We start from the raw sequence: 60,948 nt of genomic DNA on the forward strand, positions 1-60,948 counted from the left end.
CCATCGCCTACTGGTAAGGGAATCGGACTTGTGACCAAAGTGTGGCCGGTTCGATCCCTAACTGGTAGGAAAAATGGGGGTGGGACAAGTGATTGAACAGCGCTCTCCCACATCCACGGATGCTTGAGCAAGGCACCTAACCCCAACTGCTGGATTAAAGACTGCCCACTGCTGTGTGTGTGTTTATGTACACTACCCCGGATGGGTAAAATGCAGAGTAGAAATTTCCTACAGGATTAATAAAAAAATAAAAAAACTTAACTTAGAACATTCATCACAAAACATGTGGGTCAATGCAGTGATTGAATTTATAATGCTGTGAAGATGTATATCAGCACGTGAGAGATGTGAAAGTTTGGGCTTCTTTAGAAAACTGATGCTGTTTGCTTTGTCCTGTTTACTCGATATCGGCATCCAAACTTCTCGCTTGGCAGCGGTACCGCAGCATTCATCACATCAATCTCATTTAGAGTCCCGCTGCTGATGTTTTGTTCCGTGACGCGCTCACCAAACGCAGATGTTTGCTTCAAGAAACAGCCAAGAAACAGCAGGCTGAGCAAACACACACACACAGGGTCTGAAGCAACATTCATTTGTCTAACTTCCCCTTCTAAATGCACTTTGATAAGGCACTCCTTGACCTGAATACCACTGGACAATGAAGAGGTTTATTTTTTCATGTGTTTGTATGGAATTTCCAAATGATGAATCCGGCTGTCATCAAAGTCCCCTCTGCTACTCATGCTGGGCTGCGTCCCACAAGAGACTGATCTGCTGCAGCCAAAAAACAAGTCCTGTTGCTTCCAGTTGGACGGCACTTTGTTTTCTCAACATTCCCAGTCAAAGAGCATCTTGATATCTTGTTTGCAGGGTGGACTGGGAGTACGGTCAGGCCGAGGGCTCAGCTCGTGGATGGGCCGAGCCCATTTGTCCTGCAGCGCTTCCAGCGCCATGTCCAGTTATTCTGTCTTACCTGTCCACGCTCCGCTGGCCGTTTCTCCTTAATGATGGCAGATGCTGCAGCATGCTGTACAGGCACCCTGTCGTGAGTCAAAAGTTCAAGTATGTACAGACCCATACATCACTTCCTGAGTCTGCCTTGCCTGACCCCAACCTCAGTCCAAGATAAAATACCAGCCATGGCCTAAATGCATGCGACACATATTTTTCTTTCTCATTCCCAAGACTATTTCCTGGCCTGACCTTAGAATCTGGACAGGGTAATTGGTGAGACTTAGCATATGGCAAGGTGTAAATGAGAATGAGCTTCTATGGTTCCATTATGGTTCAGTGTTTCCTCTAGGATTTTTTTAAGCAGTGGGGGCAGGCCCGTCCGAACACTCCCCCCCCGTCCCAGCACCATGGAACTGACAACTGACACACACAAACAATTATATTTATTAACCTCTATTCACACACTCTATTCAATGAGGCATTATTTTCAGTTGTGATTGAACTGTATTTTTGGAGAATCTACAACAGGTCTGCAAAATGAATTTTACAAGAAATTCTTCGTGGGGAAACCAAAATTCAAAGAAGCCTTGCTGTGCACATTTAATTTTTCTTTTGGAAAAATAACTCCAAGGCTCGGTTATAGGGGAATTCAGAAAGAGGTGGTCCATTGATGCTGAGTAGCATACATGCTGTTAGATCAGGGGTGGGCAAACTTTTTGGCTCAAGGGCCACATTGGGTTTTGAAAATTGCTGCACAACAACCCCCCCCCCCCCCCACGACACATACATAAAAAACTATTGTTTTTATAGCCTATAATTTAGTATGAAAAGTATTTCTTTTAAAATATGAATTGCTTAAAATACTGCTAATTTTATGCAGTTTAACAAATGTATAAATTGTGCACTGTCGCTTTAAGACAGTCGCTTTAATTCACGTTTATTTCTCAATGATCTTCTGCCTGCACCGCTATGGCTAGTGCTGTACCTAAGGCTGGGCCCTCTCACAGTTTTTAAATGGTCAGTAGTGGGAACTACTGTTGCCTTCATGATTTCCTTTTAAAAGTTTCTTATAAGAAGGAGATATCAATTATCAACAATGGCAAGCCAGCTGGAACCTGCGGCTCTCTCTCCCTCTCGTGAGTGCAGACGCGTTCCTAATTAAATGGATTGCATAATGTTCATGTTAGATCTGCTGCAAAGGAGATAACTAAGAGTTAACTTAGTTTAACATGATGTTATCTCTATTTAACATGATGGTTTGACATTGACATTGCAAACGTTCTCTAAGGAGAATGAAAAGCAGTTTGCAGTAAGGCTAACCAACGTCGTCTCTATCGCAGGAAAAAAATAGCAAACAGCCTGATAACCAAATTAAATGCTCGGCAGGCCGGATGAAAATGCAGTTTGCCGACCCCTGGCCTAGGCTAAGCAAGCATTCTGTAGCCTAATTCATTAGAAAATTAAAAAAAATGGTTGCACTTCTTTTTGCTAATTTATTTTCACATTTAGCAACAAGGGTAACAAACGTTTAGGTTGTGCGGCCTTTGTGCGTCTGTGTAGCCCAAATCATTAAAAAATCAACTTTTCCGTGTCATACAACACAACTATTTACTTTAACATCATTACATCTATTACTACATCTATAGACTATTTCCAATTTGTATTATATTAGTGACTCACTTATCGTTTTAATGTTTCCAGATGTTCGATATCAGGACGTGAGCTGTCAGAACTGACAAGTTGAACGTTGTCTTATTAAAACGGACCCACCGCGGTGACGTTTTTGGTGGAGGTGTTGTTTAATAGTGACTCAGAAGAAAGCAAACGTTTGGACAATAAGCACATCAACACAATATGTGGAGTTAAACTGGACTGCCCCAAACCTCTGAATAGTTCTGCTTGTTGTTAAATTGCAATGTTAGCGGCCGCCAACGGGGGTGCATAATGTCGGCAGGATCATTTAAAAGGCAACTGCGACTATTGTGCGTCTGCCCCATTTCTGATACCGTGGGGGAAGAAAATTAAACCGTAGCGGGCCGCCACTACCAAATCAACATAGAGGAAACACTGTGGTTACTTGTACTGAACCTTCATTCAGATAAACAAATAAATGATTTCAATACAAAGCCTGAAGCTGGATTAATGCTATATAATAATAATAATAATAATAATAATAATAATAAGCTGTAAAAGCTGTTAAAGATGTTTACAGAATTTGCCTGTTTGATGTACAGAGGCAGGGTGTTCCATAGCTTCGGTGCAACGGATAAAAGCAGCTTCTCTGCTTTGTGGAGCATTAGATTAACATTGGAAGATCAGGTTCCTTTGTGGTTGATAAGATATTAAGATATATGAAGGTGCTATGCCATTCAAAGCTTTGTAAGTAATTAACATAACCTTAAAATCAATTATATAGGAAGCAGGGAGCCAGTGCAGTTCAGCTAAAATAGGGGTGATGTGCGCTCTTTTCTTGGTCTTAGTTAAAGCAACACCAAAGAACTTTTCCTTTGTCGCATGCACGCTATTTGTTTATCCAGCTCCAGCTTTGCAAATAACGATGTCCACAGACAAGGTAGAATATGTTGCATGATTTTATGAAAGTATGATGTATTGCGACATCATGCAAGTCAAATTTGTAGTTTCTTATGTCTCATTCCATCGAACTACAGATCCGCTACCCGATCTGGCAAACTTACATAGTGCGGTTATAGCCGATAGAGGGCCGCAAAGCGGAAGTGCCGTTCACCCTGTTACGAGTTGATGAACCACTGAAACAATTTTGGAAACATTATTCTAAGGTACAAAAAACTCTTTAGTGTTGCTTTAAAAGTCTAGCAGCAGAATTCTATATGAGTTCCAATTTCTTTATATGCTTTTTTGGAAGACCAGTAAAAAGTGCATTGCAGTGGTCTAACCTACTAGTGATAAAGGCTGAGTTGAGTTAAAAAAAGCTTGAAAGGGCTTGAATCTGTTAGATGACACCAAAATCGAAGTGGGACACCGTTCTTGGTAATCAAATGTAACAAGCCTTTGTTACATTTGATTACCAAGAACGGTGTCCCACTTCGATTTTGGTCCAACCAAAAGTAGCAATAATAACTAAGTCACAAGCACAGCTCACAGCTAGGTGGGTGATGTCTGTTTCCCTTCACCCCACCTAGGTCACTGTGGGCCACTGTTCACCAGGGTCTTTGTTAAGGCTACTGGAACTTCCCAGCATTCAACATACATGTTTGATTTCAGAGGTTTTATACTGTTTATTAAAGTGGAATAGTAAAAGTAAAAGCTATAAGTTAAAAGTATTATTTGTAGTTGAATGTAATATAAAATGTATAATAATAATAATGTATAATAATAATAATGCTGTATTAATTGTTACAGCACACACACACATACACACACACACACACACACACACACACACACACACAAACACACACACACACAAACACAAACACACACACACACACACCATACCCATATCACCAACACATAGCCCATACACATAGTACTATACCCACACTACATCTATAAAGAGACCAATCAGGAATTGCTGAAATGCAAGCTCGACTGTCAGAAGTGCCAGTGACTGCAATACAAGCAGAGAGGAGTGGGGAACAGACCCATCCGTCAAGGTGGAGTCCAGGAAATTAGAGCTAATGGATTGGGCGGTGAGAAGTCATTGGGGTGTAGACCTTAAGATGTAATGCAGACCAGAGCAGACAGAGCAGCAGCCTGACAGGTTAGGTTAGAGCTGGGGAGAAAAGGCTGTGGTGATCAGGACACAGCCCCTGGTGCTGAGTGAAATTTAATGGGCTTGACAAAGTGCTTTGACCTTACAAACGGTTTTAACCCCTGATATCTCCATTTACACACACATATGTCTGTGCATGCACACGGACAACTACACAAAGCAGCCCCCTTCCCATACCCACACACACTCACACACACACAAAATACATACACACACAATCCCCCCCCCCCCCCCCCCACACACACAGAAAAACACGACCCTGGCAAACACAAGTACACAGACAAAGCTACACTCATACACACACACCTCCCCCTCAAGTCTGGCGGCTGAAGTCTGTCGCCAAGTGATGGATGTGTGTTCCGTCCTGACCGTCTGCCTAGTTACACTGTGCATTTCTACTGGGACTCTGGCTACCTTTTCACCAGGATTCATTAAAAACTACACTGCATATTGCCTTCAGTTCCAATCAGTTAAGGTAAGGTACAGGTGCTTTTCCAGCACAATGGCTACTCAAAGTGCTTCATATAAACACAGACAAAGACAACATGAATGATAAGTCCAGTTTACAAATACACTACATTTCCCCAACAGGAAAGGATGTTGGACCAAAGCGCAAAGGCCAAGATCAAGTCTGTCTCTTCTGAATGGGAACATGATGCTCCTGAGAAAGTCAAACAGATCTTGGGCTAAAACTGGAGCTATGATAAAAAAAATTGTTCTTGCATTGGGTCCTTATTCCTTTGCTCCCTCTAGACGTGTTGCCTGCAGACAAGACTGTGGTTGACTCCCTGACAGCAATATAACATCCTCAAGCACATGGGAAATACAGGAGTTTGGTGTGAAGTCCACAGATCCCCTCTCCATGCTGTCCATGACATAATTAATATAGTTTCCATAGATACAGCATGTACTGGTTGTGATTGACTGAATGGCAAGTTATCAAATATGCAAAAATTGCACATTTTGCACTGAACAAAGAAAACATCTGCAAGGGTAAAAAAACAAGAAGGTTAGCTAAATAACTAATTTCCCTCCCAACTTCAATGACAGCAAAGTGCAGTTTGTTCTCACAACTAAATCATTTCAAATCCGGAGCAGCAACATCCTAATCCTGTAAATAAGACATTGAGTAAATAAACCTTGACTTACATATTCACTACGTGGGGATCCAAAGTAACATGGCTGTGTTAACTCAGGGCTGTGAACAGGAGCGTTTGTTTGGCAGATGCATACCAGTCCCGAATCATCAGTCAGCACTGCGAGAACAGACTTTCAAAGCACTCTCTTCACAGACTAAAGGCTGCTACATGGATACGCTCAACTCTGATCATAGACTGTAAAAAATAGACTCTGATGCTCCTAATACAGATTCTCACGTCCAACCAAACAATGACTTTGATACATGTAAGGAGTTAATTTTGGGAATTTGTCATGAGAAAGGGCAATAAAAAGATCCACTCAAATGTCTCCAATAAGGAGTGCATGTGTGTGTGTGTGTGTGTATGAGAGAGAGAGAGAGAAGGGGGAGATTATGCATGTGTGTATGTGTGTTTCTGCACGTACACAGAGTACTGAGGCTCCTGGGAGATAAACAGACACAGACATTCGGCCCAGCAGCAGCACCAGTAGTGATGGCGCCGTTGTGCACCCAGCGCCCGTGACCCCCACACCAACAGCACCTCAACACCCACACACTGCCCTCTGCTCTGTCCCGTACTGAGGTTCCGGCTCTCTGAGGTCATCCCCTCGATCCCCCACCCCACCCCCTACAGGCACCCAGGTCTCAGTGTCAAGGGCTACTTTACCCTGGAGCATTGCTGCTCGTGTTAAAAAGGTCACATAGTTATGTTCTTTTCTTATTATTATTCTCTTTCACTCTTTTCTCTCGATTTGTTCAGCCAGAGTAACCTGGGGGCCACTGGTCGTCGTAATAAAAGCAGGAATCCTTTTGAGCTCCAAGCGCAGATATGCATTTCACAGGGTAGGGGTTGGGTGTGCGTGTTCTGCAAGATGTCAAATAATGCCCCTGTTGACAAGTTGATGTCCTCATGTCAGATTGTCCGCATGTTTTGAAGATGTTGGAAGGGAAAAATGGAGGAAGAAAACCAAACATTCTACCTCATGATCAAACCTATCACTATAGCCTCCTTGTGCGCCATTGTGGCCATTAGGTCATGCCCCCTTTTAGGGCATGCTCCTCGAGTTCAAGGGTGTGGCAACACTGCTTGCAATGAGATAGGGCAAAAAAAAAGAACTTAACATGAGTTACAGACTTACACATGATCTTCCATGTATCCTGTAAAGTTTTTTATGGACTGACAGACATGACGTTTGGTTGACCGTGCTTTCTCAGCGCCATGTCCCGTGTGCCCTACAGTCATGCCCCATAAAGCATGAGGTTAAGTCTGACACACCAGTGTTGCCATTGGCCAGAGTCCACATTCTGGGCAGCCACCAATCAAGCCATCAAAGCTGCAAGGTTGCATGGGTTTCCTTAACTCCCGAAGCCCAAACATCGCCGACTTAAGTGATCCTGCATGACACTACTCTATCTGTCGCGATTTCCAAAATATATCAGAGCCCCATAAAACCAACATGAGAGACATTTTAGATTTAATTGTGGTCTGATGTTGTGTATAAAAAGAAATGATGTCAATTTCCCGGGGTTGTGGCTTGCTATATCGGCATCACACTTACAGACTAATAACATATATCAGCTTTGGGTTGAGGCCGGGGAGCTTGTCAGAAATAGTACAAACTCTTGTTTTGGGTTTCTTTGGTCATATTGAGATGTGCTGAATGCCATTACGAAGGGGCTTTCATCTTGATTGAGGTGCCAGTCGGCTGGGCGGTCACCAAGCTCATGGCAGAACTGAGGCCCAAACTGCCCTCAGAGAGAGAAACAGACAGATGGACAGAAAGAGAGAGAGAGAGATGGAAAGAGAGTGAGATAGACAGATTGACACAGTGAGGAAGAGTAACAGAGAGACAGAGAGAGATAGTGAGAGTGAGATGGAGAGAAAGATGGAGTGAGAAAGTTAGAGAGTAACAGAGAGAGATGGAGATAGTGAGAGTGAGAGAGAGATGGAGTGAGAGAGTAGGGAGAGTAACAGAGAGAGATGGAGATAGTGAGAATGAGGGAGAGGGAGAGAGTTACACTGAGACAGACAGAGAGGGAGAGAGAGGAAGAAAGACAGAGAGCTCCGTGCTGGACATTTATCAGAGCCATGTGTGCTGCCTGCTTGCCAGCCTGCCTGCCTGCCCTCCATTGGATTCCAGTGCGAGTGGCTGCCTCTGTGTATGAGTGGAAAAAAGGCAACCTAGTGTGAACTCTGGCTATCACATGAAGAATCTGTTATGAAATCACGGGGGCAGGTTGGCAGAGGGTAAAACATACACAGTCATACACACACACACACAAACTCAGAATCTGAATGTGTTATGTGGCTATACGAAAGACCACACACTAACTGAACACACACAAATATTCCCCAAATCCACATACATACCAGATGCATATACTCGCAGCACCAACATTCCTCCACCGTCATACATGCATGCATCCACACACCTGCACAGTACACAGTCCATAGCTGCCAACATTGAGCTTTGAAAATACAGGAGATGTCCTGTGTGTCTCACCCAAAATACAACAACCATCTTAAAATAGCCTAATATCATTCTCAGGTCGCCTTCAAGCAAGGAAAACAACGTTTTAATAACATCTGTTTTGCTGGAAGGGAAGGGGGTAGCAACAGGACAACAGTACAGACACGGACAGGTCCAGTGGCAGGGCTAATGTTATGAGATTGTTAAAATACAGGATATTTTACAGGAAAATCTAAAAAACGGGAAGACAGTGGGAAAAAAGTTAAAATATGTGAGAAACCCGGAAAAAACGGGACAAGCATGACACAGCCACACACTATGCTCCCTTGCTCTTTCCTTTATACCTCATTCAAACACACACACACACTATCACAATGGGCTCCTTATTGCATTACATGCACAGGAGCGGAGTCTCCCCTCTGGTACCAAACTCACTGCTGCATTACCCAAATCTGCTTTCTCATCTGAGAACTCCATTGACAGACTGATGTTTCACTGACAAACAGGAGGCCCTTGCCAAATTCTCTGGATTCTGGGATGTGATGACTAGTCACACACACACACACACACACACACACAACCACTGTATGAGATTAAAAGATACAGGTCCATTCCTTCTTCCTGGGCCTTAGCTAGCCCCTGTGATATCCATAAAGGTAGAAAAGCATTTTCCAGAGAGAGAGAAAGAGAGCCCTCCAACAGGCAAACCTGTGACAGACCGCAAGAGTAATAGCCTCCTGCCATCAATCTTTGCTTTAGATCAACAGTTTGTTCACAAAACCTTTTAACGTTTTTCCCCACTGAAAATCTGTCGACAGGACTCAGACTAAACAATTCTTGTGGCATGTCTCTTTTTCTCGAGGCAAGGAAACATTTTCTTATAAACCTATCCATTCTTTTCATTCCTTTGAAAAAGAAAAAAACAGCATAAAAGTGCATAATGCTACATTCTTAGACAATATAAATGGGAATCAGGAATCTCGATGTAAAGAAAGGCCAAAAACCTTTAGCATTAAAGTGCACAATGCAAATGGGAAATATACTTCATATTGGAAACATCTATGAACAGTCTGCGTTAATGTGTTACTGTACAGAGAGCCATAGCGAAAGTGAAAAAAGAGAGGGCTGAACAGAACTGAGTCAGTTAGAGAGACTCGCAGTGGGCTCCGCTGTGGCCTGTGACTCGCTCTGAGACAGTCGTGAGGCATCGACCCACACCTCCAGCAAGGTCAACCCAATTACACCCTCAGCATCCAGACCACATGCGGGAAAGTACCGTTACACAATCTCAAACTCATCGCTCACAACACCCCGGACGTGTCTGTGTGTCTTTGTGTGTGTGTGTGTGGGGGGGGGGGGTTGTGCTTTGTCACCAGGACAATATTTTTTGCTTTACGATGTCTACAATCAAACACCCAGGCAGGTCTCAGAAAGAGACAAGGTGGTCCTGGGTGTTTTGGATTGGATGTCTTGCTGATGGCTAAGATTAATCTATCAGTATTGGTAGCTGTTTTTTTTGTCTTCAGTAGTCTTTCTTATTGATTCTTATTGATGGCTTGGTTGTTGTTGTTCTGTCATCCGTTGGTTAACAGTGCTGAGCCAGCGCTAGCACATGGCTCTCCTCTCCTCATAACTCATGGCTGGCTTTTTTGAGGCAGGATATATTGGATTGACCCGGCACACTGCAAAAAGCCCTCTGCCACCCAGGGGGGGGGGGCAGCGGAGGGTTCTGCCTGGGATGCAGCCCGTCTGAGGTTTCTGAGCCTAGCATTATGGCCTCATTCACTACTAGCCACAGGGGTACACTCCAGGACTCCCTGTAGTTAAAGCGCTCTGGCGGTCAGACAGTAAAACTAAATTTAACCCCCCGTGTCACTGTGAAGATTTTCGGGGAGTTTTTGAAAAAAGCTCAGGCCTCGGCACACACACATACACACAGATACACATACAGACATACACACACGACATGAGCCGTTTCCATTCATGGAGCAGCGACCCAAAAACCTCGGCGACGGCAGATCCGGCGTCCGCCTTGACAGCCAATGAAAACAAATCCTCCGGGCTCTTCTCGATGCGAATACCTTCACGCGATGACATTGTTCCGTGCAGACGTGTGTTCTGAGGTTGGAAGCGTGCTTTGCATATTCGATTACAAATGATGGGTGCTGCACGGAGAGCCACAGTGGTTTACACTTAGTGATTGATTCGAAAAAGTTTTTCCTGACTTTTATTTAGATGGATATATGTTAATATAAGTTGTGTGTGTGTGTGTCAGAGGCGGACAGAGTACACAGCTTCATTACTTGAGTAAAAGTACAGATACCCTTTGCTAAATTTGACTCAAGTACAAGTAAAAGTACAACAGTCAGATGTCTACTTAAGTAAAAGTACTAAAGTAGCCTACTTGTTTTTAAAAGTACCGGTACTTGAGTATCAAGAGTAGCCTACATTTTCTAAATATTGCATTACTACTGCCACAGTGCTTACATTTACAGAAACGTCCTACATGGAGTTATGGAAAATTTTAATGTTAATACCTTGGAGAATGTAAAAGGAATTGAAAGTAAAATCAAGTCATTTTTATCTTTTCACCATGTTGCCAGGGATGGGCTAAAAGCCTGCTGGAAAAACCTGAAAGCAAAGGCGAAAAAAGACGCTGCCAAGGAAAGAAGGGACACTTTTCTCACCGGAGGAGGCCCCCCATCTGGAGAAATGGATGTGTTGTCAGCAAAGATAGTCCAGATGATTCCACAGCAAATAACCCCCTTGCCAAATCCCTTTGACGACGATGCCATTGCTGATCAGCCAGTGCTAGCAACATCCAGCTTCGAAGGTGAGTCGCCGAGCTTGTTCACACAACTATGTAACGTTATTATTATCATATAATAATTGTAGGCTAATGCGACCGTTTTAGCAAATGTAGCTGTAGGCATACATAGCTTGCGAAATAACGTTATGTTTAATGTGTGTGCCTAACGTTAACGATGTAGCCTAATTTAGCCTAACGTTTTGGCTACGCAAATGTAACGTTAGACCTAACTGTAACTTTGACTAGGCTAGTTCAGTGTAACAATGTTTCATCTGTGTCGCCACCTGACGTTACAGCTAACAGTAGCCTAGGCTAACGCTAACGTTTTCTTCATTTATTTATTGTGCCGTACCAAACTGTTAAGTTTCAAACGTGTTTGTATTTCAGAACTCAATGATGGAGATACGATGCCTGCCCTCTCTGCTCCTGCCATCATGACACAAAGTATCTGCGAGGGACCAACCCTGTCCCCGAAATCAGTCTGTTCAGATCCAATCAGCCCCTCAAACAGCAAGAGGCATAAGAGAGACTTAACTGAATATCATTTTGAAGTATTGAAATTGGACAAAGAGAAAAATATGATTCAAATTAAAAATGCAATATTGCAGAGAGAAGTGCTTGTTTTACAGAAGGAAGTACTGCAGCTTCAAAAAGATACACTCAAGACAGGTTTACAACCAGTGGAGATGCTTTTCAATGAAGTGTAGGCCTACTGTAGGCCTATGTACATCATTTGAGAATGTGTTGTTTTATTTATTTATCTGACCTGTTTAAAATAATTTAATATTTTTATTGATTGAACAGTTCTAATTACTCTGTGAATTTCAATATACTACACTTCTGTTCTTATATTAATTGCAGTGAAATGAAGGCAACCATATCAGAGCATATTTTTAAGGTGAAAACAAAAACATGTAACTCTCTCTTTAGACTTCGTAGACAGATTCCTGTCTTTAATCAATGGTCAGTAATAAATGAAAACAATAGATGTCTGCATATCAGCCAGCAGGTGGTTAGGTGGCTGGGCTGCAAATGTTTGTAAGAGGCAGGTAGGCTGCATAGGTGGCTACATGAGTGCTGAATCCCATGACCTAAACAAAAAGAACACACAAGAACATAAAGTTAACACTGTACTACTATTGCATTAAACTGCTTGAATATGCACATGATTATTTTAAGATTGTTATATGAACATATTATTATACCTGATCATACACACCTTAACTATGCAGTGAAATGGTTATCTATCAAGGTTCTTCGAACAGCATTTCCATTAGCCGTGGCATGCTCCTCTTGGCCATGTACACGGTCCTCATGGGGATCCTCTTCAGCCTCTGGCAGCTCATCTCCAACTCTCTTTCCGAAATTGTACAGCACTGCTACTGCCACAATGACTTTTAATGTTGTCTCTAGCTTTGTTCGAAGTCCATCATGTAAGCAAGGAAACCTTCGTTTCCAAACTCCAAACACTCTCTCCACAAGACCTCTTGCTTCAATGTGGCTGGCATTGTATCGTCTCTCCGCTGGTGTTTGAGGGTTTAAAAGAGGAGTCATCAAGTAGGTGCGACAGGGATATCCGTTGTCACCTACCTACACCTGCCACCTACTTGAAATGCATTTCTCTCCATTAGAGCACAGAGGTGGCTATTATCAAAGATCCTGCTGTCGTGAGTTGATCCTGGCCACCGGGCTACAATGTTGGTGATAAGGGCCTTCTCATCACACACAACCTGAACATTAATAGAGAAGTAGCCCTTTCTGTTGCGAAAAAGCTCACCATTTTCTCCACCAGGGTTTTTAATGGGGATATGAGTGCAGTCAATTGCTCCCAGCACTCCAGGAAAACCAGCTCTTCTATAAAAAACAGCTGATGTTTCTCCTGTTGGGCCAAATCTGACATACTGGTCTTTTAAAGCTGCAATGGCTTCTGATACCCTTTCAACAATCCTACTCACGGTTGATTTATGCACTCCAAAAAGGTCCCCATCCACCATCTCGAAGCAACCGGTAGCATAAAACCGCAGGGCTATCAGTAGTTGGAGCAAAGGTGGTATAGCTGCATTCCGGTCACTGCCATGTTTGATTGCGTACATGATTTTTTCATTTAACCTTAGGACAGATTCCTTGTTGAAACGGTACCTCTTTGAAAATTCCTCATCATCATAAAACTCCATTGGGTTGAGACGGTCTCTAATTTTCCTTCGTGGGACTCTATTTTCTTCAAACCATCTGATATATGCAGCCATTTCAGAAATGTAAACCACCTCAGCAGTAGGTTTAAAATTAATCCCTAACTGAAATTTAAATCTGAGTTTAAAGCAGTTGAGCAACAGGGTTAAAATTAATCCAGGTTTATATGAATTTCTAAGCCAAGATTAAAAGGATGGTTTAAATGTAATCTTGATTACTTTTAAACTAGATTTAAAGTTTGGTGCAACTGGATTAATGGATAAACCTTGATTTAATCCAGGTTAAGACTTAATCCTTGTTGGTGCAACCCACCCAAGTGACAAGAGACCTTTACTCTCCGTTTCTCCTCTCTCTCAAACTCTTTTTCTGTACAGAGCCCTGGCAGATGCCTGCTGTTTTAATCAGTGGAGAAAGCTGAAGCCATCGATAACAACATCCTTAATCTCCTTGGATGCCCTCCTTTAAGGTGAGACGAGACAAGCCTCACTTTGGGGTTGCAGGGGAACTCTTGGGCCAGAAAGGCCAGTTGTGCAACACCACTCCCCCTTAATCAGTCACCCTCCACCCTGTCAGTGTCCAATATTTGTGCTGCAACGCCATCAGCATTCATAATGCTTCACAGATAAGTAGGCCATGCAACACCAGTCATTTGCCAAAAAAATAAAAATATATGAGTACAGATATTATAAGCCACAGTTGATACATGAACACTGTGGTCTATTCGGCTGAAAGGCAGAACAATATTCTACAATGCCATAGTGACTCATATTCACCAGATTGACAACAAGTGCTTTTTGGAAGAGTGAGATGCTTTCTGTGCGTTTGTGCGTCTGTGAGTTTGGCATCACCATCGTCCTGTGCTTGCCACTATTATAGACATGCAAATCAAACAACAACAGGATGCAGTGGGGATGAGGAATGCTGCCAGTGCTGATTGGCTACCACAGGGCTTCCCATGTCCAGATGGCCAGCAGAGCACCAAGGCCGACAGACACACATCATCTGGAGTCTCTGGGATGCTCAGATCCAGGTCAGTGTCATATGGTAGTGATGTTAGGCTTCTACAGCCAGTTCTCTTCACATACTTCAGTGATTTATGCACGTTCCTCCTTACCACTTTAGTTGTATAAATTTGCATTTTCTGCAAACAACAACCAATAGTCATCTTGCTTTTTTGATTTTTAAATTCTGCTTTTCGAATTCTTATTCACAAAGTTAAGCTCTATTGAGGTCACACAAGGTCACATCAGAGGACTCCATCAATTCCCCGTCAACTCAACTGTTTGATGATGTAATACTTAATACTAATGTACTTGCTGTTGGTCAATTCAGATGTTTGTTTAAAGGAATTATCCGGAGTAAAATGCACTTTAGATTGATTTACGGATGATTGGGGGTACATACGTTGAGTTGACATCAAAATCATGTCATTCGGATGTGTTTTGAGAAAGTTCGATTGTACCGTTTTCAGTCAAAACTCGTAGCCTGGAAGTGAGCAGGGCATATCAATTTCGCTGCTACAAAACGCTATTTTTATACCTCTTCTACAGTTCCAAACAACATAACACTTACATGGTAGTGAGTAGAGGGTCCCTAAAGCCAAACCGAAGTATCCCGAGGTTTTTATGTGGTCGGATAGAGTCCAGAATGAATTTCATCAAGCCAGTACCTTTCCGGAAATGTTGCCATCTTTGCTGCCACCTTCAGGGGAAAGTCCGTAGGAGTCGATTTCTGAGTGTGCTGTAACACGCTCTGGAAATTCACAATTTCGTCGCCGTTTAAAAAAAAAAAAAAAAAAAACATAGTCCAGTATTTCTTTCGAGATTGAAATGAAGTTGTATGGACTGGACTATGTTTTTTTTTTTTTTAAAAGGCGACGAAATTGTGAATTTCCAGAGCGTGTTACAACACACTCAGCAATCGACTCCTACGGACTGTAGAAGAGGTATAAAAATAGCGTTTTGTAGCGGCGAAATTGATATGCCCTGCTCACTTCCAGGCTACGAGTTTTGACTGAAAACGGTACAATCGAACTTTCTCAAAACACATCCGAATTACATGATTTTGATGTCAACTCAACATATGTACCCCCAATCATCCGTAAATCGATCTAAAGTGCATTTTACTCCGGATAATTCCTTTAAGTACAAGTGTCTGGGGAATATCAATAAAAAAAAGCAAAAATTAGCATTGATGAACTGAACTGAAATGAATGGGATAATGGTATGTTTTTCTCAAAGGCAGCAAACATTATAGAAAAAGCACACGTGATCATAATCAGTGAGTGTGCACCCTGAGAAATGAACCTTGTGCGTGGCTGCAGGAACAGAGAGATTCTCTCAAAATAATGTTACTGTAAAAGTGTTCCCATTACGGCACTCTGAAATAGGTTCACTGAGGTCCACGGGAAGCTTCTTTACATGAGAAGTTGTTGGTGACAGTGCTGAAAATAGTGTTGGATTAAATTAAATTACCCTACTTTTACTGGACAATGTTTCATCGTTATCAGCTTCATATATGACATCTTTTTCAGTTGGGTTGTCTAGACTTAAATTGAGGCTTTATTTGTGAGTGTGTTGGCTTTATTTGTGTGTGTGTTGGCAACCTCTTTGTTTGTATCAGTGCTGTGGTCTTCATGGTGATCTCAACAACAATATCCCTGCTGAATGAGCATGACTATGCTTTAGGGTTGTTAAGAAGACAAGCCAACCTGCAGAGAGAACTGGGATGAACTGTGCATTGTGTCTGAGCTAAGGGAGAGTGAGACTGGAAAACAAAGCCTTTACAACATTTGCAAAATAGAAATGCTGATAAAGAATGCCCATCTTCCCTCCCCAGTGAAAATGTTTTTGTTACAACTGCAAGGAGACTACACCAGAAATGGCTTCATGGTATAATCAGAGGCTTGACTCTTTTTTGTTTTTTTGAAAGTTGTGGGAGCCACATCTAAAATAAAAATAATGTTCCTTAATGGTCTGCTAAAGAAAGCAGAGAAAATATAGCTTTTTAAATGGGCCTATGCATGATGAAATGGCCCATGGTGTCTGAATGCTTTTGTGTTGGACACTTGGCAACAGGGCTTTCTGTGAGGGTGTAGGCCTACTGATGTCTGCCTTAGTTTCCTTAAGCTGCTTGAAGTCACTGGGTTTGATAGGGCTTAACAGCTGAAGTTCCCAACCTCTACCTCCAGTGTACACAATACATGAGTCCAAAGCAATGCCACTTGGCATGTATCAAATCAATTCAGCTTTGGCATTAAGCTGACTTTGTGCTCACCAGACATCACACATGCACAACATGCAATGTCTAAACAAAATTATATATGAACCCTTAACAAATGCATGTCTGCAATACATGCAGGTCATACACAAACATGGACTTTTCTTTGTATTTTAGTCAGTTTGTGTGTATCTATGCTTGTTAGTCAGTTTGTGTGTATCTATGCTTGTTTGTATATGTGTGTGTGTGTGTGTGTGTGTGTGTGTGTGTGTGTAGCTCCACGTGCTGTATATGGCTCCCTTTGGATTACTCGCTCACGTTCTGGCTCTAGCTGTGGCCCTAGCTAGGTTCCATGCTGACAGCCCAAAACTACACCATAATATATCACAGGATGAGAACAAATGGCATAGAGTTGAACTGCTTTAGGAGGTCATCCAAAAGCGGCCTTTCCAAATACAAGTACTTTTGAAAAGTTCAAAATAGACCCTTTTCAGATAAATTTTCACACATCATTGACCACAGTAGCTTTCCCTCAAGACCCTCTCAGCTACCCAACATAGTCCCCCACTACACACAAACACACACAAACACACACACACACACAGACACACACACAAACAAACTTGTTCTATGCTTGCATGTTTGATAATTCACATGCTGCGTTTTTATGTGTCTAATGTGACTTGGACAGACCAAGCACTTGACCAAGCTGCCTTCCCAACCAAGCATTGTTATTCATTTTCAGTGTGGAATGATGTCTTAAATGACGTTCAATTAAAAAGTGTTTCATTCGTCCCGGTTCTCCCCACTATATGTTTCATAATTTCAGGAGTGTGGATAATCTCTAAGCTACATCATAGCCTCTCATCAGTCTCATACATCCATCCATAAAGGGGGAAGAAATCAAGGATTAAATTATTAAAATCAAAGTTTAAAAGTAGCTAGTTCGTCTATCAGCTTCGATCACTTCCACTATCATGTAGTCAAGTTGTTAACGCTAGTATAACATTACTTTACGGCCTATGAAGGTAAACAAATCTTGATTAAAATGGGTCAAAGTATTTATCGGTCTCGTAAGGTAAACTAATCCACTCCTCCATTCTCTCGCGTCCCATTCTCCCCCCACCTCGTGCCTTCTTTAGAGAAGTGGGGCTTGACCTAGTGGCTCCTCAGAGAACTCTGCATAACCTGGGGCCTCATGTACAAAGCTTGCGTACGCACAAAAATGCTGCCTACGCCACTTCTCACGATCACGTCCGGATGTACGAAGACTGACTTGAACGTGAGAATGTGCGGTCCTCCACGCAAACTTCATGTCTGGCGTACGCACATTTCCAATGTGTATCGTCAGTTGGCGACACTTAGAGGCAATGCAGCGCAACAACATTAGGTGATCGCGAGTCTAGGCCAAAGATTGCTCAGCCTTAAAGGAACACGCCACCCAAAATCAGTAGTAATATATGTTCTTACCTTAACTTTCACGAGTTGAGTCGTACCTCTCCCGCGTCGGTATGTGCACTCAAACGCACTGGCGCACGGCGCGAATGTATTAGCATGTTGCTATGCTAGCGGGCTCTGCCGTGGCCGTAGAGAGAGTAAGATGACATTAATCAAACACATCTACATTACTTACACATCTACATTACTTCCCTACTTAAATACAGTTGCACAAGTAGTTGATTAAAAATGTTAGGGCACACAACATGAAACGTGACGATTTTCCAAGCGAATAAACAGGAGAACTACAATGTCTGGCGCAATAGCACTTGGGAGTACTTCGACCTAGGTAGTAATATTAATTAACACCTAATTGTAGATCCTATCCACCACAGAGTTTAGAATCCATGCTTGATCGACCCCTCAGCCTCCCCCTCCCCTCTGAGCGAGAGAGAGGCACACACACTAGAGATGCGCTGATGGGCTATTATTGCAACCATAACTGCATAGCAAAACTTAATCCATCCATCAGCAAAGTTTTTGACCAATTTTCAAAACTGCACCCGCCCGTCATCTGCTGTGTTTATAATGTATATGGGATGTTTTTAATGTAGCCTATATGGGATGCGGCGCTGCTGACGTGAGGCTAGAAAGCTCTTGCCTGTTCTTTCTAGAAAGACTGATCCAATGTAACAATGTAAATGCAACAAATATATTAAAAGGCTAAAGTCCTACATTGGCTATGTTGTAGCCTATATCCCCAGAATATCAGCAGCAAACTCAGTCTCTGTCTTGCAAAACAGTCTCCAAATAAAACGCACATCGGCCTGTTGCCTAGCCTATTCTGTGTGCCAATATAGCCTATGGTCCAAAATGCTTAATTGCATTGCATTCTCCACATTTTTAGCTAAATTTTCATGTACCATATCAGCGTTTTTGTTCAGTGAATCTTTTGTAAATTGCTTTACAATAGCGTCGGGCTCTTGTCAGCAGCCTTCGGCTTGACTCTTGCCACTATTCACTCCTTCGTCTTCAACATTCCCTGTAGAATTCTCAATATTTTTGGCCTCAATGTGTGGCTTCAGGGGAGTCTCATTGATGAGTTCAAGACCTGAGGAGAAATAAATGGACATACATTATGCAGGTAAGGACACCACTTCATTATGTTTCATTCTATGCAGGAAACCAAACATTAACCTCAACCCCTCAGTAATGTGTATACATGACATATAAATGACATTTATACGACAGTAAAGTATAACATCTGAAAATTAATTTCAACATTCATCTTTCTGTTGCTATCCCTCTGCTGACAGCAAAAATTCGTACTACAAAACTGCTGCATTAACTAAGCGAGTTGTGAAGCTAAGTCTGACGTGATTTTGCTTACAGATTGGCGTGAAATCATGCTCTCACAACAACCACGCTGTTATCTTAAAAAGGACATCACGCAAAGGTTGCCTTCAAGTAAGCAAAACGATGCTTTGAAAAGCGTTGTGTTTCTGGAAAGGCAAGGGGGTAGCAACAGAACAACAGTACACAGACTGACAGGTCCGATGGAAGGGCTAACGTTAATGTTATGAGAGTTAAAATATGGGATCTTTTACGGGAAAATACTAAAACGGCAGTGGGAAAAGGCTCAAATACGTGAGAAACCCGGAGGGTTTAGGGAGGGTTGACAGTTAACGTTACTAACTACACCTTTGAAACACATAGCAGCTAGTTAAAAGTACATTACATGCGTGAGTGGTTGTTAGCACTAACGGTTAGCAGCTACTAAACTAGCAGGTGCCAGAGCCCGTCGGAGCACAGCTTACCTTTGTACGAATTACTGTGTTCCCACTGTTTGCTGGCTTTATGATGTGCAGCTCCTGAACCCACCCATTCGTGAACTGCACATGAGACTCCAAGGACTTGTAGCTTCGGAACTGTTCTGAAGTATAGGCGCTCACACCACAAACAAGGTAGCCGAAGACGTCTGATATGCAAAACAGTGGCAACAAGTCGTCGTCGGTGCTCCACTCATTGTTTGGAACTTCATATGGATCCAAATTATTAATAATGCTGATTTTGGCAACAAACCGGTCCCTGGCTTCTCTATTTAATGTGTCCCGGTAAATTCCAGATCCTTTTTGGGATTTTAACATATTTTTTCTATCTATTTTTCTATCTATTCTTTCTCAACTCTACTTCTAGCTACGTCTCTTCGTTCAACAACGTTATGTCAGAGTTATGTTAACGTTCGCGTAGCCATCAACATGGCCGCCACGTCCCACAATGCAACGCGGATCCCACGCCCTATAGAGCATCACAGTCCCGCCCACAGGAGTTTCCGGAAGTAAGAATTCAATGCAATTTCTCCATTGACAATTCGGGTATAAGCCATAAAAACTTAACTGCACATGGTAGACTCAAAACCAGCTACGGCTGCAAGCGATTGTGTATGCTCATATAGACGCCAAAAGGGGGCACTAACCTCGTTTTGAGATAAATGTCTTTTATTCGTGATGTCTTGGATAAGTACTTCATTACCCACAATCCTGAACAATCCCACAGTGATGCCTCTAATTGGTGGAAAGGCCGTTCAGTCATAGTTTGAAACTTGAATCAGCGAAAATTATTGACAAGATGGCGGAGTCTTTTACTGCCTATGGCGAAAATCTTAATGTGAATAAAAACTTTCTAGACGAACATTGGTACTTGTATCAACAAGGATTGTGGTTTATATATCACACGAACTTAGTCAGGGCCAATACACCATCAAATAGAACACTGTAAATGCTAGTTTGAACACTTAACTTTTCAGGTAGCCGATAGGCTAGCTAATCATTAGCCTTTCAGACATTAGAATGTCATTATAATGCTGCTAACATTAGCCTACATGCTGCAACACAGGTATGAAATATATTATGTTTTAGTGACCTTGTTGTTTCTATGAACATGAATTGTTGTTTATATGAAACATCAACTTAGACGAGGCATAAAAAGCCCTGTATATCCCCATTAAGAACTTAAACCTTTGAACTAGCTAGCTAGCTGATAGCAAAGCTGGATGCTACCACCGGGTAGACACTGCAGTAAAATGGTTAGCAAACCGTCCATGCCCCCGGCCCGTGAATATTTCAGTTTCAAGGACGAAATCAAGAGTGTCCAAAGGGGTGAAAACCACTTTAAATCGGGTCACATTATTGACTGTTGTGTGTCGAGGGTCAGCTTGTGGGTTTTGTATGGGCCAGCATGAGGAACAAGACCTATCAAACCTACGAAGTTGTGTGGTGAGTTTTGCAGGGAGGTTGGTAATGCTAGTTGACATTAGCTAGGCTACTGTAGCCTTCATACTGTACGAGCTATATCAATCATTAACCTAGAAATACTTCTTCGTACATTTAATGGACATTTTGTGTAATAATTCAAGTTAATAAACTGAATATGGTGGTCCAAGAGCAGACCATGCACCGGTCCATACATTAGGATGGCAGTCAGATACGAAGCACTGCACAATGTTGCTAACGTTAACGTTAACCGCTTTCACACACACAATATAAAATACACGATGGTAAATATAACATTCAATACCAAAACACTATTATTTACACGATTACTCCTGAAATAACTGCTATTAACTATATAAAAATCATTGATTGGAGGAGATGGTTCGCTGCTGTCGCCGGTTGGAAATGAATATTTCGCGCTGGTTCGTGCTGCTTATATATTTTTCAGTGAGGCCCGGTGGTTTATGGGATGAGTAGTTCCTTCGCTCGGAAATGAAAATATGTACACAGTCTTGTACCTTTGACTTTTTTTGGACTTTCTATTCGTTTTTTCACTCGAAATTATATGTTGTATGCTTATGAGTTACGCCGTAGCTGATTAGCCTAAGACATGCTCTAAAACTCTTTAGATACGGATTTTTCCAAAACGTCAATGGGAGAAATGAATAGGAAATTTACTTCCGGAAACTAAGCTCTCTCGGAGGAGGGGCGGGACTGTGATGCTCTATTCGCCTTATAGAGTGTGCAAGTGACGCCACTTCCACTTGCCTCAATAGACCTCTCCAGAATATATCCCGCCTCCTAACTTCCGTATCCATCCAACTTCCGGGCGTGGATTGTCTATGAGAAATAACATGACGTTTTGAAAGATCGTACCTGTCACACTCTGTAGGTGACAAAGTAGAAAAAGCTGCTGGGCAGATTGGCCTACACACTTCTGCCATCTAGTTTCCACTGGATTTTTTGATTTTCGGTGCCGTTTAAGTAGTATAGTCTATAGTATACTACTTAAACGGCACCGACAATCAAAAAATCCAGTGGAAACTATATGGCAGAAGTGTGTAGGCCAATCTGCCCACCAGCTTTTTCAACTTCGCTACCTACAGATGTTTTACCGTTATGATATTTCGAAACGCCATGTTATTTCTCATAGACAATCCACGCCCGGAAGTTGGATGGATACGAGAGTTACGGAGGCGGGACTTATTCTGGAGAGGTCAATGGGACCTATCTTTCAAAAAATCTTGAACGCCAGTCTATGGCGAAAAATAAATTATTTTCTGGTCATTACGTTGGTGACGTACAAGTCTATCGAACAACAGTACTTTCTTGACGTGAAAAATTATCTTTTAAATTCACACACATCATATGTGAAATTCGTGGCACAATTCAAATGGGACCAAAAAATAATTGTTATCTCTCCATTAACTCCCGTTCATATTTTTTTGAAAGATAGGTCCCTTGTAGCGGAAGTAAAACGGAACACTCTATACACTAATGACCACTTACCAATGTAAGCTTGAAGTAAAAATCACAGTTGTGTAATTATATATATATATATATATATACACACAGAACTTGAAAATGCCAATCATATTATCCTAAGACAGATCTATTTATCAGTGGTAACTCTGAACTGGCAGCAACAGCTAAAAGCCTCAGTTAATGGTATTAGGTCAAATTTGATGGTGATATATACACTGAAGAATAAAAGAGTCAGCCCTTCAGATGATCAGTTTTAGACAGAACTTATTTAGAATCTTATTTTTCACACAGCACAGTTCAGGTCTAAAAAGAGAGGTCTAACAGCACAGCTATGTTTCACAGATGTTACAGCACAGGTATGATTCAAAGGTATGAATGGTTGACAAATATGATTTCACAGGTATACATGTACCATATAGTTAGTGAGTATAGTCCTCACACAACAATATAGTTCTCAGAATGTCTCAGTGTAGATCTCAGATAAGTCTCAGTATGGTTAAATGGTATGTGCACAGATATGGTTAAATGTTTGTAAGAATGTATGTTAGTAGGTATGTTGCTAGCAACATTGTCAGAGATGTATGGTTGACAGGTGTGCACACAGACAGGCACACACGTAGTGTCATACACGGTCATCACCACTGGGCTGGTCTGGAACCTAAAAGACAAAAGCAAACAAGTTTAACAATTATACCAAAACAATACAAGGAATGTCTGCAATTATTGTACAACTGTTCAATACAACTCATTTATTTAAGTGAAGTTGTTACATTACATTAGGCTGACACATTTTTAACCTAACGACTAACATCGTAAACAGTTTAAGCTTTAAACAATTCTCTCAACAATTCTAGGACAATAAAAAAAGGTATAATACAATTGTTGCACCATCAAGCTACTAGTAGCTTGTAGTTAAATACTAGCCTATAGTATTAAATTGCAAACAAAGCAGAATTCTGTTTATCGTTTTCAGTTTAAGGATAGGCTAGTTGATAGCTAATCATATTTTTTACATATAACGTTAACAGCTTAGAAAACTTTGCAGGCAATGGGTTTGTTGTTGCTGTTGATAATCATATGAGTAAGGACGGATCATTCATTAAATATCTTGATAATCAACTGCTATAACTTGAACAGCTTGCTAGGTCTGTCAGCCACATTTTTTTTACTACAGATTACAATGTACTACAACTGGAAAGCTTGATTCACGTGCCAGGCGACACTTTAATTTATAGACCAGATCAATGCAGAAATAAGTAGGCCAAGTAAACATTGTAGCCTATGTTGACAACACAAACATTATAGCTCAACTTATGTAGTGTGTTTTAACAAGACTTTAGTCGTATGGTCATTTTCCTAACAGTAGCCTATTCATGGCTTTCATAAGGTCCGTTTCCACAGGAGTATCAATAAAGCACCAATCTAGGTGCTTGATTGTATAGGCCTACACCTGTGGGCTACATAAGAATCAGGATGCTATAGCGTTATGACCATCAACAAGTAACGTTATTCATGCCATGAATGAAACCCATGATGGGTTTCATCAGGTCCCTTCACACAGTAGCCTAGGCTATAATCAAGCACCACGCAGTCTGCATTCATAATCTATTCTAGGTGCTTGATTCTATACACCTGTGGAAAGTGACCTGATAGAACCAGAGCCTATATGTAGGCCTACTTATCTGGTTTACGTTAACGTTCTAGTTAAAACGCTGCTGGTTAGTAGGCCTAATGAACAAATGTAACGATTGTCGTTAGCTATCGAAACCTAGGCCTACAGCTAATCGGTCACTGTAAAGTTGACGACATATTAACGTTGATTAACAGTGGGTTTCCGTACATAATAGCCTACATATCAACGTAGCAAGGTGCTAACGTCAACTATTTCACTAACGTTATAACGTTAGTTTAGTTATTTGTGACCAATCATTTCATACATATAACACTAACGTTACATAATGTTTGACCACATAATTACACATATTACTCAAATAGCAAAAACCGGAACACTTACCTTGTCTGTAATTAGAGAAATGTGCCTCTGATGGAGAGTTTTACTGTCTATGATTCTCACACTGCCGTGTTCCCCAATGCACTTCATCACACAGGAAAACATCAAACAGAGGACAAACGTTTCACCGTTTCTCCAAAGATCAGGGACTACGTCGACAATGGATAATAAACATCCTGGGGATCCTGGTCGTAATTTTAAGGTAAGTTTTATTATGTCTAGTGCTGTAAGGCTGAGCAGTCTCCATAACTAGCTTGTATCGCTAGCAGCCATAGATATATCTATGGCTAGCAGCTAGCTAGAACTAGCACGTTTTAATAGATAGATTAAGGCAGAGAGACAGGTTGTTGAAATATACAGCCTAGTCCAAAATTAGTAGTATGTATGTCTACCACCACAGATTCACTAGTATGAGCATATTCTGAGTGACCTTGTTAGCTTCTAGTCACAAGCTAACCTAGGGAACACGTCACATCCATTTTTCCTAGCTAGGAGGATGTACAGGAGTCACATTGAGTCTGATCAATAAAATTGTACATGTAAAAATGCTTATATGATTACATTTTATTTGCTGATGCAGATAAACACATACACGAGTGTGCTCGGAGCATTTCCTCCCAGACTGTAGGTATGATGACATAGCAACCGTTTGCGGCGAACATTCCATCTAAATAATATGTTCCAAACTGCGTGGTACTGTTAATATGCGTGTCCTGCAATATCCACTCCTCTCCACCTGGTGGAAGTATGTGTTTCCTGAATACGACCGTAATTACATCGAGCACAGACCCCCCGAGGCGTTAGGCATACGTGATTTCAGCCCTGAGGTGTTTTCAGGTCATCGCAACGTTCTGAAGATTCGTGTGGCTTTCAATCGGTCGGCGGGCTTCGTCTAAGCTTCGGACACTAATGAAAGGTAGGTGGACATAAATACACACCTTTTATCTTGTTACTGACGAAATTTCACCGAAATCCATGGAGGAGAAGGTACTTTACTAAATCGCGGAAATTCGGTAGTCACATTTGTGGCGGGTAGATTAGCGAACGTCCTGGCAGATGCATTGCAGGTGTCATTCTAATTAACATCGTCTTGATTTAACTCATTCTCGCTGTGTTTTTCTTAAAATTATCACTGCTGATATCTAGTTTAATATCTCATGGTTTTCCTGACTTATACTTGTTAAAATGTTAACATAGTTTACATAATTTCGAATTAGATTACTGAGGTAGGCTACTGATTAAGTTACTGATTACTGAGATTAGCATGACTTGATATAGGCCTAATTCTCGCTGTGTTTTTCTTAAAATTATCACTGCTGCTATCTAGTTTAATATATCATGTTTTTCCTGATTTATACTTGTTAAAATGTAACTCCATCCCTGTCTAAATCCATAGGCTAAGACTTGATATGAGAGCTAGGTCCGGGCAATTCCAATGTGGATTTGACAGAAAGTGAAGAAGCATAGTGTTATTTAGATCTTTCATGCACCTTTCATGTAGTCTCTAGCTGAACACAGCAAATCCCAAATATATAATATAGTTATGTGTGCATAATTTAGATAAGATAAGATGGTAGCCTACTTTATTCAAATTCAAGATTAAATTTAGTGGCATTTCATTGGATCTATGAATGTGATCAAAAAGTTATGCTTGCTTGTTGTCTGCAACATTGATATGCAATATGTACAATTGAGGGGCTTTCTAGCCTAATAATTGATATTATGTCTTCACAGCTAATTATGAAAAGGAGAAAGGGCCCCAACACACAGCCAGGTCTAGCCAGACAGCACCTCCTGGACAAGTACTGTAATGTACCACCTCCTCAATTGATCCAAAATGGACATATTCTCTATGTTTATGTCACAGCTGGGGAATCCAGCAGAGCTAAAACTGCAAGAGAAATGATTAAATACATACCAGAAATGACCGAAGATCAGGCAAAAGCTAAAGTGAAGATCCTTGTTGAAAAGACTTTAAAAAAATACAGAAAGCTAAGTAATGAACAAGAATTTAGTCAGTTTGAAGGAATATGTAGCCGAAGATTTTGTGGAATCTCCACTACCACCACAGCTCCCCGAGCAAAGTTTCCTGCTGAACAAGTTCTGAAACATAGTCCGCTGAAGACAAGACAGGTTGCTAGAACCAATTGTCCTTCTTGTATCAGATATAAGGAGTCTCTGAAAAACATGAGGCAGAAACATCTGCAGATGCAGAGAAACAAGTACCTTGCAATTAAGACACTCAGAGCACGGCAGAAAAAGGGAGCAATAAGGATACTTAATCAGAAACTGAAAAGAAAAGAAAAGCAAATATCCGACTTGAAAAACCTGTTGAAATCGCATGAGGATGAAACCATCGCTAAATTAAAGAAGCAATACAAAATTAAAGAAAGAAGTTATATGCGCCTGAAGAAATCTCTTACACACATGAGGAGAGAGGTGAAATCAAATTCTGTTGATGAGGTGGAACAAAGATGCTGCGAGTTAGAAGAAAGAATTAATTCATTGAACAGTGAGATTCTTGATCTTCAGGTTGAAAACCTTGCTTTGAGAGAAAAAATCCAGGATTTGGAAAGTGAAAAAAAGTTAACAAAAACAGATGCAAAATCATATTCAAATGAAATGCGACTGATGGTGTTTGACGCGATATCCAATCAGGTGCCTACTGCCAACATCCACAATTTAATTCAAAAGTTTGGGCTGCGTTTCAACATTAGTTTAAGTGATGTGCCAAAAAGGGCTACTGTGGAAGCCATGACCAGAGAACTGGGGGCCATAAGTGACCTCCAGACTGCCGAAGCACTTTTAGCCAACACACACTGTACCCTTGGTTTTGATGCAACCACACAGGAGGGAGTCCACTTGAACAGCATACATTTCACCACCAAAGAGAACTGTTATGTTGTTGCTGTAGATGAACTTCCAGGAGGCTCTGCTGAGGATTACCAGATCCATATTTGTGACTCCGTTAGTAACCTTGCAAATGTTTACTGTCATTTTTTTGAGGCAGACTATGAAATCATTCTTCAAAAAATGATAGGGAATATATCCAACACGCTCACTGACCGCTGTGCTGCCAATCATGCGGCCATTCGTTTAGTCTGTGCGTCCTGGAACAAGGCCTTAAATGAGCTTAATTGCAACCTCCATCCTCTGGAAACAATCGCTTCAAAAACAAAGTGTACTCTTAAGGAGATTGAGAAATCCATGGGGATTGCTGGGAAAATTAAGGGGAAAGAGTGCATTGGGGCCAACATTGTAGTTCAGATTAATAAAATGAGGTACATGGATGGCAAGGGTGACCCTCGTGGCTTTAAGATCTTTTTGAATGACAAAAATCTCCCTCTCGGCCTCATACCACGGTACAGAGGTAATCGCCTGCACGTTCTATTCCACATATGTGGGATATTCTCAAGTCACCATTCTGATCTGAAGTCTTATCTCTGTGGAGGAACATCTTGTGGAGGCCTTCGTGCTTGCATACTCGCAGACTTCGACTCTACTGCTGGACAGGTCGAAATGCAAGTTCTGGGGTTGCTGGGGAAATTGCTGACTGGACCCTGGATGACCAAGTTCTACACCGGTGCAGATGACGAAACGGATCACATTCAAGGTATTGAAATTATTAAAGAGACTGTACAGAATCTGAAAGACCAACTATGCTCGCCCGATGAATTCCTCACTCGCACAACAGACTACTTCGGAAATCAGTTGAATGTTTCAGACAAAATCCTTCAGAAATTACAACAACCACCGAAAGACATGGTCATGTTCACTGACATGATGGAAGGCTGTCTGAGAGCGGTCATTTCAGTCCTTGAAAGACAGTATCGGGAATACTTTGTTGATACATGGACAGTAACGGAGAAAATAAAACAAGAGACAAGCTCTGCAAGGTCACACAACATGGATGCTGAGGAAGTGATGGGAATGTTCAGCGCATTAAAGAAGAAGGCACCAAATGCCACCATCTGTTACATGTCATGCAAAATGAGAGCGCAGAAAAACAAGACCGTTGAATACTTAGACAGTTTAGACAAGAAAGAGCAAGAAGTGGTCATCAAGAGGGCTGTGAGGCTGGGTGTAGTACAAAGAAGAAAGAGGAGGAAGAAGCAAGGAGAGCTGCAGGAGGAATTACACAAACGTCAAGCCACAAAAGAAAGAAAAAGAAGCCAACAAGAACGGAAAGTGTTAGAGAAAAAGATTGAAGAATTAGGTGCAGACAAAATTGAGGAAGCGTTTCCAGAGCTCACAGAGGAGAAAGTGAGCGTGATCAAGGAGTTATTGGGTGGCAGAGGGGTGGGGGCATTTCTATGTCATGCGTGGGATTTGGATGGCAACAGAGTCATTTTCAATGGAAAAATTGAGACTTTTCATGCTAAAAAAAAAAAATACACTGTTGGCTATTGGTCCGTGAACGAGGAGGGCTATGAAGTTGATGCACATGACACTGATGTGTCCGTCTATGCAATGGCAGCAGATATCATCTTAGATGACTTGGTTGTGCAATAGCCTGTCTGAACTAACACTTAAGTCTGCATTAAGTCTGCTACTGGTGAACAAGGAGAGAGAAAGAGAAGGGGAGAGAGAGAGAGGGGGAGGGAGGGAGAGAGAGGGGGGGGGAGAGAGAGAGATATGAACACTTAAGTCTGCACAATCACACAGAGAACTTGTATATTTGTTGTACTGATCATTCATTGTTAGTATAAAAAAAAAGGAATATGTGAACTGAAGAAAAGTGAAATTAAATTGTTCAACTCTTGGGGAGGAGGAAAAAGGGTAAATTGAACACATGAATTAACAATTGATGTGTATTGTTTTGTCTTTGTTGTGTCAAATAAATGTTTTTGAATATGAATGAACGCTTATAGGCTATTAATTATAGTTGTTTTCAGTGAGGTACAGTGAGCCTGATGCCCATTCGAATTAGAATGGTAAATTGTAATGATTTAATTTGAAAGAACTAACAAAAATCTACCTTCTGTTCAAATTTCATGCAAATATCTGATAAAATGAGGAAGTTATCAGCAAAAACATCTAAATAGTATGAATTTCCGGTCACATGATTTCTATTGTAATTAATGTATTATATTTTAATATAATCACCGATATTATATATATCATAACTTTCTCAATCCTCAACTGATTTACACAATCCAGGTACCATTGTAAAGGGAATTTTCAGCTGTGATTTTCATGTAATCCATTTTGAGTTTAGGGAAGTTTGAAAAATTTGTCATCATACCTACAGACTGCCTTGTGAAAAGCAAGACTGGTATTACCAAGTTGAAACCGGGAGCTGTGCCAACTGTGTTTGCATGGAGTTCTGTCAGACCAGAGAGGAGTGTTGTTTAGATGAATTAAGATACTAGTTTGTAATGCATTTAACTGTGTAGTGACAGTATTTCTCTGTTGACGATTTCCAGTCATGTTTCCACGGATCTCGATGATCGACATGGTGTAATTGGTTACATGAATTGAGCATGAATATCCTTGTAAAAGACCTAATGTGTCCATCAATATGTTTCTCTTATACTTCCAGTAAAGACACCCCCTCCGCACCCAGACCATGAACTGGTCTAGGTTTGTAAAGGTAATTTTGTACATAGAAGTTGGTATGGGGAATAATGTAAAAAGGCCTGCCTGTATACTGTAAGCATGGAAAAGGAACCAGAACATCACAAAACAGGCCGTTCAAAAAACATTGATAGGCACAATGGTCTAGGTTTGTAAGTAACCCTGTACATAGAAGTAGTTGCAATGGCTGCTCAAGTGACAGCTCCACCTGAAAAGATAATCAAACTTTAGACACTTGACACTTCAGAGTTGCTATTAACAAATATATGGCATATACATGTGTGTGTGTATATACACACACGCACATACACTGAGTGTGCAGTGAATTAGGTACATCTGGCATTGAAATGATCTGCCATGAAAATATTACAGCTACATGCTGGTAGTGGTAGGTTGTTTACAGATGTGATACTTGCGAACACAACTTGAAAGATACTTAATATCTTGGACACTCATTGTACAAAAAAGTCTGGGTTGTGGAAAAGCTCATATTAAGATTGAACAGTATGGATTTCATCCTATGTCAATTTTAAACAGACAAGTGATTTGTAAACTAATTACATTTTGAAGAACCTTCCTCAACCCTGGATACACTGCTCCAAGAACTGAGTATAACTCTTATCTTAACATGATTGTTAATACTTACCTTACCTTATCACTTACCTAATAGTTATACTGTCATTCATTGTCAACAAGCAATAGCAACATGCACCTAGCCCTGTCTGGCTTTGCTAATTTGAAACAAGATATTTGAGTAGATATCAATGAGGCTTATGTGATATTACATCAACTACAGATAACATGTTAATAAGATAAAATAGACATGTTATTTTCAGTCAGACAGGGAAAGGTACATTGTTGATATAAACTCATAATGAACATTTAGCAAGCTGGTTTAACTGCTATGCGAAATGAGCAGTTTGTCCACTTAGCACTATGATAACCTGATAGCTATGTTGTAAGGTGCTTCATTTTTCTGCACCGAGGGAAAATACATAGCCCTCACAAATATGTGTGATGGGCTCCTATTAACTGTCGATTAAAGACATGTTAAGTGTTAAATAAAATCTAACATAGTACAGACAGTCAACATATCACAGCTAAGCTTACTACCCCTAGCTGCTCCAAGCTAGCAGAAATTGAGGCAAATTAGCGTCCATTCTTACCTTCAATGTCGTGGATAAAACCTTCGATACAGTTACTGTATCCCTTAATTAACACAACCCGGGGGGTGTTGCAGTCGGTACTGGCCCACTGCTCCACATTTTGTATCGTTAATTCGGGCAGACAGGAAAGATTGGTGGTCCATTCTGGAGTTTCCATTGCTGGTGCTGCTGAATCGTATGCGTCCGAGTCAAACTTCCAGGTTTGTGTACCCCTCAACGGCGTTCGAATGTTCAAAATGGCCGCCAGGTGAATAAGGCGAATTGAGGAGCATCTCGCTGAAGGCGGGGCTTGACATCAAGCCCAGCCCACATCCAAGTCAGCCATGTTTTTTTGTATTACGTCACGCAGTTTAAAATTGCTGGCGGCGAGAGGGAGCCAGGGGGGCAGTCGGCACTCAGCAGAGAGAGAGCCAGGACTCGCAACAAGACTGAGTGAGCTGCTACATTCTACAAACCAGCAACTTACTGCAAAACACGTTTTATTGTGTAATTCAACACGTAAACTGTGGATTCAAACCAGTGCAACAACTCGCAACAGCACCAACAGTTTCCATAAGAACGCCGTTGTCACACTACTTGTTCGTCAGATAGGAACTAGCTATCGGAACTCCCCCTATTTCCACCGGTCCCGTATTTCCACCGTCTTGCGTGTATGTGTCACTTAATATCCATTTCTATACAAACCAAGACAGCGGACTCCTAAAGAAACGCAACCACCCACACCATAGGTGTATCTAAATTAGCTATGTACCAAAAATTACATTTTACCGTGACTCGAAGAGCTGTAAACAGTGTTGTAAGGCTGCGTGTACACAACCGCTTGGAGCTCCAGTGGAATTTTTATTTCACGACGAGAATTCTAACCGTCCATGTGCCGTTGAAACGGTGTAAATAGGTGACCCATCAGGCCAGCACTATAACTCCGAGCGTGGTAAACAAAATCGGATATTTCAGGCAGTAAATGCTCCCGTTAAGAACCAAACCAGATTTTGTTCAAATCTACACACCTATGGCTACTGAAAAATGTAAGGTTCATTTAGTAAATGTTATTTTGAAGTGTTAAAAAACATCGTTGTTTTAGAATTTCTGAACAAAAGTGGTGATAATTGGGGGTGTTACGATAGCTGGCTAGCTAGCCAGCAAAGTTAACCACCCAGATGGCAAGAGGCTGGCGGCGGCCCACCGGTTTCGCTGCCGCCGGCGGACCGCTGAGTTTTTGCACATCGGTTCTACCGCGGTCCGCTGGGCAAACGAGCCGCAGCTTTGACAACCTTTTCTTTATTCATTTATACGGCAGACTGCTGGTGGCCTAACGTTACCATCGCGGGTTGCCGACAAGTAGCTATCTACCGGTGGTCCGATATCTGCTTGCTATCTGGGCAGTAGGCTAGCCATATTTGAGATGAGGATATGTCTACCTTGATCTAACCGGTTAATGTTACACAATACATGCTTCTGGTTCACCTGTTGTTAATAAAGCAAAATCGCCCCTTTGTAGGCTACATTTGGTTGTAATGGAGAACTCTTGCTGTTAAGCTGGTAGTCCATGATAATGAAACAACACACCATTCTACTTTTGAGGGCTAAATTAAATGAAATATGTCTCGCTTTCCATTTGAACACGACATTGTCATCAATGACCAATTACGGAAATCAAATGAAGTACACGAACCCAATTACAGTAACTAGCCTAGGCCTACATGAAAAATTCACTGTTGTTGCATGAAATGTAATTTGTGTTTAGCCTACATCATCAGTTTATATCATCTAATATGAAACAATATACTATATAATTCGCTACCGGGCTGTCGGTAGTAAACAGCCAAAGCGTATGGGGAGTGACGTAGGCAAAGAAAACATGGTTGAGTTGGATGTGGGCGGGGCTTGATGTCAACAATGTGAAATGTGATTCTGTGAATCACCAGCACACGCATTCTTCGAATCTTTTCAAAGTTACGTGTTTTTGAGACGTTCTTCGCATGAAAGTCGCACAAATCCACACGTGAAAAAAATCATATTTGTAACTTTTTTTCACAATTGTAGATGTGTATTTGTAAATTGTAAAACTGAAAATTGCCTTTGTGAAATCTAATTTTGCATTTGTGGATCACCAGCACACGCAGTTTTCGTTTTAGCATTTGTGGATCAGCACACGTGTTTTTGAGACAATCTTTGCGGCAGAGAAGCCACCCAGATCCACAAGTAGCCTGCTGACACTTTCTAATCCAGTAGATGGCAGTATTGTTCTATGGGACTCATAACACACAGTGAAGCTAGTGAACCTAGTTCTTAAATCTAACAAGTTATGCCTTTTACAACAAGCTTTTTGATGGAAAAGTGGTGTTTAATTTCCATAATCTTTGTTTAGTGAACGCATAAAACCGTCAGTTTGTAAGCGAAATCAAGAATTACGATCTTTGAGTTTTTTGATCTTTGAGAAGTGGCCTTCTAGTTAGCATATTAAAATGAGTGTGATTGAGGGAGGAGAGAGGGTGGAGTGTAATGCTCGTGCATGTACGCTTAATTTCACGTTAATTGGGATGTACAAAGAAAAGCTGCGTGGAATGCTGCTGCTACTTTTCAGGTTTGCACGTACGCAATGTTTTAGTATGAAATCCACACAAGTCTTTGTACATGAGGCCCCTGATGCTTTCACTTTTTGCATGGAATTTTGGAATGATATTATATACATTGTACAATGGAGATTTAGTCCACAATGTACACAAGCTGTATGTATGTATGTATGTAGGTACACTTATATAATAACACATGCACATAAACTGTGTGCCTATGTGTATGTGTGTGTGTGTGTGTTTGTTGTGTTGTAGTGTTTCCCATGCTGGGTGACTGCAGACTCACACTCTCAGTCTGGCTGCGCTCCATGGCGTCCAGCTGTTGCTGGATGTCCCTCAGACGCGCCTCCTGCTCTCTGGTCTCCCTCATGGCCAGCAGGGCCCTCTCCCCGAGAGGAGTTTCCTCAGCCGCCAACGACAGCTCCACCTCCATGACCTGACATGGACAAGAGCAGTGTGTGTGTGTCAGGAATTCACACAGCTCACACACATACACACACACATACTCACGTGCACACACATAGACACAGCTAACATAAAGAATACATTAAGATATACTGTATACACTTGCACCAATACACACACAGAAAAGCCAACACCACTTTTAAACACACACACACATCCAGACGCAGCCAGACAAAGCAAGCATAAAGCTCACTCAGATACATCCTATATACATCCTCTCCAATATTCACAATTACATTTACATTTATTCATTAAGCATATACGCTTCTATCCAAAGCGACAATTATATTACAAGGGCCATTGTCCCCAGAGCAACTTGGAGTTAAGTGCCTTGCTCAAGGGCTCCATCATATGTAAAGAAGCCCTGCATGGTGTAATTATGCCAATTGAATGATGCGAATCCAAACCACCCCCCCCCCCCACACACACACACACACACACACACACCAATGAAAACAGTCATTAAAGCATCTGCTGACAGCTCCAGCGTCTCTCATCTCATGTGTCCCACACATGCCTTGCCGCTGCTCCGTCACATACTCCCGTTTGGCCTGGTGTGTGTGTGTGGGTGTGCTTGGGTTTGCTTTGTGCTGCTGATCACTAATATGTTGTGAAACGTTAAGGGATGCCACGAGGGGCCTAAAAGCACAGACTCAAGCTGGGCCTCAGATAAATCAGAACTTTATGGTATCCGCATGTAATGGAGGATGACCTCTGGAAGATGTACCGAGTGGTATGTGTGTGTGTGTGTGTGCACGTGTAGGGGCTGACGTAGTGTCACATAGACTGAGAGAACTGGCCAGTGGCCAGTATCCAAGCCAAATGTTCTGGTGTATGTGGGTCAGGGGGAGAGAGGTGAATCATGTCTGAAGGCACAACTTTCTTACTCTTTTCCAGTATCTTCTGTTTCTCTCTCACTCACTTTGTTTCCCTCCTTGCTTTCTCCTCTACTGTGTATGTTCTTCTCACTCTCTCGGTCACTCATATTTTCATCCTCTCTACTCTCTCTCTCTTCATCCCTACTCACCCTCACTTTTTCACTCCCATCTCTCCCTCCATCTCTCAAGTAGCCCAAAGCCAAAGACAGGAGCCTCTCCTAATTCCATGTAGATCAAAGCCCCAGTCAGACTCTTTGTCTGCTCACCTTCATTTTCTCCCCTCATAACCTGTTTCCACACAAGCCTGGAGGCTACTGATGCTGCAGGCTATGGCAGACAGAGGGAGAGAACGAGAGAGCTTTGTTTTGCCTTCTTTTCATGTGCTTGTTGGCTGACCCCTGTCCATCCAGGTTGTGTGTTTGTCTGTGCTGGAGCCGTGGTGGCCGAAACTGCTCTCTGTTCTTGGCCTAACGCTTTGTGTCGTTTTTTCTTTTTTTTTTTTAAAAGGATTTGCTCATTTTCTGGCAATTCTCCAATAAGGATAAACAGTGTTTTTTTTTTCTCTTTTTTTGATGTGAGGAGATTGTAGGCTTGCAGGTTGTGGTCTGGATGGCAAATTTATGTTCATGTTCAACCAGTGTCTTGAGTGAGTGGATGATAAAAAAGTTTAACAAAATGACTGGTTGCTGTCTTAAAACTTAAATTTAAACTGCATGCTAACAAACACACACACACACACACACACACACACACACAGTCTAAAACAGGTAAAACAATCACTCTTACAACCCAACATACCGTAAAACTTCAAATAATCGCCGAGTCCCTAAGAGACGCCTGTCTCTTTTAAACGCTTGGCGTGGCTACAGGTTTGGGTTAAAGGCCGGTCTCCAGTAGAGGCCTGGTCTGTTTTTTAGTTTCGGGTTGTATTTAATCTTCTAAAACCCGTCAGATCGTCTGTTTAAAGATTCGCAATGACACGAAACTGTTACAGAAAGGAGGTTACAGCAGTGTGAATTAGATGTTGCACGTCGTTACAAGCCGTCGCAAAGCATTCACATGTCTGGTCACAGTTCCAAGGTTTTAGAATGTTGCATCAAGTTGCTGCTCATCTCGTTGCGAATCTTGGGTGTGATTTGGGCTTAAGTATGGCGCAGACTGCGCACGTTATGATTAGATGGCATTAAAAGACTGCGGTGGGGAAAAGCTAGAGTTCCAAATTGTATAACTTTTTTTCCAATAGGCTATGAACTATGCATATATGTCCAACTTCGTCATCGTTCAATTCATCCCTTGTTTTTAAAATTTGCGGATAGGCCGATGCTACTAAGCTTGTTTTTATGCTGGCAACAAAACCAGAACGGTTCGCGAACGTTATTCTTTATTCTAAATGCCATGGCGATAAAGAGAAAGAAGTCAGAAAAGGAATATACCTTAGACTAGGCTATCAGAGCCCGTCTACGGACATTCTCTGGCTATATAACCTATTGAAATAGGTTAATGATGTAAAGTAGAGGTCTCCCGCAATATTCTGTCCGCCTTAATGTGTCATTTTTAGTCCCGCTCGCATCTGTAACATGTCCCGCTCCCGCCCGCATGCAGGAGGGATAGCCTATTCAGTTTTTCTATCTGTCTCACGAAAGGAGCACACACCTGAGAAAGACTCCAGATATCAATTTCTTGATTCTGAATGTAGGCTAACAACTTAAGTAGGCCTAGTCTGGTGCCCTCTTTCTCCGTCATGCTTTCGATTTTTGAGTTGACAATGAGCAGCAGGAATTGAACCCACGTAATCGACAATATAGGCAAGCTATCCGTCAGTTATGCTTAAACCCCGTTTTTTAATGCTGCCTAACAGAACTGAACTATAGTTATGAACAGTACACAGAACAGTGCACAGTTTTTATTGATGAGTCGGAGTGGCAAGTGCTGCGCAAAGTTGCAGTGGAATGTGGCTGCCCAGGGCATTATAAAACTTCTCACTCTTAGACCTACTCATACACAGCGGTGAAATGGCGTATTTAGCTGTCTAAATTCGAATCATATGCTGGGGGAGAAATCGTCGGATATCCATGATTATTTTGTTATTCAGCACCCCTGGTCAAAAATATGTTCCCGCGCGCCTGGAAGTAGGCTATGATTTGAATGTAGACTGTTGTCAAATTTGGCAAATACAAAACGGTGCAGTTTGGTGATTTGGGAAAATAAAAGCCAGGGCTATTATTTGGAGTTTTACGGTAAATGTGAATACACAGAAATCTATGTTCCCTCACCACTGTGCCACCTTGCCCATAAAAGCATTCACATGGCCAGAGGCAGTGTTGACAAGCTAAATTTAAAACGTCATTTCAAGTCATGTCAGTCAAGGCCAGATTTCAGTTGCTAAGTCCAACTTTCCAAAGTCTCACGTAAGATCGTGTGGCAGCGGTTTACTTAAGGGAGAAAGCACAGTGTTAAAAAGAGAAAAATAAATGCAGCAGTCTCACTTTACTACCATCTTCACACCACTAATTACATGTCTTTGAAAAATGAAAATATTTTTCATATTGAGACTACAGTCCGTTTTAGCTCCTGGTTACAACTTAATTCTGTGGCAGAGTGGAAGACGGTAGACAAACAATCGCTTTCTCATATCATGTCTTCATAACTAAAATGACCTTCACAATGCATCTGTTAAGCATTACCAGGTTGTTCTATGCAGCAGTTCTATTAGTGTGGTGCATGCATTGTCCTAGTTCTTTGAGTGTAAGGATGGCACTTCCATGCTGTTATCTCATACTCTGTGCTGAAATTCTTTGTAGTAGAAGGAGGAAAAGAGATGTCAGGCCTTGACCTAAATAGATCGCAAACCAAGTGATCTCTATTACTCGCTCTACCCCACGGATCCATGGCCTGGTATCTGATTTTTATTAAGGTAGAATTTGAAAGTGTGATAACTGAAACATAAGAGCACTTCAAAATGTGCAGCAAAGGGGGTCTGCCACTCCTGATTGTCTGAACATGAGCCAGCAAACCACTGAATTGCGCCTTCACTCAGCACGCAGTCAAACTCTTTAAAACCGTTTCAATACGCAAAAAAGTAGGTCAGCTGATCCAGGAGAGCCAAGACCAACACCAATAACTTTGTTTGAGATGTCAAACGTCAAAACATATTAGTCTCTCTTACACGGGGTACAAAAACACCGGCAAAGATGATCTTGGTACAAACCAGGGCAGCTTCAAAGTGATGTCACAGACACAAATTCTTGGCCTTCTGTTTCCGACACATTTGATGTGCTTTAACGGAGGACTCCCTACCAAGGACAGGCCAATATCCAATCATACAAATCCTTACAACTAGAGCATTTACGTGAAATGCAATTCTGAGCCATTTAACAAGCAGATGTAATGTACCTTTGGGAAACCAGGCAACAAGTTTTTCACCATACAGATGGAATTAACATATAATATGAGGTATCGACTGACCATTCCCCTCTTAACATGCAGCTTGTCCAAAAACACCTTTTTCAATCACTTCTCATTATCTAATGAGACTTGTACACAGTCTGGTCGGACACTTACCTCACAAGAAATTAGGTTCAGAGTAGGCTCATTCTCTGCTTTGTGCTTTCAGAGTTTTCAGGGTTGGGAATTGCAGTAAGGTTTTTTTTATTTAATCAAAGAAAAAGAGCGGAAGAAGAAAAATGGACTGATCCAATGTGGGTCCCAGCTGTCTCTGTCTTTGCCAGAAACAACAGCCGGGTCTTTATTGCCTCAGTTACAGCAGCAAATACATTCACCGGACCGAACCAAAAAAAAAAGAAAAAACATAATTAGGTCAAATTTGTGCTAGCTCTACTTCATCCCGTCTTCTGAATACTCTGTCTCATGAAGATTGCTAGTCTCAAGACAGTCATGATGTAGCAAGCTTTTGGTATGCACTCAGATTTACAAGGCTTCTTCAGCTAGAGGGCTAGCCAGGGGGAACTCAGAATCAGGTTAAAATAGCAGTTTACAAGACAAAAAAGAATGGCATCGCACCATACAGCCCCGGTGAAAGTATTACTGAGGACAAATGTTTAGTTTACTGCTGGTCCTCTGTGGGATTTCGCATTGGTCACTTCATCAGCTTGCCAGTCGATGACAAGCTAACAGCTAAAACCACACAGCACCAATTTAGGTCAGCCAAATACTTTCATTAGAATTGAACAGGACACACACACACACACACACACACACACACATGCATGGCAAACTTGGACACAGTATCCCTCTGCATGCTAACACTCTGTAGCCTGGCTTTGCTGTCTACGTACTTTCGTTCAATTTATTTTCGCTTCAGTACTGAGAGTTCATGTGCATGAGAAAAACATTTTTCCCAGTAATAATGTTATCGTTCATGTCACTTCATGTGGAAATAATAGTGCCTTCATGCCGGCCGTAAACTCGAAGGACCCGACCTCCAAAAAAAGTATGCGTCAGCATAACAATGACATTGAAATCTGTATTTTTTTAAGATGGTGCTGAGGGGGAGCAATGGAGCATGTATACTGAAAATAAAAGAGGGCCTAAAATTTAACCTTGGGGGACACCACACTTAGTAAGAGCAGAGGATGAAAGTTCTGTCACTCAAATAGGATGAGAACCACTTTAACATTGGGCCCTGCAAAGCAACTTCATCATCATCAAGGATGACGTGATCGAAGGGGGAGGCAAAGATAATACACACTGCTGAGTATTATTTGCTTATTTGTTCTAAAAAGCCTTTCAAAAATGTCAATGACATCATTCATTAGCAGAATGCTAGCGTGTTATGGGCAACTACAACCCAACCTGCAAGAAATCGAAAAGGACATAAGTACTCGTTCATTCAACTTTCGACCTATAATCCATATTGAACTTGCAGAAACAACAATAAAATCTGCCATTTTTCAACAACAATCAGGTGAAAGAGACAAATTTAGCTGTCTAGCTCCACAGACAGCTAATAGACATTGGGGCAGCCGTGGCCCGACTGGTTAGGACCTGGAACCGGAGGGTTGCCGGTTCAAACCCCAACCAGTAGGCACGGCTGAAGTGCCCTTGAGCAAGGCACCTAACCCCTCACTGCTCCCCGAGCGCCGCTGTTGTTGCAGGCAGCTCACTGCGCCGGGATTAGTGTGTGCTTCACCTCACTGTGTGTTCACTGTGTGCTGAGTGTGTTTCACTAATTCACGGATTGGGATAAATGCAGAGACCAAATTTCCCTCACGGGATCAAAAGAGTATATATACTTATACTTATACTATACTTACTAGACTTCCATTCATTTTGCTCTCGTCACCCGCGATCATCCCTAGTGGAACTGATGCAACCAAAGTGGAATGCAACCAAATTCGCTACAATGGGGCTTAATAGGGAGTGAACAGGTTCTCCGTAGACAGGCTCTGATGCTAGCTTGCTTGGTGGTGCAGAGAAACTTCTCTGTATGACGAAAGGCCTGTTGTTAGTGAACTCACTAACTCGGTTCAAAGGAACTCCAATGATTTTAAACTTCAAACAAGTGTCCATCCACCAGGAAGAAGAAGTTTGCCAATGAAGCCAGGCCAGATTCTTTGCCGAAGAGAAGTTTAGTCAAGAGTATGGTTTACGAGGCTAAACACTCTGTATATGTATCTGTATTATGAAGTCAAGAAGAGGCTAGTACTCAACCAATGTCCAACATGAGTGTATGTTGCCCACCACCGGGTTCTCACTCACACACGGGTATGTTTGCATGTTTGTTTGTCAATCAGTCCATTTTCCTCCAGGATTCCTGGAGAGCACTTGCATTGGATTTGAAATGTTCTGACAGACTTCAATGAGGATAAGCATTGGTATCCAAATACATACGGTGTCCCACACAGAAGTAGATTATCTAGGCTATCTTTAGCAAAGGGGAAATCCGTGGCTAGAGAGCAGAAGAAACACTACATTTATGCATCTATTCTACATTTCCAGTCTGTGGCAGTGCCGTGCATAACCGTAGGAGCCATTACTTGTTTCTGCTTTAAAGTGGTCAACGTCAGGCTAAACATAGAGGGTGTTGGTTTTGTCGGAAAGTCACTGAGCACAACAGGGAAAATATAGATGCAGTATAGATGTTGGACTACATACAGCTATACTGATGCATGTGCAAGAGTGGCCCTTTTTACCGCTGGGTCCTGGCTAAAGAAGGCAGAGAAAGGACATTTTAGGTTTGGTTTATTGTAACAAATCCTACTCCAATCCAATCCATTTCAAAATCTAGCTCTGGGCAATTCCACGCAAAACTGTCACGTCCATAATGGCAACTAAATGCCATGGTATTTGTATAATGCGAATGATTATGTGAAACGTTTTTCATGTAAGTTATACAACCAAGAAGAGTGAATGCTCAGATTTCAAGTAATCATCATTCACATCATACCATACCATGGTATTGTGTTGGCGTTATGTAAGTGACAGTTTTGGTGGAATTGCCCTTGAAGTATTTGAAGTTACTGGTTTACCAAACACAAACATTTAGACATGCCTAAAAACAAGACATACTGTACAAGCAAAATGAAAAGTGAGAGAGAAAGAAAGAGAGAGAGAGAGAGCTGAGTGAGTCAGCCTAGGGGTGAGCCAGTCCATCCGTCATTAAGCTTCCTGCAACCTTCTTCCAGCTCTCTATCTTTCTCTCTATCTTTCTCTCTCACCTTCTCTTCTCTTTATTTTCTCTCCTGCTCTCTCTCGGTTAGTGCCACGTGGACCGTGGACCTTGGCCAGGCCCTCTCCACAAGCAGCCCCACAGCTCGCGGTGCTATTAAAGCTCTGTGGTGGACCGCACTGCAGCACCGGAGTTCAGGATCTCTCGCTCTCTCTGCAGTCCTCTGGCTCATAGCCCAGCAGGCTAACGCCCTCCCAGGCCGGAGCTTGAGCTCAGTCCCCAGGCCCACAGCCCTGGCTCACGGGCCAACCTGCGGCCTGCTCTGAGCCTTTCACAGCTTCTAAAAGAAGAGTGTGAGAACCAGCCCTTGGCTTTCTCAAATCAACACCTGCATGAGCCTATTCCCCCTAACACCTGAAGGGTCACCGGGCCGCGTAAGCTATAAGATAATCCCCCATCAAGGTCAGCAAACCTTAATTCACTGCAGTCGTTTCTGAGGTGAAACTCAGAGTAGACATCACAAACTATCCAGATGTTTCTGAGAAAACTGTGGGGTGGGATGATCAGAGCACAACAGAAACCTATTGGTTCTGTTTCTTTTGGTTTTCTCTATATTTTTTTCCTTTTTGTTCTCACAGAACACAAAAGTTAATATTTTACAAGGCCAGGTTGGATCACTCACAGATGATGTCCTGATTGCAGCACATTCTTGAGGTATTAGAAGATAAACTCATGGGTCATCTGGACCTTGTAGTCCCGTTCCTGGGACTGAGGGTGGTCTGGATCAGCATGTCTGTTCTTTTACAGATCTAAACCGTATGGTGGAGATACTACCCAAAATATATCACACACACACACACACACACACACTATTGTTTCCATGGCTGTTGATAAGGTTACCATCTGCTCATAAAATGTGACAATTCATAGTTGCCAAGGAATGATTGTATTCTTAACTGCTTTAAAAAAGTGTCTCATTGCTAAATGTGCCACTGCACTGTGAGTTTGATAATCGGACTTGTCTTGGTTTGTGAAATTGAGCACTGTTTCAAGTGTGCACACATAAAGTCATGAGTATACTGCTCATGCAGGTAAAACCCTACAGCCTCTATAAGGCTGGACCCCCTGTTCACCTCTAGTGCATTCACCCATATACACCCTCTCTAGGCTCTTTGCCAAAGACTGATGCATCAAACACAACATTAGCGACTATAACAACCTTTCTACCTAATACTTATCAAAAGCATCTGGGACTGACAACCCACTAGTATGGCCCATTGATTCTCCCCAACTCTACCCCTTGAAATCTATACAAGTGGCACCATGGTCAAAACTAGCCATGCGTGTGTGACCTACATTGTCCAGCTGTTAGCAATCTCTGATGGTGACGTTAGGTTCTTTTTTTATTGATTAGATACAGCTTGTAAAGGAGATATGGACGGGAAGCAGTGGCCGTGGCCATAGCTGTGGCGTGCTGGAGGCACCAGCCAAGCTGTTTTTGGTGCCAGAGCTCAAAGAGGCACCAGGGGGATGCGATCACTTCCTGTCCAGCTCCGTCACAGTGTGGAGGATGGCCTAACAATGTAAATCACCCCAAGTCAACAAAGTGACAGACATAGATCATGGTGCACAGGAAAGAGAAACTCCAGCGACTTGGAAAAAATATTTTTGACCTAATTTTCTTCCTTTTTTTGAGTGGAGTGGGTTCTCTCCCCTTTGCATGCTGTTTTGATAAAATAACTATGAGAGACACATGTGTGTGTTGAACTAATTCAAGTATACATCAGTTTTAATTCAGATAAAATCAGCCCCTCTGTAAAATAAAGTAGAAAAAGCAAATAATGAATGCATGCCAAAGCTCTTTCTTCACCTCTGCTGAAACTTGGACGCTTCATGATGCTCCCTGGTGACACAAGTGCGGACAAGAAAAGCTCACAAATCAATAACCACAAGCTACTTCCTGCAATTCCACTGTATTTGTGTACACGTATTGTAGCAAAGCCGATTCCACACCTCACTATGGGTAAAAGATTTACAAACTAATAATCTCCCCTGTTCAATAGGACATAAAAAGGGAAAGCAACAAAACCACCCACTGTGATCGATGGGAACAGAAACTGAGATCTCTCATTGTTTTGGGAGGTAAAGTCATTGGCCATTTGAGAACAAAAGCACTGTTAATTGCTTCATTTTGCCCAAAACAGAAACAGAAACAGTGCACACTGTACAACTTTTTGTAAACACCTCCTCTGTGAAATTGGTATGTTTGCTTGCTCTAAATGCAGCCAAAGCCAATTGTTAAATGGCACTGAGACCAGCATTACCCTTGTAATCTCTGTGCTTGGTGCAAATTCAACCATTTAACATGGAGTCGCTCTTTAAATAATAGGCTAAAATGTATAGTCTAGATTTTATAGATTATGCTTATTACCTGTCTGTGTTTTACACAACTACCTGACATTAAACATGCCCCCCCCCCCCCCATGTTCAGCCCAAGAGAGAAGCTGTAAATCAGAGCCCTTCTGTCTCGAGTATATTCCCTCAGGGATTACAGGCTTACCAGGAGTTCCAATACTTTTGGTGGTTGACCCCTCCACTAATTGTGACGAACCAGAGACTAGTTTCTTTTACAGTGTTTTTGCAATCAGCACATGGCATGGCGCTAGGACCATTCGTTTCTATTTTAATATATTTCATTTGTGTATGACTGGTTTTCTAACGCAACGAGAAATGTTTTATTGCAGATCACGTTGACAAGAGTGGTGGAGTGGGCAATTATTCCTAAAAGGGCTTTTATAATGTGAGATGTGTTGCACTAGGAACCAGAATGGAAAGCTAGGGCTCGCTGTGATCTGGCAGTCTTCGTTTTTGATGAGATACGCAGTCCATGTTTGGGGTGATGACACTATGTTTCCATCATAACAAAAAAGGAAAAATGTGATATGTGTCTTAGGATTCATGCACGTCTGCTCAAGGTAGAAATGCATTTACTCCCAATCCGAAGAAGCAACAAAAGTGTCTCTTACTGCAGTGTAATAGTAAAAGATAAACAAATAACAATGACACACAACTAGAAAGACCACATTGGAATGAGCAGCGAAGAACTTCAGTAGGCACTACACTTTGGGGAAACATAAACCACTAAGCCTTCTTAGTTCCATATGTCCATATCATGTCCATATCATGCAGAGCTACTAAAATCCCAAACAAAACAATCCTGGAAGGTCAGCGTGGTGGTGTTGAGCTGAGCAGGGTTGCAGTCAAACCCTAAATTCAGTAAGGCCACAACAGAACAGGCGGCTGGCTCCAATGTGCAACACTACGTAGGCTAAGGGATAATGGACGACACGGTGGTCTGTTCACAGAAGTTAATGCACGGTCGAGGTTGTAAAACGGCCCCGACACGAAGAACAGACCACCGTGGAGTCCATTATCCCGCTTATTCCACTGTTGCCACTTGCGTTGTGTTCATTTCCTGTTACAATTTTAACGTTTTAATCGCTAAAACTGTCTTGTTTGTAGAACTAATTTCTTCCGACACATATATCAACTAATTTCTCAACTTGCAGCCAGGACAAACTGTCGTTACTAGTTCTAAATGGATGGTTGCTACGGCCAAAGGCCAGTCGTTAGTTCTATCTCTCCCGTTGTCAAGCGGGCGTACCCCAAGATTCTGATGAACTTTAGTTTTGAAACATCGCTATTTTACTAGCTAGATGGATGACAGCAGGCTAAGTAAAATTCTAGCTAAAAGCCACCTCCATCATATGCTACAATGTTGGCATGTTCTGAACGTCTGTATTTTACAGCTCGGATGCAACGTGACAGTTCATTTAGACGGCGATTTAATATACAAATATAGCCTACGGCCAAAAAAATGGATCTACTTCATAGGTGTGCAAATAACATAGGCCTACGGTTAATGGTCGTTCTAAATTACGTGGGACAATGGGAAATTCAACCAAGCAGTGGAATAATGTAAAATATCAAACATGTTTAGTTTGCAGAGATTTGCCCATGTGGTCAGCACATTGGGAAGGTCAGCAGGGCGTTCCCAGGACTGGTCTGTGACTCACACCATTGAAGGCAACAAGCTGAAGAGGCGACAAGCTGGTTTTCACAGGCAGCGGTTCTGAAGTGTTTCCCATAGCTCAGGCAAAAGAGTGGCAAAGTGACCTCATGGCATCAAAGTAAATAAAGAAACCGCAAAACAGTACACAAGAATAATATGGCAGAAGTGGTGAGACTATTAAAATCACACTCTCACACACAACTAGTCATTAGGACACATGTAGTTCTTGCAGGACTTCTGCACATGCAAAACACCTCTAAATAAAATCAAACATGTATTATGCTATACTGCATTTTATTACGGTCTATAACATTTTCCATTTACAAAAGAGGAATAAACGTAGCTTGAAGAGATTTTCAGCAAGAGCCTCTGAAGTCAATTTAACCACACCAAACATAAGAAAATTTGAGATTCCTCTCAAAGGTAACCTAGTTAATGTTGTACCACTAATGTATCGGTGCATCGTGCTAAAAGCCACATGACAAACACACATGTACATACACACACATAAAAAAGGAAGTTGAGGGCTTATATTGGTCCACTTAAAAACAAATCTGCCCATCAGAGGAGCCCTAGCACCCCCCACCCCTCCACACCCCTAAACTCCCCCTAGACAGCTCTTTGTAATTGTGTGTGGTAATAAATGCCCCACCCTGGACCAGATGGCATGGATAGCTACCCCTGGTGATGGCTCCACCTTGGGGCTTAACTGTTGGGCGGTGTGTGGAAACTGAGCTGGCACTGCCATGCAAGCGTGAACACAGGGCCACAAAACAGGGCCTGGTGCAAGACATGTGGCACAGGGGTATTGTAGGTGCATTGCCAAGGCAACAGAGATATACCACATTTAAATGTTTCTTGTCATGAATGGGTTGGAGGTTTTTTTTTTTTTTTTTTCTTGCTAAGTGTTTGTTATTTTCTGTACCACATAACACTCCTGTAACCTACCTGAGGATCAATTCCTCTTATATATTTCATTTCACGGAAAAACAGTTTATGTGCTCCATGTTGATGTCTTAAAAGCTTCCTTTCCAATCCATGGACAAAGCACTAAGACTAAAGTGGTAAAGGAGTATGATATATCTTTAGTTAGGATGAAATTTGTAAAATGCAGCATTCCAGGATTTTCCAATATTCTTGAAAAGTGAAGTTTGTCTGATGGATTCTGTTTGGCAAATATTCCCATTTGAACGCAAGCTTCTTTGATAAGAAGATTTAATGCTAGTCATATGCGTTTCTTAGAATGAAATGGAAAGAATTTCAACACAGAAATAGAAACAAAAAACAGCCTGTTATATAAGCTTCACACCTTCAAGATGTGTTCACCATAAAACGAATATCTTGACAGAGTGCTGCATCACGTCGGAGTGAGTAAAAGACCAGACGAGTTTATAACCCCTTTTTACGATGATAAGACCGTTTTGAGATTCCAAGTACATTCACTTAAACATAACCACATCAGTTTTGGGGGAAACATTCTGGTAGCCTATTGTACCATAAAACTACAAAAGACTACTTCAAAGTAAATATACCGACTTGGGAAATCCTGTGAGAACCAGCACTAAATAATCCCCCTTTTGCAAAAGCTGTAGTGGGATTTTTAAAGACCAACATAAGCCACACTCATTGTTTCATATTGCTTTCAAATTCAGAGCCCCCATTAAATGTATGGCATATGACATAGGGCATGGGAATGCCTGGTGTTAAGGTGCTATTTCATGAAGGAACAGTGTTTGCTCTTATCTGCATGCGCACTGGTTTACTATGGAAGACTTTGAAATGACTATATTTGGGGATACGGGTAGTGACTGGTTGAGGAATATAAGTCATTGTTTTTACAAGAATGTGTGGACAATCATGCCAATAACATGTGTTTTGACCGCTCATAAATTGTGCAAGAGTTAAGACTGGTCTTTGACATGGATTGTGAACACACACACGCCAAAGTGGCATAAACAAATTGTCAGGCAGGATTAACACTCATCTATGTTTGGATATTAAATTCTAAACAATTCAAGGACACTTTAATTCCAACAAATGCTGAGTATTTTTTGAGTGTTTCAACCAAAAGGGGTAAAACACCACTCCCAGACCCTCTCCACACAGCTTCTTTTCATTTTGGCTTTCTTGAAAGACCTGAATGCAAGTGCTTGGCCTCTCCTGAAATTAAAGGCGACCAGGTCAGCCATTTATGGCACTGGCACCCACCCATCTATCCACAGCAAACCTTTTAATTATGTTCTGGGTCAGCTCGCCGAAGACGGCTGCAAGAACCTGGGCAATGTATCCACAAGATCGAATCAATTACTCCCTCGAACCCTTGCCCCGGCCGCTGGAGTCCAGCTGAGACCAGTGTGTGCAGGAATGTGTTGCTGCCTGAGCTGGACATCGACACTTCCTCTAAATTATTCCGCCTTCAATAAAAGACGCACATGGTGCTTGGATAGAGCAGGGCCAAATTTGCAACCCCACATTTAGAGACGAGGACATGTTCGAGGCAATCATGGACCAGGGTAAAATAAACTAGGCGAAGTAGAAGAACATTTCAAACGTGGCTATTAGTAATGGGTCACAGATCAGAATCAAGAATTCTCTGTAATCTAGAATTTTCAAATGACTGTTTTCTGGAAAGATGCCACTACTTTGATATCCAACTGAAAAAAAAGACATGTTTTCCTTTAGATAGCACAGCGCATATGAATCACTGGATGGATTCGTCCATTCGTCCAAACACAGGGCATTTTTAATGCCCAAATCTTGTCTGCAAGAGACACCTAGACAGACAGTAGAAGACAGACACCTGAGGCGAGGGTCAGATGACCATTTGCACAAATCACATGACAAAATACGTATTTTAACTGCACCAGGGATAGCACCAAAGACAGCAAGGTTTGCAAAGCTTGTATTGTAGTCTCCATGTTGCTCTCACCGCTGGCAGGCTAGTAGTAGAAGTCGAATTGAGTTTTAAGAGAGTCAAGAAACATTAGACTAACAAGGTCCAATCAGGAAGAGAATATTGGGTTTTTACGTCATCGTTTTCAAATGTTTGTGGATTAACTGTCCACACAAATATGCAAAGTGTGTATTTTTCAAATGAATACGGGGCAGACAGTGTTTTCAAATGGTTCCATCTCAGGAGTTCCGGAGCTCTGAAACGCTGGAGTAGTGTGGATGGCACAAACGCTGGAGTAGTGTGGATGGCACAAACGCTGGAGTAGTGTGGATGGCACAAACGCTGGAGTAGTGTGGATGGCACAAAGGTCTGTGGAACTGAAAGGAAAGCAGAATAGTGTGGACGCAGCCCTAGAGCTCCTTCCCCCAAATGGTTTCAATTAGATGTGTGAGCAGCATACGCTACTGGAGAGAGTAAATCAGAGCCCTGTCTCCTACCACACACACACACACACTCTCTCTCTCTCAAGAGAAAAACCTGTATAGATTTTTTTCTTTTCACAACAAAACCGTAAAATGAGACTGATTTATTGAAAATGTCTGGCATCTCTGCCCTTTGCACTGCCACTGAAACTACTAAATGACATCCTGTGGTCAAAAGCAAGCTTACCATACATCACAATCAAATGATAATTTATTATCTTCTGCACAGGACAACACGGTCATTGTCCTGTCTTGTATAATACAAAAATCCCCCTCTTTCTCTGTCATGACCCTTTGCCATGAACATACCATGGTACAGGACCTGCCTGCAGCCCGACATGAGGGCTGCCTCAGTTGTACACCATGTTTTAAACTACCACTGCAGCGAGCCAGTCCTCTGACAGGAATACTCGGAGGAGCGAGAACACCGCCTGGAGTGTGGACAGCCGAGAATAAACCTTCATCCATCTCAGTCTCATTCCTCAATGCCTCATTGGATGAGTCAAGATGGACAGCTACTATGTCCAACTGTCTTTCCAACATTAAGGTTTAAAGTTCATCCCGTGCCTAAGCAGAGATCCAGAAAGTAGCTGTTTTTTTGCACAATAGTTCTCATGATTCACGGAAACCTCTCACTTTTATTGTTTGTTGAACTCCTTGTCCCATGGCATTGTCTCATTAAATCATAGGGTTGAGAAGGCTTCCATTTGGCCAAAGTTGGACAAAGGGTCTTGAACCTTGCACCGTCAATGGTACTTGCACTAAAAACATACTGATATTTCTGGCTGAAAAAGGCAAATGATTGTTTTTTATTGTTTTGGGCAACTTAGAATGCCCATTATCCAACAATGGAGTAGCAGACAGTAAGGAGACACGCTCACAGCTGGACAGCCCAGGTTGATCTGGGTCAGAGTTGCCTTGGATTTAAATACTCCTGAGCAGGCCTCACCATTTACTAACAACTTTAACAATTGTTATAAACAAACCTATTGTTGCTTAAGGTTCACAGGAGATACAAACAATGAATTCTATCAGAGATTTAAAAAACAAACCATTGAAATCTGACTTCCAAGTTTCACATGGTTTCAATGATCAAATCCATGTCTGGGTTGCCTCAGCACGGCATGTTCAAACAGAGCATAGAGCTGAGGCACATTTGCACTCAGTCAACACAGCGACAGACAAAATGCCCCTGATCAAACACAAATGCTATATGACTTATTCCTTTCAGCTCTTCGTGCTAAAGAGTGGAACAACTATCTCAGAGGGAAATGTGTCAAAACTCACTCACACCAAATATTGTTTAAAAAATAATGATCCACAAAGACACAACAAGAGGCATTCTGGCCCACATTGCAGCCCACCAATAACAGGGCATCTGAAATAAACACCAGTAGTACCCTCACAATGTCTAACACATAATAAAAAGCAGCAGCCTGCTCCCCATACTCCAAATGCTTTGAAATCAGACGACAGTTTATCTTAACATAGGCCAGCTATGTAGGTACTGTAACTGAATGGTGGTGCCATCGCTCAGTTAACTAACCACACTGTCACCATGATTAAAACAATAAAACACCTCACAAAAGACTTTCATACACAGACAAGTTTTAAAAGCATAAGGCCTCATTCACACACATCTTCTCACATTTCCAAACAATGATGAAGTCATGGTCTGTAAAATCACAGAGGCTGCAGACAACCTGATGTCTGGATGGAAACAGTGACATGCCTGCAATACATAGCTGGTGTGTGTGTTTGTGTGGTTTTGGGGGGGGGGGGGGGGGCTGGCTATGTCTTTTGCAGTTGTAAGGTAAACAGACAATGGGCTTCCTTTGAGACTCTTATGCTAAGTCATGATGCTTTAATAGGAGCCTGATGAGGCCGCCTGCTGTGCGGGCTACTGGAATGAGCCTTAATGACTCCATCTCACCACCACTTTAAATTGCGCTACCAGTAGTTAATGGGACCTTGGTGAACCCAGGGCCTGGGAAGTCAGCAATGGCTGAACTGTACAGAACGTACCTGGGGCAAGTTGTGGTCAGGGTAGGGGCTTCGCACAGACAGGAAGTCTTCGCGAGGGAGCAGGGTGTGCAGTCTGGAATCAATTTGGACGAGCTGATCCAGTTCAGAAGGTTCCGGAGTGTAGCCCTCGCCCAGTCGGATTGACATGGTACACATAGATGCCGTCCCCTGGTAAAACATGGTTACACCAGACCATAGGCTAAAGGTTAACGGCACATAACAGTCTCTGTGTGTGTGTGTGTGTATATGTGCGAGAGAGAGTGTGTGTGTGTGTGTGTGTGTGTGTGTGTGAGAGAGAGAGAGAGAGTATAGAAGAGACATGACATAACAATTAACCATTGTTCAATCAATTAACCACCAAGCACAATTTAGTTTACAAGAACATAGTAGGACAGTAATAGGCCATTTGCAATCATTACACATAATTTAAGTTAACATTTAACAGGAACATGCTACAACAAAAGTCTAATTGTAGTCTGACCCCAGACGGTGAAAGGAAAACATTTCTTCAAGGTCCCTGTAGTCCCCCTTTAATGTGAAACAGTTTCTGGATTCACAGTAAACTGGGGCTCATGAAAATCTGTTGAAAGGTAAGACACATTTAAAGAAACTCAAGGAAAGTAGCTAAATGTCAGTTCCAGGGATTGATTGTCTAAAAACCAGGACAGTGCATGAGCAAGCCACATCTAAAAGTTGAAACTTGTAGTAACAGTTGAACTGCACCTAGAGACAGGAGTGACATGTTTGTTGTCAGAGGGCCTTGTGAAAACCACTCTGGTATTTTTGTTGTGTTTTTTGGAGGGGGAAACAGGGGATCTTGATTGCTCCACTCAATTCCACCCTCTTCCATTCTGCTCCCCTCCACTTTCTCCGTTGGCCGTTTCCTTGCCAAGACGCCCCAACGGAGGCCAAATATCTGAGTAGTGACTAATCTCTGCCTCTGTTTTAGCGATGAGCAAAGCTCCTGCCGCAGCTCAAAGGCTTTCGAGGCGGCAGCCAGGGGTGGGCAGTGAGGTCATCGCCACTTCTGGGTGAGGTAACTTCTTGTCCCACTGCCCATGCTTGTGCTGGAGCCCACCTCCCCAGCTCCTTCAGTAGAGCCCCCCCCCCCCCCCCCCCCCAACATAAGCAACATAATAAGCGCTTTCAGATATAACCTCCGGAGTATATGAGGAGGTTTGTCAAACGGAGGTCCTACCCTTCGGATGATTCAGATATGATGCTAAACTGCGGACCTAATACTGACCTTACACGGACGTATGTGTGAACGACATACACGCACATTACAGAATCTCCGTGTGGTTATCGAGTGAGGGGTGGGGGCTTGTAGAGTTCACAAGATGCTGAGACATGACGCAGATTATATGCGGCCGCTGCCTGTCACAGCTGCTACAAAATATAGCCTATCATTATGTAGGCTAAAGAAGAAGAAATCTATTGTGCAAAGGCTAATACTTGAAGTAGGCTAGTCACGTAAGTGGGCACTTGAAATTGACCTAGCCTACAGTATTTGTATGTGTGCTTCAAATAAACACATTTATCTGTTTTCAACGTTATGTACCAGAATTAGCTAGGCTAGAGAACCCCAAATCTGGTTTGCGTTGGAGAGAGAGAGCATGCACAAACTTTATGGTAGGCTACCAGCCAATTCAGTAGGCTAACTCAAGACTTCAAGATCATACAACGTTTTTAAGCAACAAACAATACTAACATTAATAACAGTGAAGTTGTTCGTTTTTCCATGGTTTATTTTTTCCAAAAGCATCCTCTCCCCATGTGTAGCATTTACGTAAGGAGCTTGGAACAAAGTTGGGTTTTCTTCGTTTTCATTTTCTCTAGGCATATATGCTCAGCAAATATCAGCGAGCTCAGCAGGTCATGAAGGCTATCAATGAACAGAAAACCGTGTTGGCTAACAATTTATTAAATACTCCTGTTATTGTCGTCAACGACGTCGCTATAGGCTACTGCCTTTTCAGCGCCTTCTGCTTATGATGATTCAGTCTTCTGAATTCGTTTCTCCTTGCCATGCAGTTGTAGCCTAACGTGTCTCTAACGTTCCCTTCAGGTGTTCTATCAAAATGTTGTATGCCCTCATGGACAGTAGCTCCGTGATGTCTGCATCTTTCCAGGTTGGAGATTTTCTGGACAGCACTATGCCACTTCATCATAACACTGGCATTTAAGTCAGATCTAACCACATGGACGCATGAAAGAAACGTCACCAACACGCCCTCTCACTAGGTGTGATTTTAACCGAATGTTCTACTCCTCGTTCAGACACAGCACATTTACATAATGTCCGGAGGAAATACTAGGTCGGGGGTAGTATAAACACCGGGTGAATTCGGACTTCCATATGACCGGTTATGTCGTTCAGATATACGGCCCCACCGTTTAACATCGGCAGAACCTCCGGTCTTACACGTATGTCTGAAAGCGCTTAATGTGTCCTGGGAGGAGAGCTGATATCAGCTTAATAGATGACATCAGTGTCTGGGATATGACCATGGTGCACTAGAGATAGTGGCAAAATGGTGTATTAGATACGGAAGATACTATGTTGAACACATAAGTTAACATGAGGGACTACAACTACTTTCTAGTGAAGCATACTGGGACATAATGGCAAGACTCAATAAGCTATATGAAAACATTTTGAACTACACAGTTCAAGTGGGCCTAAAAGTCTGAAAGCAATTTGGTGTAGAACAAAAAAATAACGGAAATTACACCAATTGGCAAACTGTTTCAAAGTGCCATCCTTCCAATTTTTCTGAGCTATGGCTGTGAAACTGACCTCTCACACATACAATAAAATGGTTAAATTTGACACAATACAAGTGTTTCAGATTCCACTTAACCTAGATAAAGGCTATAAAGTAAAATAGAAGCTAAAAGCTTAAACAAATCAGGAATGTATTTAACATTAATCTCTCTCTCCCTTGCTCTTTGTCCTTCACCCTGTGATGTACTTTGTGTGTGAATGAATGTTCTAACAGGTACAGGGAGGTGGCAAAACTCCTGAGCTATCCAGGGTCCTGAAGAAAACCCCTATCCTATGGATATGGATCTATTACAATGCTCCAGCGGCAACAAACTTGTGTACACAAGGAATCAGCTGCTTGCAATACGACGGGGTGCTGGTAGGGTTCACGTAAACATCCCGGAGGAGCTGTGGTGCTTTCGGGGGTGCAGAGCGGGAGTCAAAGTGAGGACCAGGCGTCGGGAGAAGAAGTGGAAGCACAAGCCCTCAGTTCCTTCGATGGTTATGGGAAACGTGAACTCACTGACCAACAAGACTGACGAACTGGCTGCCCTGGTAAGAAATCAGAAACTGTACAGGGATTGTAGCTTGCTATGCTTTACGGAGACGTGGCTAACAACCCAGCTAACGTTGAGCTGCCCGGCTTCAGTGTAGCTCGTTTGGACAGAGACAGTAACCTTTCTGGCAAAAAGAAGGGAGGCGGACTGGTGCTTTACATAAACAATAGATGGTGCAATCCCGGACATGTTACAGTGATGGAGACTGTTTGCTGTAAGGATGTGGAGTTACTAGCGGTCAGTCTACGACTATACTATATGCCGAGGGAGTTCTCGCACGCCATTGTTGTTTGTGTTTATGTGCCGCCTCAAGCCCTCCCGGACACAGCGTGTGACGTCATTTACTCTACAGTCGCTAGGCTCCAAACTCAGCACAGTGATGCCTTCTTTGCGATCTCTGGTGACTTCAACCACATTACACTGGATTCCACCCTCACAAACTTTTACCAGTTTGTTGACTGCCCAACTAGGAAAAACAGGACAATATATCTCATGTATGCAAACGTGAGAGATGCTTACAGTGCCACCCCCCTTCCCCCACTGGGGAAGTCGGACCATCCATTTGCAGCCAATGTACAAGCCAAAAGTTCAGAGGCTACCAGTTGCCACGCGCACCTTCAGGAAGTGGACACCGGAAGCGGATGAGGCTTTGAGAGACTGCTTTGAGTCTACTGACTGGAGTGTGCTACTGAATGGAGGAGACTTAGAAGAGGTCACACATTGCACTACTGACTATCTGAACTTCTTGAATTTCCCCTTGAGGATCAATAAAGTATCTATCTATCTATCTATCTATCTAGCATTGGGACAACTGCAAATGCAAGCAATACTCATCTTATCAGCAGTGGATAACCCAAACATAAATATAAAAAATACAATTGCATTATGATAGCTAATAATACATAATGAATGAAAGTGAATAAATAATAGTGAATAAAATTGAGTGAGTCCTCAGGGCCAGTGTCCTATTCATCTTTGCCAAAATCTGAGGAAGAGGGGAGGGGGGCAGATCTTATCAATCAATCAGAGTAGTGAGGAAAGGCCACTGGCTATATTTTACACATCAGTCTAAGACATCCAGCATCGACAGGAAAGACGAGGGTTAAATTGATTATAAAGCTCTGTTTGGTTCTGGTAGACATGGCCTCACACACACACACACACACACACACACACACACACATCCACTCACTCAGACTCTCAGGATTCCATCAAAACCAGCTCACTCTGTTCTGCACTATCCAGAACAGCAGGGACACACAATAACAGGAAGTCAACATCTAACCTGTAAAAAGCTCAGAGCTAATATACTCCTCCACTGTCTGATACCCACTAATAACATACACAAAATGCTTCCTCAAGTAATCTACGATAAACAAAAGAGTGCTTTTTGGCAGAATACAAAAACTGAAGCCTAAACACTTCCATGTGTCCCACCTTCATGACTCACAACAATTACAACCATTTCAGAGAGGCACACTGCACAATCGCAAAGTTCACCATTCTTGTGTTCAAAAAACCATGCAGCAACTAACAGCAAATGTCTGACACGTCATAAGGACCTCTCATTAATATGCCATTGTGTACACAAGACTGCCGCACTGATTGATGACAGCTGGGGTTGAACGGCCTTTTTCAAATCCAGTAATCTACATCAACTCATTCTTGTGCACTGATTAAGGCTTGAAGTAAATAGCTGGGAGAGGCAGGCTAGCTGTTGGCAGTTTGTAGGCCACCACAGCATGCGGTTAAATGGCTGAAGCCTTCAGAAACCAGACAGGCTGTCAAAAAACAATAGGGCTGTTAGCACTCACTTGTCCCAGAATTCAATCAGACAAATGGAATTAAACCAAAATTCGCACCACATAAATCAAATTTAGAGTAATTTGATATAGTGAATTTAGCCCCTTCTCAACCCAACTTCCCCTTCTATGTGAAATCTGACTGTTTGACCTGTTACTCTGCGAACAGCACCCAGTATGTTTAATCACACTGTAAGAATAGCTTGGAAGTGATGTGGATGGATTAGCCATGACAGTTCCTTATGGCATGCCACCCTCCTCACTGAAAGATTCAATAAAGCGCGGAGGGTGTCATGACGGTCGAGGCTGTCTCTGAGATGTGACTGATGACTGGAAATCTGTGGGGTGATCGCTACGACGTGAGTAATGGCCGGCCTGCCTCGGTTCTCACCTGTTCTATGCAACTCTGGATGTGACAGGTATGGAAGCATATGTGTATCTTAATTCAAATGAGAATGCAATCTGCAATATGCAATTCAAAAAGACATTACATTATGCAATTGCCAATTCATTATGTAATTTAATATTGCAATTTGCAATAATTTCCAACGAATTTTATTTTAATCTGCAAAGTGACAATGCAATCCTAAAAGTACGTACTAAAAGTAAGTACTTTTACACCTTAAAAATACTTTAAATATACTATAATAAACTAAAATAGGTGCTGTAATTGTATAACTAGGAGAGATGCTAACGGTCTAATCTGATTCAATGAGCTGGAGCTAAAAGTGCTACTGTCAGACTCAGAGAACGGCTGGATGAACTGGTGAAAGGTAAAACTCAATTGTTTAACTCAAGGGGAGGTGAAAAAATGAGTGTATTTCCCCAAATGGTGGAATATCCCTTTAAGTTTACTTGATAAAATAAATTTTAAGTATAACTTTTTTTTTGGTAAGGGTACATAAAGGAGGATTTAACCTCACAGATTAAACGTGTAGAACCATTAACTAATCACCCTGAAACCTTACAAAACATATTACATTTGATATACTTAATGAATCATAATGCTAATGTTCATTTAGGATGTTCATCTGGGATTTGGGAGGTTACTCTGAGATCCTAAACACATGCTCTGAGTCTGCTTAGTAGTAATGTGAGTGTATGGGTAGAGTGCTTCTGCAGCCAAACGCAGCTCTGGCGGACCCCTGAATCCAGCTATTTCTAGTTAGCAGGCCTGGCTGACTGCTAACCTCGTGGTCGGCAACAGTGCTGCAGTGGTCTTCGCTCTCGTTGTCGATGTCCTGGAGCAGTTCACAGAGCCTCTGCTTCTCGTCCAGTGTCATGGGCACGTGGTGGCCAGAGCTTGCCAGCTGTCACGTTCCACAGGGAGTGAGTGGAGAGGCATCGTGTGAGCAAGTTTTGAAAACATTAAATTTAATTCAGCCACCACACACATACACACACACACACACACACACACAGTTACATTTCCCCAAGCTTCAGGCACATCTCTGATCTCTCTTTCAAAGGCAACCCCAGAGGGAAAAAAAACATGTGGACAAGGGATTCACTCATGAAATTGACTGCCATATGACTGACCTCGCATGACTTCTGACTTACCTCAATGTTTTTTGTCACAAAGTTCTGTGCCTGCTTGCCTGTGGCGTCCCCCGTCTGTCTGCTGCTGTCTGCTTTGCCCTCTTTGTCCTGCTCCTGATCCACTTCAGATGGCTCTGTTGCTGAGTCACTCTTCTTACACTCACCTGTACAGATAAACAGGAGATGACGAGTGCTGTCAGACAATAACTAAATTAATCAGACTATACATTTCCTCTGCATAGCTGAAGTATGTCAAACCAAATAATTCAATTTAGTGGATGGCAATCATAAAGAATAAAGCTTAAAACAATGTGCTCCTTTTTATCACATATATGTATAGGGATGTTATTTTCCTACTGTCATACAGTTCAGTTCATAACTAGTACATACAAAACTAAGCAGTGATCTCATTTATGTATTTCAAGAATTGTCCCAGTCTCTAAACAGGGTCCTCTCCTTTAGTGTTGTACAAGTGATTTACTCATGCAGATACTGCTATCTAGTGGCTACAAATCAGAAGTGCTTTTTTGCTAAGGAGCACGCTTACAATGTCACCTCCCAAAGGAAAAGAATAAGAATGAAACAAAAGTGGCAAAATGTATTAGGCAGCATACCTTCCACACATTCCTGACTGGGATACTCTTTTTCAGGAATCTGAGTCCCAAAGACGGGAACAACGTCCAGCTCAACATTGGATTCATTGGCTTGAAAATGTGGGGGCGGAGGGGTTGTGTGAGCTTTTTATATTGTTCTATAGATAATAAATATCATTCCATAATAAATATGACTTAAGAAGCAACTGTTATGCTGTACTCACATGTGGAGGATGTCAGGGCCAAAAACAACTTTGTGTTTTCAATAACATCCTTGCGCCCACCTTTTGTTGGGAGTTCCTTTAAATTAAATGTGATTAAACAGATGAAAGATGAACAGATGTCACTCTATCTTCCAATATGGTTTGGTAAAGTTGCTATGGTAAAGTTCACATTCAATGCACAGGTTGCTGAAGCTTTTTTTAAGAGGTAAGAGGTGACTTCCAGTCGAAAGATTTTGGTGGTTATGTCCATCATCTTAAAAGGATCATTTAGTTCTACTACAGGGGACCACTGCAAATGTTCTGCATTGAAACTGCAGTAGCAGCATCACATTTCTTGCCATACCTGCAGCTCCCGCCATAGTTTTTGAGAAAGCTCTCGCCCTTTCTTTTTCACTTCCTTTTCTTTGGAGACCTTCTGGGCTAGGATTTTGTCCAGTCTCTTCATCTTCTTAATAGCCTTCTGCAACTCTGGATCATCATTCTCTTCATCCGAACCGTCTGTCTGAGACGTCTCTGCAACATTCAAAATATGTTCTATAAATCTGTTTTTTTTTGTTTTGTTTTTTCCAGGACATAGGCTACTGAGAAGATATATATCCTAAGGTACCCTGGAAAATCCAGAGTTCTCGCAAGAGCACAATTTAAATTGTCTCTGCAAGACACTCTGTCAATGAGTAATGATGCACGTTACTTTTGCCACTTGTATCACAGGGAGCTAATCACATCGGTGTACCTGACATAGGCGAGCCAGAGGCGAGCTAAACAGATGACAGTCGTAGTGTTATCCAATTGCATCAAAGTCCGGAATCAGTCAGTAAACATTGGTTGTATTGTGTTATCCAATTGCGTGCAGTGAGATTTTCAAATGCACAATCTCCAGGCTAATCCTAAAGTGGATATGCAACAAATCACTTTGGCCTGGTTATATTCTAGCCTGTTAGTCTCAGATTTAATTTACTCTTACCTGAAGGGAGAAGGTCACCTGGAGCATCTTCATCAGAAATGTTTTCTGCAAAGCTTTTAGCTTCAAAGACCATTGTGTGAACCTTCAAAAAGCAGAGGTGTCAGGTCAAGAAATGGCATAGGTCTACAGTCTGCTCAGCTCCATTGCACTTGCACATTCAGTAAGACCGATGGGACATCTCTGTTGTCTAGAAAAAAATATTATTTGTCTGTCACAGATCTTTTAGGCTTGGATGTTCAAATGATATTTCCTTGCTCCTAAAACCATTACATAAAAACATGTCATAAACGTTGGAAAACTATTAAACTACTGTACTAAATTGTATTAAAGTATTATACTATTGTAGCCTATTGTGATTGATATTGGCCTAGGTGGCCTAGGCCAGGGGTTTTCAACCAGTGGTCCGTGAGGACATGGTCCCTGACCATGGATTCAGTAATGTAGATTGGGAATCAGAATTTTTATTCAGTGTTGGTCCTGGCATTACGTAATTAGTCAGAATGGTGGTCCCTGGTTCACAATCAGTTGAAAACCCCTGGCCTAGGCCTATATTTTGTAAAAAAAAACAGACTTCGATTTCACCTGTTCTTCTATGGTATAAGAACTAAGAACTTCCAGGGACGTGGGACTTGCACGGATAATTCTGCCACCTTCGCCTAAAGATGCTGTTGATACACGACTTCCAATACGGGTACGATCACTCGAGGCAGGACGGGAAATATCTTCCAAGCTGCCCCTCGTTATATCCATCTGATGACAAAGAGGTAGCTACTGAAACATAGTAGTATTATGTAGCACTATATGAACTTCAACTGTTCCAGTTTGTGAGATAATATAACCATAGCATGCTGCATGAACAAGTGAAGACATTGAAAACATACTAGCAGCTAATTAAAAAAAAAAGATAAGTAGCCGAACGTCTGTGTAAGTGACAGCTGCTGAGGTAACGTTAAGGTTAAATTAGTTAAGAAAACTTCTCAAAAAGAGGCTAGCTCGCTAGCAA

General features: G+C 42.0%; 1 protein-coding gene across 1 annotated transcript; it reads right to left on the reverse strand.

The window, feature by feature from the left end:
* Window positions 1–34,189: 34,189 nt before the first annotated feature.
* fsip1 (fibrous sheath interacting protein 1) lies at window positions 34,190–60,695 on the reverse strand. The gene is made up of 8 exons (XM_076299822.1): window positions 60,545–60,695; window positions 59,325–59,551; window positions 58,779–58,818; window positions 58,186–58,328; window positions 57,816–57,935; window positions 51,500–51,667; window positions 34,343–34,492; window positions 34,190–34,210 (listed from the first exon to the last, which is right to left on the reverse strand). The coding sequence occupies exons 1-8, from the start codon at window positions 60,693–60,695 to the stop codon at window positions 34,190–34,192; spliced, it is 1,020 nt and encodes a 339-aa protein (XP_076155937.1).
* Window positions 60,696–60,948: the final 253 nt, after the last annotated feature.

The sequence above is a fragment of the Alosa pseudoharengus genome, unplaced genomic scaffold (assembly GCF_046254945.1).
Source record: "Alosa pseudoharengus isolate Yale_2024_CS ecotype anadromous, Long Island Sound unplaced genomic scaffold, YU_APseudo_1.1 YU_APseudo_1.1_scf_22, whole genome shotgun sequence".
Taxonomy (NCBI): Eukaryota; Metazoa; Chordata; class Actinopteri; order Clupeiformes; family Clupeidae; genus Alosa; species Alosa pseudoharengus.

Bases quoted from the DNA above. Each gene is read 5' to 3' on its own strand.
- fsip1 (XM_076299822.1), bottom strand. From the start codon at position 60,695: ATGGATATAACGAGGGGCAGCTTGGAAGATATTTCCCGTCCTGCCTCG. The intron at 51,668-57,815 runs GTTAGCAGTCAG...ATGTTTTACCAG, and splicing joins GCACTGTTGCCGACCACGAG to GGGACGGCATCTATGTGTAC. The intron at 34,493-51,499 runs GTACGTTCTGTA...TGTCCATGTCAG, and splicing joins CTGACCACAACTTGCCCCAG to GTCATGGAGGTGGAGCTGTC.